Source organism: Triturus cristatus, chromosome 6 (genome assembly GCF_964204655.1).
Source record: "Triturus cristatus chromosome 6, aTriCri1.1, whole genome shotgun sequence".
NCBI lineage: Eukaryota > Metazoa > Chordata > Amphibia > Caudata > Salamandridae > Triturus > Triturus cristatus.
In genome coordinates, this window is record NC_140589.1 from 1146843814 (window position 1) to 1146915902 (window position 72089).

A 72089-nucleotide genomic window follows, 5' to 3' on the forward strand; every position below is an offset into this window, starting at 1 on the left:
TTCATCGTCTTCCTCTCACTATGAAGTATTACTGGGGTTGAAGCTTGTTCAGAATGTATTGAAGCAGTAGCGGATCCATGACACCTCCTTCAGAAGTGACAAATTGGATTTTTCAGTAGACCTTCAATGGACTATACTGCTTTCCGCGGATTCACTCCATTATTATTTGAGGTTTTGAAATGACCTATTTAACAAGCTAGAAATAATAACAGAGCACAACACAACAAAAAATAACAGGAAGGAGAAAAACATAACAAAACAGCCACAATGCAACACACCAACATAAGAAAACAATCACAACACAACCAAACTACAACCTAATTTCACAGAAGACACCATATCAAAATAGCACCATATTGAAACACAAGAATAAAACAGCGGCACAGAAAAAAGCAAAGACTTTGCCGAAAACACAAATAGAAGAGTCAATACCACACCAGAACAAGACAACAAAACTACAATCAGCACAAAAATAACACAAAACTATCACTACAATACAACAATGCACCATAATGCTACACTAAAACACAACATAGTAATACATTTCATCATAATATTAACACACCACAACACAACAGAAACAGCCACAACACAATAACAACACACAGCTACACAGCACAACGCAGCAAACAACACAAAGCAAAACAATACACCTAAACACAATACAAAAACATAACACAATTGTACTGTTGTATGTTATTTTAACTGTGTATTATGTTTTGTAGTTTTTTCTGGTGTTATTGATTGTGGTGGTATAGTATTACATTGTGTTGTGTGAGTATGTTGTTGCCTTATATTGTTATGTTCTGTTATATTTACGTTCTGCTGTGAGTTTGTGTCTAGTGCTTTGTACTGTGGTTGGTGTGTTGTTCTGCTATTGATTTCTATTGCTGCTGTGCTTTTGTAGTGTTGGAGTGTATTGATTGCGCCTATCAGATAATTCAGCTCTCACACGATGGCTTACCATCCGGCGCAGCCAAAGACTTTAACACAAAACAAACAACACCTTTATAAAAGGTTTTTTTTTTTGCGAAAAGCAAGGACTATCTAACAGAAAAAAGCTTTCGCAGATGTCAAATGCACAAAATTCAAATACACAAAGAGATATATATGTTTATATGCAACCGACAATAACACACTTGGTAAATATAATGCATGAATAATACTGATGAATAAACAAGCAGCAAATAATATGAAATAAGACTCAAGCAAATATACTGGACGTCCTGCAAGAGATCAGAAAGCTACTAATACATCAAATGAGTACTTTGGAGGTGCACCTTGACTCACTCACACATCACAAAGAAAACACACTCACTCACACATCAAATTATCACAGCCACTGGCTCACATCACAATGGCAATAACCAAAACACAATACATCACCTGGGGCAAAACACTGCATCTCAGGCTGGGAAGTAAACAGCCGTGATTAAGACCCTCAGCAACCAGGGTTTACTCTGAGGTAGACGCGTCCGCCCCCACTCAGATTCCAAACTCCCGGTTTCTAAGTCCACAACCCTCAGCTTTAAACATATTAGAAGGTTCGAGAAAGACCTCCCCTTGGGCCAGAGGAATCTTACCAGAACTGACCAGGTTCCAAGCAAGCATTTCCACAGCAGGAAGGAGCTCTCTCGTCCCCTTCTCCAAATCTCGCATGTTCCAGCCTCTATCTTGACAAAGCTCACAAAAGCATTTCAAAGTACATGAATAATCCCTCACGAAAACAGAAAGACCTTGAACGTGAATAACCCAAGCAACTTGCAAGCACTGCTGTGCACGCAGAAAATCTGAAGCAAGGCAAAGCCAGGAAAAAAGGATGACATGAGGCCATGTCAAAGCCAATAGTAAGCACTTCATAATTCTCCCCAGGTACTAATATTATTACGTTTACAGAGTTTGAGGAACCCAGCTTCCTGCAGCAGACACATACTGGGATGATGAGTCAGTGGGAGCCTAGGGGAGTACAAGCAGGGCAATGCAACGGACTTTGTGATCCGATGCCACGCATCCACCGTGCCGGTAATCGTAGTAGGGGGGTCCGACCTGGCACGCATGGGACCAAATATCATACCAATCAACGGTATAAGTTCCGCCAGCCTGTCTTCTACTGCCACTTTCGGCATGTATCTAGGAGGATATATCCAATAATATACATAGTGTGCCTGGGCACTCAGAAAGTACGCCTCGAAATTCGGGACATCAAATCCCCCTTGGTCATACGGCTTCGTAAGCGTCGACCATTTAAGCCTCGACTGCTTACCGCCCCAGAACAGACGGATCAGTTTGTAGCGTAAGGTTGCAATGAAATAAGCCCCAGGGTGGTACGGTATATTCAGAAACAAATATAGGAATTGCAGCAAAATGATCATTTTTATGAGGGATGCTCGTCTCGCAAGCGATAGAGGCAAGGATATCCAACGAGCAATATTATTAGATAGACGTGTAATGGTGGTGCCATAATTGAAAAATATACAGGGTTATCAGTTCCTCTATTTTATTCTCACTCGCACATACGTGAAAGGTGTCACTGTGTGTCTAGAGATGTCTGTCGCTAGGGGATCTTATTTCCAGATCTTTAATGCACTCACACACCTTTTTAGGGGTGTCATAGGGTGCTCCTCGTCGGACCGGCGCTGCAATATCCAACGGGCCTGGTGGCTGCTTTGGCGGAGTTCTTTCGATCTGTGAGAAGCCGTATGTGAAGTATATTCTTGTGGGCAATTAATTCCATGTGTGTGGATAACGTAACTGAGTGATATTAAAAAAGATTTCCAGGTCTGTAAAGTGAATTTATTCAGTACTAGAACTGGGTCTCGGGTAAAAACAGTGGTGCCAACAACAGGACTTAAGGTACCCAGGTGGCAATTCAAATGTCTTAGGTCAACATGTTTCGTGTCAGGAAAGCTCCAAAGATGAGCGACACTTCTTCAGGACCTCAGGTGAGTAGTAACGAAAACCAAAATAGGACGTCACTAGAGTAAACCTCCTCAGTAGGAGGATATCATGAATTCACAGGTAGATTCCTGTGAAGGGCATAACCCAACCTTTCCACCTGTGTAATAGGGAAACTAAAAATGGGGGGGGGGAGGAAAGTAAAAAGCAACATGAGCTAATAAACTGAAAAACTAGGTTGAAAGTCTTCAAGACGTATTAAGTCATATAATCTTCAACTAATACTCCCAAGTACATCTAGATCATATATTGAATGTAGCAGCCCTTAAAACAGAAAATTCTGACAAAGGAGAGCTATAAGTTAAAATAGAAAACCATGGTACTGAAAAACAATTGTAAGTCAGGACATACACATAAGCCAGCATACCAAAGACCAAAATCCAAATCGTACTTTAAAAACCCTCTATCAGCACGAAACCACTACACACCAGGAGGAGTAGATCTTACCTTAGTGTTGCAGAAGGTTATGCCACATGGGGGAGAGGGAACAGTCGGCCCAATAATTTATTCAGATTGCCAACTGCAGTAATATGGAGGGGAAAAGGCACAATTTAGTAAAAGGTAGAATGTGCACCACAAAAGATCCGTCTCAGGGAGGAGGGTCAGCGGTTGTAGGGCTATGTAAGCGAGGCAAACCGCCTATCGATCTCAGTAAAATCGGAATATACGGGGGCAGTAATGGACCCGAGAAGGATAGTGATGGACCCGGAATTAAACCCGTAAAAATAGCGGACCGCTGGGTCTCTAAGTAGTTAACTTACAGGAATAACACTGAGTCTACCGGACTAATCGAACGGGTGAGATTTAAATTAAAATTGAAATATGCCAGAAAAAAAGAGTACGAGTGAGGCGGGTAGTCTTTAAATATCTAAGCATGGAGTGCCAGGGATAATCGTACATGCAGGGCCTCCGCAAGACCAAAAGCGGAAAGGGACCCGGAAGTAACCGCTAGATTCGCGGGACACCTTGGTACAATTATTGAGTGGTAGTTATTCAAATGGGAAAATACCAACTGGGATCGGGACCGCTGTAATAGTCAGTGGTATGAGCAGTCATGAGGAGCCCAGATACGGCGGTGATTAACACAAAAGTGCACGATGACTAAGGAAGCGAGCGTGAGTACACGGTCCCCAAATAAGGGCACTAACAAACCCATAATCTGTGCCGCAGGATACAAGGAACTCACCGATTAGTAAGAGGGTCAAGTCTCCTCTGTTGACGTCTCCCCCGCTCCCGGATGTGGATAGTGCTGTGAATGCTATCCAAGATGTAGACCGTTCACATACTGAGCATGCGCTGACGTAGCTCAAACGGCCGCCATATTGTCCTAAAAGTACTGCCTGACTCCGTAACAAGAGAAGTCAACACGGAGATAAGGCAAATGCGTGGTAATATGAAAATGAGACACAGAAAGCACAAGACATAAAGAGTAAAGGTAGCCTGTGCAAGGAATGTGCAGAAACGGAAAAAATTATTAATGTATATGCATTGTCTATACTTCTACAAAAATGTACATATTGACTAGATCATCTATATGTGGGTATCGTACATATGTTATGTAGTGTAGATTAGTATATGACAGACAGGATTAGTACATGAATGATGTAAGTTTCCAAGTTGATGGAAATGTAAGGAAGACCACTCCTAATGCTGTTCAATGTCCAGTCCGAATTTCGGACCACGGGATGGCATCGTTCAAACCCTTCTTCTGAGTAGACAAACGGAAGATCCATCGTTGTTCTGTCTCAAACAACTTCTGCGTTGACCAGTTTATGTTGCTTTCGATGATTGTCCAAGTTAGTTCATCTGCCCCATGTGGGTGGGACAGGAAATGGGTGCTCATTTTAGTTGCTGTTCTGCCACAGCGTATGTTGCTGCAGTGTTCCATAATCCTAGTTTTAACCGGACGTGTAGTCATCCCCACATACTGCAGGTTGCAGGGACACCAAAAAAGGTAAACGCAGTTCTTTGTATTGCAATTTGTGTGTAATCTTTGGACCCACGTTTTTCCTTCCTCGAGGTTAAGTTCCTTAGTGGTCCTAGTAAGAGGGCACACCCCACAATGTCCACAGGGATAGTGGCCCCGCACTGGTGTAGTGTTCCAAAGAGTGCCTTGGGTGATTGTTTGTAAAGGTTTTGGGCGAGTGTGGATTAAGATGTCTCGCAAATTGTTTGTTCATCTGTTGGCGAATCTTGGTAGAGGTAATGATAGAGTACCTGTAGAGAGGATTTTCCAATGTTTTCGAAGGATTTTGTGAATGGTACTTGTTTCTGGAGTAAATGTCGTGACGCAAGTAACTACCTCCTCGGTATTCCTCTGTCGGATTTCCAAGAGTGCTTCCCTGTTGTTGTTAAGTGCTCTTTTTTTGGATTGCTTAATTATATTCAATGGGTAGTCCCGTGCCACTAGATTACTGCTTAGTGTTTCTGCTTCTTTCCTGTAATCTGCAGTTGACTCACAATTCCTGCGAAGACGCAGAAATTGGCCGAAGGGTAGATTATTTGTTAGTGCTCTAGGATGGTGACTCCCATACAATAAGAGATTGTTACAGTCCGTCGGTTTAGTGTATGTATGTGTAGATAGTCTTCCTTCATTGAGGGTGATGGTCAGGTCCAGGAAATGTATCTCAGTGGGAGACACAGATCGAGTGAAGCGAAGGTAAGGGTCCAAGGTGTTGACGCAGGCAAAAAAATTGTCGCAAGTTTGCATATCTCCCTTCCAGAAGATAAGGATGTCATCTATGTAGCGTTTCCACATAACGATGTTGTTTTTGAAGATATTAGTCTCTGTAAGATGTAGACGTTCAAATTCGGCTATGTAGAGACAGGCCAGGCTCGGCGCAAATGTACTTCCCATACAAGTGCCCTGCGTCTGATGAAACAGTTGGTCTTGAAATTGGAAAAAAATTTCACACATTGCGAGGGTAGCACATTCCATTATAAATGCTACCGGTGTCTGTGATGTCCAATGTTCTGCCAAAAGGCGCTCTTCTACTACTCTCAGGGTCTCTTCCTGTGGAATGTTTGTCTAGAGAGCTTCCACATCCATTGTTATCAGTAAATTTATCTCCTCACTGTTGGTGGTGTTAGAGATGAGGTTAAGGACATCCCTCGTGTCTTGTAAAAATGACGGGATCTTTTTGACCAAGGGTTGTAGGAAGCAATCGCAAAATTTGCTGAGTGGTTCCAGCACAGACTCTATCCCGGACACAATTGGGCGTCCTGGAGGCAGTGTTATCCCCTTGTGTGCCATAATTGAGCCTTATTGTGTCCTCTTTATCCCTGGCCACCTGTATACCCAAATAACGGACATCTGCGTCGCACCACTCTAAGGGAAAGTCAAGCGGAAACCATAGGAAGACCTGAGATTTGCCCCAATTAATCGTGATGCCGGAGAGCCCGCCGAAGACAATGAACTCCCGCAGCAGAGGGCTCATGTTCCGCTGAGGGTCCCTAATATACAACGTTACATCATTCGCGTATAGGAAAATTAGGAGCAGACGTAGACAGCACCGAAAAGCTTTGTCGTGATGGAATTGGCGAAGCCGGGAGGCCAAGGGCTCAATCGCAATAGCGAATAATAGTGGGGATAAGGGGCGACCCTGCCGGGTACCTCTAGAAACCGTGAACGGCTGGGAGGAATGACCGTTTATCAATATCTTGGCAGTAGGCTGATGATACAATCATTTAATCCAGGATATATAGGAGAGTGGAAAACCCATGCGTTGCAGCACCCCGAACAAATAATCCCACTCCACAGAATCAAATGCCTTGGTGGCATCAAGAAATACTGCAGCAAGCGGGAAGTCGGGTGCCACTGTCTGAATCAGCGAAAAAAGCGTACGTAAATTATGGGTAGTTGCTCTACCCGGAACAAAGCCTGACTGATCAGGGAGTATGAGTTTAGCCAGTAGGAGCGTCAGTCGGTTGGTGAACACTTTAGCCAGGATCTTAGTATCGCAGTTCATTAAGGAAAGCGTCCGGTAGGAGTCACACGATCTAGGGGATTTGCCTGGCTTCAATAAAGACGTGACTAATGCTTCCCTCATTGAGGGCGGGTGTATCCCAACCCTTAAGAGACTCCTCATAGAACTCTCGAAGCACAGGAGCCATGATATCTATATATTGTTTATAAAACTCTGCAGGCAACCCATCCGATCCCGGTGCACTCCCATTTTTAATTGTTGCATGATTGCCTCCCTGATTTCGTCAAGCTCAAAAGGTAGACTTAGAAAACCCCGCTGCGTATCACCTGGCCATCCTAAGGCCACGTCACCCAGATAACCATCCAGCTCCACCTGGCCCTGCCTCTGTGATGTATAAAGCTGTTTATAATGGGCAGTGAACGTCTCAAGAATTTCCAATGAATTACATTGCAATTCCCCATCCAGCCCTTCAACCTCCAGAACATGTGTCGTGAAGCGAGTACTCTGAGTCACCTCAGCCAGTGCTTTGCCTGGGCGCTCCCCCTCACCATATCTCTGTGCCACCCAGTACTTCCCCTTGAAATTAACCTCTCTCATGGCAGTGTCCGTATACTCTGATAGCTTATCACAGAAGACTTGTTGAACTTGGCCTGTCTCCCCCTGTACCATTCGCCTCTCCAGCGCCCGCAAGTCTTGCTCCAGCCGCGAAAGCGTCCTTTGCAAGTCCTGAACCACCCCAAAGCTTGTGGAAATACAATACCCCCGTATGGTCACCTTGAACGCTTCCAATATGGACTCTACACTGTCTACTGATCCATTATTTCTGGAAAAAAATAATTTTATTTCATTCCCCAAATCAGCTTGAAATACTGCATCTAAGAGCGCAGCAGGCTGCATCCGCCAGCACGGCCGAGGCTTATCATATCCTGGCGGGGTAAGGGACACCATGACTGGGCAGTGATCAGAGTATGTCCTGGCTAAATGTGTGACCTCACAGATGGAGGAGCACAGCCCCCGCAAGAGCAGACAATAATCTAGGCGTGCCCATGTACCAGTATAAGACGTGAAGTGCATTCCCTCTCGCACCCCTGGGTGTGTGTGTCGACAACTATGAACTAACCCCCCTTCTTCCAATATCCCCTGCAAAACCTTCCGTGCATGAGTATAGTGATGCGCCGCAGTATTAGACCTGTCTGCAGTCGGATTAAGGGCTACGTTGAAGTCCCCCCCAAATCACGTGAGAGGAGCCAATGGGTAATATTTTGCCCCAAACAGTAGCGAAGAACTCCGGAGTGTCCACATTGGGCCCATAGCAATTCACAATGGTGATCGAATCCATACCAAGCCGTCCCCATATAATGACATAACGCCCTTGTGGATCCTCAATGGTACCCTCCAGCTCAAAGGGAGTCTGCTTTTTGACAAGTATGGCCGCCCCTCTGGCATACGAGGAGTAAGAGGAGAAAAATCTGTGACTCGCCCATTTACTGGCGAAGGTCACCGCGGATCCCGGGCTGAGATGTGTCTCCTGCAGCAAAGCCACCTGTATCTGCCACCTATCAAGATATGCCAGAATGCGCCTGCACTTCCGCGGATCCCCCAGACCCCTGACATTCCACGATAATATTCTCAATACAGATTTGTCACCCGATACCATCACTCCAACCTATCAGCACATAACACGCACATTGTAGACTCCTAATTCGCCAGATCAAAGCGCACATGAGGGTCAGTGCCCCAGCGAGTGCCCCACACACTATTCGAGCCATGACATTTATACCCCAACATTCTCCCTCCCTCTCCCACTGAAGCATCCCAATCATGCCAGTTGTCCACATCCCACCCCCTCCCTACTTCCCCACAACTTACATTCCAGAAGTAACGACCCTGCCCTTTGCCAGAGCAATATTGTGAAGGTTACAAACAAATATCAATCATCCCACAGAAACATAATGGGGTACACCCTTGTGAGGGAACTTCTGCTAGGTGGCCCACGTGAACCTCGCGCCCGACCAGAGATCCCGTAACAAATAGCAAGGTCCCGAGTAGGCTGCACGGGGGTTCAACTGTTGTGTCAAATGTTACGTTCCAGGTATTAGCAATCGCAGCGCTCCGAACTTTCTCCGCACCCCAAGAACACCTTAATCCCTTATTAGCCAGCTGTCATAGACGCAGTCTATAGTCTGGGTGCATAGTGAGGAAAGAGCATCAACATAACTGTGGATCACGTGTCACTACTCCGGTCACTCTACGTCCGAGGTTGTTGCTGACGGTGGTCCTTCTCGTACTGGCGATTTTTTCTTTTGTTTCTTAAGTTGTTTCAAAAAATCCTCTGCCTGTTGAGGCTTCGTGCAGAATGTTTTAGTCCCCTGATACGTGATGCACAGACGGGCAGGAAAAAGCAAAGCATAGTCAATTTGGGCCTGTCTCAACTTTTGTTTAACTGCAAGAAACTTGCGGTGCTCTTCCTGAACCTGCAATGTAAAATCCGGAAACATTGTGAAAGACACACCATTGTAGTGCAGCTCCTTTTTCTCCCTAGCCACTCGTAGCGCCACATTACGGTCCCTGTAATTTAAGATGCGTGCAATGGTGGGCCGGGGGCACTTCCAGGGGGAGAACACGGCCCAAGCGAGCGATGAGCCCTCTCCACTATGAAGTGGGGCGACAGCAGCTCCGGGCCCACCACCGCCACCAACATCTTTTCAATGTAGTCCTCCATTTTGCCAGCATGGGTGCTCTCCGGAATATCTAAGACGCAAATGTTATTCCTGCGACTTCTCACCTCTATGTCCTCATTCTTAGCCGCTATGATTTTCAAGAGCTTATCTAGCTGCGCCGTCGCACCCTGCACCTGACTGGTGACGTCCTCCAGCTCCGATATTCTGTGCTCGGCCTCCGTTAAGCAAGTCTCATGGCCCTCCAATTTCCGAGCTATGGTGTCCATCTTGTCCGTAATCGTCGTGAAGCCCTGCCGCACCTCCAAGAGAACTGACGCTACATCAGCCCCTTGGGAACTCTGTGACCCCGTTTGCAGTTCTTCCATTTCAACAGTAGCTTCCGCTTGTTGATGGCGCATATTCTTTTTGGCCTCAAATGTTAGCCGCGGCTGGCGCGCATCAACCTTCCCCATCTCAGCACTGATGTCCTCCGTAGCAGATATGGGGTATCCCAGTGCAGCTCGGTCCCCCCACGAGGCAAGGTGCGGACCAGTACCTGACCCTCCTCCTCCGTAATGAGCGCGAGTGTCACAGGTTCTACGCCAAGGGGGCTGCGTTCCAGTAAGCAAGAAAGGTGGACGCTCCGATCCCTCGCTGCTATCCCAGGTTACACGTGCAGTCCGCCGGCCAATTCCGTCCCACATATACCAGGCAGCCGCTTACTGTGCGCCTGCACCACCAAGTTCCCAACTCTCCAGGCTCTGATCCAATTAGTGTAAAGCAACACTTAGCTTGTATGCCCCGCACGCCAGCCGGGGGGGTCAATGTAATCACCTTAGCTCAGCTATTGCCCCTGAGCAGCTCTCCACAAGTGAATGCCGCTGCCCCAAGGTAATGTCAATGGTTCTATGCACAATTTTGAAGCTTCCAGCTAGGGAGGAGTCACACGCTGAGCCCACCAACGCCCATCGCCATTCCTAGTATCTGCACCAACAGCCTTCCTGATACGATCTCGGCAGCACTGGGCATCAGCTCACTCATTTAGTCTACATCTGCCGGCAGCCCGCTCATTACGTCGTCCGTTATCCGCCACTGCACCTCACTCACCAGCCGTGCCTCTCAGCGCAACGCCCCTGCTGCAATAGCACAGCTGAGGCCTACCTGCCTTGTGGGCGCCTCGGGGGTCACGTAGGTACCGCGGCCCAGCCTCAAGCTCCAGCGCGTCACCCGATCCGTCCGGGCGAGACGCGTCTACAACGCCGGGTGTCTTAGATCCGCACGAAGCACCTCAGGACAGATAGCAGACGACCGCTCCCACTGGGTCTCGTAATGCCATGAAACTGGAGTCTACTACTGCAAAGGAACCAGGATAAATGACGGATGATAGGCGATGAACTGCGGGAGCCTCACACGATGGCGGCCATTCCGCGCGTGCGCCACCTAGCGCCCCTGTTCATTATATTTCTTACAAATACCAATACAAAATAGCATTTTTATCTTGTTTTTATATTAATTTGTTATTTATAGTATATGTATTACACTTTTATGGTCTGTATTTATTATGATCGAATGAAGTCTTTGAACTGAACTGATTGGCCTGCTCCAGCTCCCTTAACTATTCCAGGAAGCTGCTCTCCAAATTGGGGGTCATCCTGAACATTCAGTGGTGTAAGAGGATGTGCTATTACTGACACATGCCAAGTCAAGTGTCTCTGTTTCAAAGGCACAGAAAATTAGAGATAGGGGAACCATTGGTTTAATCAAATCATAGGTGGCTCACTGCAGACTCTCACCAAAACAATTTGAGAAAGGCCTCCATTAGGAAGTCTCCGTTCATGGCTGCAGGCACTCACACACCTTGTCAGTGACCAGGGACTTTCCCTGATAGTCACTGCACACTGCACCCAGAAGTTGGATTAGAAGCCAACACGGTCAGTAAGAACACTTGCTTTGAATAGGGTCCAGGAAGGGCCCAGTAAAAGTACTCATTCCTATTTGGCTTGCAGCCTAAATAACTATTCACCCACAATTGGATGTATGAGTGATTCAATGCTTCTAGGATGTCTTTAGCTAAGCTAACTACTCATACAGCAGCAAAGGTGGGGTTACAGTTTATAGGACTGTAGGACTTGGCCTTTTTGGCTAAAGTTCCCTAAACTTTTTGCTTTCCCCCGGACCGTTTTCCTGACACAGAGATGCCAATTTAGATGCTTGGGGTACTTTGCCACTGTTGATCAGTGTCAAAGTACAAGTGTTCCCTATGTAAAATGTAATGGTGATTGGTTGGCCATGATTGGTATGTTTGCCTTACTAGTGAAAGTCCCTAGTGATGTGCACTGTGTGTGCAAGGGCTAGTAATGCAAGGGCGCACAGAGAAAGGAACTTAGGTCTGCAGTGTAGGGCCTGTGCGCAGAATGCTAAGTTAGCATGTTGTTGTGACAAGTGCAACCACTTGTCAGGCCTGACTTTCCCTTTTACATACACATTGGGCACCCTGGTAGTAGGTCCCAGGTAAACCCTGGGCAAGGTGCAGTGTAAGTAAAAGGCAGAACATATGTTGAGGTGTGTGCTATGTTCTGACAGTGAAAAACTCTCCATTTCGTTTTTCATTGCTGAAAGGCCATCCTGCCCATGGGACAGAATAGGGGAGGCTGGGTGTTGTGCTTGTTAGCCTAGTTTCCTGTCAGTTTATAATGGAGAGGTGAAGTTTAGTATGTATTAACTCACAGTGTCATAACACATCTTTCTGTGAAAGTGGTTTTGTCACTGTGTGTTCATAAACCACTCTTTTAGAAAGTGGCTGAGATTTGTGCTCTGAGCATTTCTGTGTGTCTCTGCTGAAATGTGGATTGTCTGTTTGGAACTGAAAGGTGAGAGGAGCTGGGAGAGGTCTTGACTCAGGGAGGGGTTGAGATGGCACCAGGCTGTCCTGCATCTGGAGAGTAGGGGGAGGAGAAAAGTCCTGGGCTGGTGCTATAAACAAATTGGCCCATCTCCTGCTGAGTGATTAAGGATCCAGATCCCCAGTATCAAAGGGAGAGAGGTGACACTGGGAGGGAGACACCCAGAACTGATTTAGGGGGGGGTCATGGACCCCTGAGCACACACGAACTTCAAAGACATTAAGGGGTATAACTAGGAGAGTTGAAACCCCTGAAGGTGGGAATGAAACAGATATGGATTGAGACTGTAAAGGTTTGGACCCATTCTGTGGTCAAGAGGAACCTCTGCTAAAGAAGGAGCAATTGAAGAGACTGCTGTGGAAAGACTAATCCTTGCTTCTTGATCTGGGGCTGGTCTGCAGTTTTCTGTTCTCACTAAGGGAGAGGCTGTTGGGACTGTGCTTGGAGGCACTGGGTCCCCCTGCTTGAAGAAGACTGTGCTTTGTGATGTGTCTTGTAACCTCCGAGGGCCCGAGGGGAGCTGGCTTACTGTTTGGAAATACAGGATCATAAAAGTTTCTGGAGAAGTCCCAAGCAATGAGGTGTGCGCGTGCTTTTGCAGCTTGAGATCCTCAGAGGTAGTGCCTTGTGATCCTGGGCACACAGGAGTAAGCTAAGTCTCGGATGCGCTGGGTGCGTGTTGTGGTCCAGGCCAAGGTCTTGCTGAGGAGTGCCTGGCCGTGGTACGCACGGGGAGACGAGGTGAGGCTCGGACATGCAATGTGCGTGTCGTAGTGTAGCCAGGGCATTGGTGAAGAGCGCCTAGGCCTCGTGTTCACCGAAAGGAAGAAGTAAGTCTCCAACTTGGTGGGTGCTTGTCGTGGTGCAGCCAGGGCGTTGGTGAAGAGTGCCTGAACATCGTGTGCACCAAGGGAAGAGGAGAGACTCAGACGTGTAGGGTGCGTGTTGAGGTGCAAGTGCGGCGTTGGTGAAGAGCGCCGGATTGTCGTGATCACCAGAGAAGAGGCGAGTCTCGGACGCGCCTCTTCTCTGGTGCTGGTGCTGGTGCTGGCGCTGGCGCTGGTGAGGAGTTCCTGGGTAGGGTGTGCACCGAATTGAATTAAAGTCTCCACAGTACAGAGGGCGGCTCTCGGTGTTGACTGAGACTGCCAGAAGGAGGGCCAAGTCATTGGGCCCTCGAAGAAGGCCAGCAGCAGCCCGGACCGTCAGGCCCAGAGGAGCCGAGCCGCCGACCCGAGCCAGCGGCAACCCGTGACAGAGTTCTGGATCAAGGCCCTAGTCGGTGACGTTGGGGAGGAGAGTGGGGTCGTGCCCCCCCAGGTAACGTGGATGAACACCTGGGGTGGGGTGTGGGTCCGGAGGGACAGTCTCTCGGCCTCCCGCTTCAGTCAGCTGCGCGAGCCGTTGCTTTGGCTCAGATCCCAGCCCGTGCTGACCCAAGGAGGGGCAGTGCTGCGGCCGAAGTGGGAAGCAGTACTTTTGTGTCATCATTTAATCCATAAAAGGGGCACTGTTAATGGAGCAGATAAAACTGTCGTATTACACTTTGCATTATTGCTGCTAACGAACTATTGAACTGTCGTATGACGCCTGATCTCATTTGTGCCTAACAAACTACATGCTTGGTGCGCTACGCACTGCGTTATTTTTCCCTTGCATATTACCTCATTGTAACGTGGCACATTGCATTATTTCGTCAGTGCACAGTATCTGATCATAGCGTGGCGCAGTGTATTATTTCTGCATTGCACCATACAGGTTTGTAGTGTGAAGCATTGCTTTGTTTCTTCCTGGTACAGGGCATGCTGGTGGTGATACGCATTGCAATATTCCTTCAATTGCAAAGTACATGACTGTGGCGCTACGTAGCGCATTGTTTATCTTTTGCACAATATAAGAGAATATCGTTACGCATTTCAGTATCTGTTTCTTTTTGCAACATGTGTGATTCTAGCAATACGACTTGCCTAGCCTTTTGGAAACGGTTAGAAGTGAGCTTAATTGTTGGTTAGAAGTGGTGGTTGGGATTAGAACCTTCCAACCCACCGGAAAGAATACTACCCATTCTTATATGTTGATTTTGTATCGTGTGGTCGTATCGTATATTTGCTTATATAAAGATTATACTCATTTTATCAAAACTCGTGTGGAGTCCATTTGTGGTGACATCATGGGGTTACTGTGAGCGTGGTTGCACATACTGAACAATTGTGCCTTGGAGATAAGCCTGGCTGCTCGTGCCAAGCTACTAAGGGGGTGAGCATGACTATCTCAGACGGTGTCCTTACTTAGCCTAACGTTGAAACAAGGGATCGGGGTCGCCCGCCTCAAGCATTTGGTGGCGGCAGTAAGTGATAAGGACCCCCACTTCCAACAAGGACCAAGGGGCAATTTAGCCCGCTTCAACATATCCGTAAATCCTCGAGTTGCTGTTCAGTCCCTGATGTGCTAAAACCTACACATTCCCACTTTCTGGACTCTCAAAAACATCTACATTTTTTCCAGGGTCTCTTCATTCTTGCCAAGCATAATACCCACTAAACAAGAACCCCATCATATGTGCTCACCACATGGTCTGCCTCCGGGGTTTGGATTGCAGTACTGTGGGGATCTAAGCATTTTGGAAAGCTTTGTACACTAATGCATGTAGGTGCATCCTGGCTTTTAAACAAATCATTTCCTTTTTAAGAGAAAACTATATACCGAGTTGTTCCTTATTCCACTGGGTTGTGGGACTTGGTCTGTACAAGAGTTTAGGCTGATAGATATTGTGTGTCCAGGTTGCATGGCTACTAACCCTCCTCATCCAGCTGTTTTTTGATCTTTTGTCTCAGGGCATCTGTTTTTTTAGCAGGGACTTTCCCCCAGTAATCCAACACAACATGGTGGGGACCCTTATACATAGTGCCTAATTTAAGCCACTGGTTGCCTGTCGGGGCCACCAGGATTTATTTCGGGGACCAGCACTTATTTTTCCTCATCAGATAATTATTTCAGAGCAAGAGAGGGCAAAACACATATATCGGAAAGAAGGAGGAACAGGAAGACAAAAAAAGGTCTCAAAGGTAGAACGCAGGAACCTGCAAGGAAGATAAAAGGGCAGGGAGTGTCTGCTAGTGAATTAAAGAGACAAAAGATGGATTTAAGACTAGCGCCTTTGATATTAGGCGCCCCCATGTTTAATTGCACCTGGGCAGAGCTTCGGTACTGGAACGCTTTCTTTTACAAATTAAGCACTGCTTAAACATACTCTCTGGTGGAACTTCATTGTATTTTCCTTCAGTGAGTGACTGAAGATGCTTAGTATCAAATGAGCCCCAGATCGTGCTGAGGAATGGTGGGGCAGACCTGTTGTTTTGCAGGGATTACTAAAGCAAGGCAAATACGTTTCAGTTGATTAGCCGTCCCAATGATTTTGGCATTATCTGTAAGAATTCTATAAATATGAATGGCAAACACGTATAAGAGAGTAAAATATACCAACATACTGCTTTGTCAGGCTCCTTCTGCTAAACCCCTGCCTTTGGACTGGATTATGCTTAGGGCCTGATCTAGATGTGGTTGGTTACAAAATAGCCTCTGATTTCCATCAAAAATGTTCAAGCCAAAAAAAGATCCACCAAAGCAATTTCCTCCACAAAACCATCCCAATAGTAGAGCAACTTCTATCAGTAGATTGTTCTTAAGATTTAGGATACCTTGCAGAAATTGACCGATTTTACATTTCCACCTTATTATGAATCAGACCATTAGAGATTTCGAGATCGATGGCCATGTGCTCTGCCTTTGTTGTCGTCACTGCAGCTCCGGCTTTTCCCTGTCCTGTGCCCAATCTGAAGCACACATCTGGTGGATACATGCAAAAGGGGCATATAGGGAGATTGCTAGCTGCCCATGATGGAGATTCATTGGTTATCATTTGTGAATGTGAATACTTGGATTGCACCAGGTCAGTCTTTGAGTAAGACAAGTTAAGAGAGGAACTCGGTTAATACTGTTATAGATTCGTCATTTTCTAAATGACCTGTGGTTTGTGTACTTTGCACATTGTGTTTAACTCATGTAAACAAAAATGTACCTGTTCTCACCTTACCCCGTAATATGTGGCTCAGCTTAACTTGTCCTGTCTGTATTCTGTAGATTGTCTTTTTACAACAGGTTTGTTTTTCGCGTATTTGTGCACAACGTCTAACTCTTACGTTCCAAAGCTGCTTAGTTATGGGTCAAGATTGCCTCTTGGTTTAACATTTCAGCTGTACTCCCTCTGATGGTAATTAGCTATGTTTTCTTTATTACATGGTTTTATTATTGGTCATAATACACTTTTAACTTTTGTAACGGTTTAATTAACCAAACAATAAAAATATACACTGGAATGTGAATACAAATGTGGTTTGTGTGCCAAACAATGTAACAGACAAGGTAAATAAAACATAATTAACTACAAAATCTAAAAATGTCTTTGATCTCATCCAATGCAACCAAAGCCCTTCTAGCAACTGCATGAATAAGAAGAAACACACAACTTTAAATCCATGGTTTACCATGCAACTTTTTAACACGATTAGACCTGTCAGAAAAGACTTACCATTACAATTGACAGCTTGGGTCGATGTTATATTTGATAATGTCCTTTATGATCTTAAGTGATCACAATAAAGATTATATGATGACAATAGACAGCCTAATGGATTCAATAATGTGTCTATGAATTAGCTTTGATTTGAAGATTTTCTGCTCCACTGGCAAAATTACATTTTCTTGTCCAGAGGAGTTTCCTTTTCTAGCAACTAAGCATTTTTTTTTCTATCAGGTGCACCCTAGTGGACCCTTTTGGATGTGCCATAAGGCCATAGGAGCACTCACTTTAATGATCATTGGAATGACAAGTGGTTGAACATTTGTGAGAAGTTCATAGAGGGCCTTAAGACCCATACTCATTTTTTATATATTTAAACTATTAGTTCAGATCCAAGATAATCTGGATGCAAAACACAACAGACCTACTTGGGGATAAACAGGAACATAGGCTTCCAGATACCACAAATGGCGGCAGCACTTTCTCGGCCAGCCTTGGCAGTGATCCCCTTATTTCGCTTTGGTACACTTCTTCTGCAGCAAAATCAGTGCACTCTGCACCCCCAAAAGGGCTCTTGGGTGGCACATTTTCATTGTCAAAAACTAGATACAGTACCCTGTGGCCACACTGGAGCTTGTTTTCCATACACTGTTGATCCAGCGGAAGAGGTAGGAAATGTTTTTAACTCCACAATTATCTCCAATATCATATAATGAAACTTTTATTACATCTAAGAGATTGGGCCCATATCAACTCAATAACCACTTACTTATATCAGGTCATCCGATACATATTTGGACTTTTATCTAATAGGGACTTGATAATGGGTGACGGATGCTATTTTCCTCATGAGGACCTATAATGAAGGAAAAGCCTGTCCAGCAACAATAACTAAAAATATGTATGTCTAATTATTCGTAAATAATGACAAACTCTGATTACTTCTCAAGTTAGTTTTATCTAAGATGTCTGCATATGAATGGTCAATACACAAGTACATATTGTAGGAAGGTGGAATCTGACTATATGGTTGCCCCCACTTCTTTCCTGGTGTTTGAATGGTTTTTGACTAGTCTGGCTGGGATCCTGCTATCCAGGACCCCAGCCTATTTGCTTATTCCCTTGAATGATTGGTGTGCATATTAGATGCACTAGTGATTGGATACTGTGGTGCCTTGTGAGCCCCTAGTATATGGTACCTTAGGTACCTAGGGCATTGGTACTTCACAGGCCTACCAGGGGCTGCAGCATGTATTATGCCACCCCTGGGAAGCATTCACAATCTGACACCACAGGCCTGCTACTGCAGCCTGTGTGAGGTAGTGTTAGCACTCCTCACTGAGGTATAGGTTCCTATATCTCACCATACACACACATATAAACCTATCAGTCACCCCTCTAGCAGGCCCTAACAGTCCTGAGGGCAGGGTGCTTGCTGTGAGGGGGTGCTTCTGCCTGAGCAGGACTTCTCTACAGCTAGCAGTCTATTCTCTACAGCTGTTTGTGTATGCGGTTAAACCATATACTCTTAAGTGCATTATAACCTCGCAGTAAATGCTAACTTTGGAATGACTGCATCAAAACATGTTGTGTTTGGTGTCAAACAACTTGGAATCCTACCCCGACACCAGTAACTGGTGTGGGAGTAGGATCCCACCCTTCTAGAGGGGACGACATGTACCCATTGTACTACACGGTAGAAATCTTCTAGAGCTCTGGCATCACAAAATGGATGCCACCAGCACAGACACCGGGCTGCCCTCCTGCTGCTGACCGAAACTCGCAGTGGAGGGAGCCCAACAAAGGGTTTCCTGTCACAGGGAGGTGTCACCACCTCCCAGACAGGATTTAGTGTATTGGAGCTGGGTGGGTGCACTCTTAGAGTGCTTTGAAGTCCTGCACTGGGGGAGCAGTAGGCTCCTCTGTGCATATGCCAGCTCAAACCGGTTCAGTGGCTACCTGCCCCTGCTCTGGCGTGAAACTGGACAAAGGGAAGTGGGTGTAACCACCCACTACCCTGACCCTCCTAGAGGAGTGGTCATAGAGCTAGTCCCTCCCATCTTTTCACTATAAGATACCAAGCATTGCCAATGCAACTTAGATTACACCTGGACGACGCTCTACAAAGAAGAATCCTGGCCCTTCGATGTTCCACTATCTCTGGAAGATGGAAGAATCTCCCTTGGAGTCAAGGAGTGACTCCCCTGCTTGGCAGGCACCAAAACTCTTCGACAACGGTTGCAAACTTTACCGCTCCCGCCGGAGCCCGAAGTCCCTGCGTCCCCTGAAGTAGATTTCCTGACCTCTCGACAGCCATTTTGAGTCTCCAGCGAAGCTGTGGCATCTGGACCCCACGAGTGACGAGGAACAGCAATACCAGGGAACCGTGCACTGATTTCAAGTGCAAGTGCTAATCTACGTGCTACGAACTTGTGCTTTTGACCACTTGTTGTCCAAGTCCCTAGCAGGTCTAATACCAAAAATCAGCGGCCTACCCCATCCCGAGGGACCGTGGGCTGTTGTTAAACTTTTCCTGCAAAGTCGTCTTTGCGGTTGCTTGCCCGTTGGCTAGTAACTCACCTGAAGACTTCCACATCAACTTCAAGGACTCGCCTGGTTGCTCTGGGCCTGCCCTCACTTACCTTTGCTGGGTAAGTCCATCAGACCTTGGAGGTCTGCACCATTGCCAATCTTTGCTCTACACAAGACTTGCATTTGCCAAGGCTTGTTGGCTCCAATCCAGGTGCCGATACCGTCATCAGCTGCAGACGTCATGGGAATCTCCGAATCCGGCTGCTGGTCATCGTTGATTTCTCCTTGACCTCGTGAGCGAAGAGACAAAACACCATCATCGACCTGAAGAGACGCGACAGCTGTGGTCATCCATCTTGCTGGCCACCGGTCACTGGCACGTGACTCTGAACTCTGTCCCCTCAATTTCTAGGTCTTCTGCAACTCCAATCCATCTTCGGATTCGAACGGACACCTCTCCAGTCATCTCAAGCAGCAAGTCTTCAGTGATCTTCATTGAAAACAGCATCGCGACCCGACACCAAAGGACACCTATGCACCCGGCTTCCCTGGGTGAGGTAACTCGTGCACTCCGGTGCCCAAGGGTGTGTTGGCCCTCGAAATACTTACCCTGTAAGTTGCTTGCTTGTTGACTTTTGCGAAGTACCCTAAAACTGTAATTTACAAACCGCGACATTTGCCTTTGAAACGTATAGGAAACCCGCGTGTGTGTTTAGACACTGCACGCGTCTCCTGTGGGCTGATTACTTACCTGCTAACACTGCAGAAGTGAAGCCCCAGCGATTCCCAAGGCCCTAGGCCTCTTCATTTTGCAAGTCGAGTTTGTTACAGCATTTTTTTAGTATATGGTCTGGTACGCCCCTAGGGCTACAGCCATATTTGTGCTTAATTTATTGAGAACTTTTGATCTTTTGAATGTTTACCTGGCTCTAATCTCATAAAGAGATTAGTAGAGTATATTTAGAAATAAATACATATATATTTGATATATATACCTGTGTGGTGTCTTTTCATTTGGTAATTCAAGAGATTATAAGGTAAAACAAGCTGCTTTACATTCCTCAGAGACTTAGCCTGAAGACTGCTCTCCACAGCTACCACTAGGATAGCTTTCTTTAAAAGGTTGTCTTTAAACCTATCTACCAAGAGTCGAATTGGACTGGTGCAAGGTGGCCACTATAACTAGTGACCAGCATATGCCAGGCCAACTTCTCACACATATAAATATAAATTCTTCATTATTCTGTTATTACAGGTAAATTCACAATAAGAAGCACAGTTTATTATAATACATCAAAATTCAATAACAAGTAATGAGAGGATAGGGAGAGAGACAAAATGTTAAATCATTGCAATATCAGCATGCAAATCAGATTTTCTTATGAACCTAATCATAGAAGACTAATGCAGAATGTGCATCAGTCCGAAATAGCTAACCCTTCGTCTGAAAAGGTATATCTTAAACAATGTCACCAGCCAATGAAGTGCACGGTAATCAGCTTAGTCTCGCTCAGGAAGATTGCAAGGACAGCAGCCGGCCAGAGTAGCATAGCAGCACAGCAGCAAAGGCTCTCTGCCAAGTTCTTTTCTCACAGTAACAATTATACCCCAATTGCTAAAAATTTCTGCCCCCCTAAAGTTCCACCCGATTCCATTTGTCAGGCTTATGAGGCGATCATCGTCTCAGTCAGTTCATCCGGATTGTCTCTGTTAAAGTTCTTTGTTAAAACTGAATGTCATCATCACACTTCTAAATCAGGAAAGAAATTATGATAACTTTATGTTGTTGAGCCCACTTCCATCTTCAGCTGGCAACATGGTACACACAATTATTCATAGAAAGAAATACTCTACCCCTAGGGAGGAAATTCGAATGATATGCTAAGCACAACTAAACAAATAAATCAACCATTTTTGAAATAGTGAGAACAAAATACATTCTTCTGTGGCTTTCATTAAGGAATGGAAAATTACTCTAACAGGGTTTGAGGCCTTCATAGAGAAAACATAATTTGTAATTTTTCTGAGGAAATAAAACACACACATTAATATTTTGAGGAACCTAAACACATAAAGAAAAAGATAGTAAAGTTTCATTATCCTAACTAAATCCATAAGTATAATCTAACTTTCCCAATAATCAAACTATTAATAAGATTTGTTTTTTCTCTCATTAAGAGGATAGAATAAACATTTCACAAACCATTTTTTGTAAGTGTTCTATATTATTACTATTTTAATATTTCTACATGCATGATTCCAAATGCATTTTTGTTTCAATGTTCTCTCTTCTGTAACACGTAGAAACGCTTCATAGAATTTTCCCATGCTTTCAGCATGTTAAACATTGTAGTTTCTATTTTACTAAACGTGTTTTTCTTGCACATTTTCACATTGTACCTTCGAATATTTTCATGTATATGAATGTTAAAAATTACACCATTAGTCACTATTTAGTTAATAACACAGTTATGAGCAGATTTGATCAAGCAATATGATTTTGCAAAAATTATGCTTCATCAATCCCTCATTTAATGGAGACTCAAGCCATCACACAATCTACAAAAATCTGATTATGATCTCTTTTGTTTCAAAACACAGTTGTTCTCATTTGCTTCAATATAACACTCTCTATATCTTTCAGTACTACAAAGGAAGCACCCTTTTTCTCTTCTAATTCTATCTATTTCATCTCTTTTCCTTTTCCTTTTTTTTCTTTTTAATTTTTTTATTGTCAAGAAGAAGTATAGTCAAACAAAAAGACACCATAAAGTACAAGGTGGGAATTCACCTAAAATATTTTAAAACCTTATATGCATATGACAATCAGTAAACTATAAACATGCACTTAGAAAAAAGTTAGAAGTTATGAGCAAACAGATTAATGTCAGAAAAATTATTTAAAAAAACCCTTTTAACTATATGGCTCTTCCAAGCACCTCCATATGGACCTATATTTTCACATGGCCTGAATACCCCTTGCTTTAGCAAGCACTTTTTCTCTTTCCCCCGTTTCTTTAATAATTAGCCACCATTCCATCTCAGTGGGGGGTTTGGGGGACATCCAAGCTCTGGCAATCGCCAGCCGGGCGGCAACCAGCATAATTACTACTATAAATCTATACCGACCATAGTCTTCCTTGTATCCTAACATCTTCTCAGTTGTTGAGAGTATGAAGTCACCCCCAAGTCTAAGTTTGATTACTGCTGATACCTTATCCCAAAAAAGATTTAAAGCGGGACATATAGCAAACATGTGAATAATGCCGGCCGCGTATAGCTCACATTTAGGACAGTTATGACGCGTCCCTCCATGAGTGTCTCCCCATCCAACTCCACCTCGAGACCATCTAACAATCCTCTCAGGGGTATAATAAAGTAACCAAAGTGTCCGGAATTGCTGCATTCGTGATTTCACTGAATGTACAGAGCAGGCAATAGTATCAAAGGTTATATTAATATTTTCTATAGCAATATTTTCGCTCAAAATATTGCTCCATCTGGAGGCTAGTTTCTCACAACCCTCAGCTCTAGTCTGACAGAGAATTTGATATGCCTTACTAATGATAGCCCGCCGGTTCTGAGCATACAAACACTCCCACATATCTGAGCCAGAAACACTCTGAACTGTTAAGTTTCTGGCAAAATAATCCCTGACCTGCAAATATATTTTTTTTAAACATTGAGGCATATCAAACATTAACTGGAGGTTCTTAAATGTCTTAAAAGCATTACAATCATATAATTGCCCAAGACAATTCACCCGTAGCTATCCCATTGGCGGGCCATAGCATCCTGAAATATTCCGGCCAGCATTGGGTTACCCCAAAGAGGAAGTTTACTATGTAAAAGGGATAAAGAAAATCTAGTTTTAATGCTTTGCCAAATATATGCACTGTCTCTAATAGTCTTAAACCGGACACACTTAAAATAGTTGGGGTCATTTATTCGATATAAAAACATCTGACTCTCTGGCCCTAGGACCAACCAGTGCCAGAAGTCCGTGTGCTCAGGATTCAGAAGACTGCGTAATCGTCCGACAAAAGCAGCCCAAAAATAAAGTTTAAAGTCAGGGAGGTCTAACCCGACCTGATTATATGGGAGCTTCATTAACCCGATGGCACGTCTTGATTTTTTGTATCACCAAATGAAACTGCTGAGGACCCCATCCAATTTCCTAAAAAACAAGTTGGGAATTCGCAACAGGATCGACCTAAATAAATACAAAAACTTAGGAAGTATCTTCATTTTCATGACATTGCATCTGCCTAAGATACTTAATGGGAGCTTATGCCATAGCTTCAGTTGTTTGGTAACAGTGGCTAGCAAAGAATCATAGTTTAACTAATGAATAAGTCCAATCTTAGGCGAGATTCGTAACCGCAGATATGTAGCCTTCAGGAAAGCCCCTTCCACTGGGAGTTCGGGGTGAAAATTAAGGAGGACTTGAGTTTTATTACTATTCAGTTTATAGCCAGAGAAGAGTCCAAACCTCCTTGCTTCCCTATTAATACTCTCTATAGCCTCCCTTGGCTCCTCAGAAAAAATAGCAATATCATCTTCATATGCCGTGAGTTTCAGAAGGCGTTGTCCAATACTCAATGGGCAAATCAGCTTATTGAGCAGCAATGCCTGAATAAATGGCTCGATATAGAGAGCAAAAAGAAGAGGAGAAAGGGGACAGACCTGTCTTGTGCCACTGTGAATAGGAAAAGGAGTAGTTTGAACATTAAAATATCGTAGTCTCGCCATAGGGTCGTAATACATAGCCCGACCAGTTTCCGAAATTTTTCCTTAACCCCAAATGCAATAAGTGTTGCCCAGAGACATCCCCAGGCAACCCGGTCAAATGTTTTTTCTGCTTCCAATAAGACCATGCCTAGATTGATTTTTAACTTCCCCGCAGCATCAAAAGCCGCTATTGCCGTATTGACATGGGCAGTGGTGTCTCTCCCATGAATAAACCCATGTTGCTGTGGAGAAACCAGGCGAGCCATCATTGGAGCTAACCGGGTGGCCAATATCTTAGCAAACACTTTAGCATCAGCATTTATTAGAGAGATTGGGCCGTACAATGCCTGCTCCTCTGGAGTCTTATCTTTTTTCAGGAAAAAAATTATATTAGCCATATTCCACAAGTCTGGAACCCGCCCAGTAACCCCGATATAGACGGTTACGTCTCGAAGCACTGGAGCCAGGAGGCTTTTACAACACTTGTAAAACTCTGCCAGAAGGATATCATCACCGGCCGCCTTCCCTGACGCGAGCCCCCCAACAGCTTCCACAACTTCTTCCACTGTGATCTCCTGCTCTAATAACGAAGAATCCTCTTCTGTCAAATTCGGTAGATTACTCCCCTGCAGGTAACTCTGCATACCAGTCAGATCTTGCGCTGAGTCTCGGGTATATAGTTGCTGGTAAAAAATGGAAAACTGATCGGCAATCTCCTGGGGGCATCTATACCGAATCCCACCCTCGCCTTTAATAGCCTTGATATTAGTTTTAAGGCGGCTCTCCATAAGCTGATGTGCTAAAACTTTCCCTATCCTGTCCCCGCTCTCATATTGCAGTTTTTTTTTGCTTGTTAAAACAAGCCGCTAACTTCTCTTTTAGCACCCTATTTGCCGCCACCCTATGTTCCAAGAGAGAAACATACGGAGAATCCTGGTCTGTCTTTCGCAATCGAACTGCCTCAGCATGTTGAAGCTCACAAACAATAAGCCTTTGATAAGCTTCCTTAGTCTGTTTCTCCCGTTCTCTATTTTGTTGCACAACAAACTGTTGGCATCCCATACCATAAATGGCGAGGCAGACAATATATTATCTGTAAAATACTCTGAGATTTTTTTAGAGATAAAAACCAGATATTCAGGATTCGTAGCCAAATAGCGTGGAAGAATAAAAGAGCGAGCTATTTTAACAATAGGAGTGGCCAGGAAAGAAAATATTATGAGGTTATGATGAGATGTGATCCTAGGGCAGATCTCCATATCAGCCCCTGTCAAAATGGAATCTGAAACCCAAGCCATATCGATTCTCGAATACTGCCAATGTGGTATAGAATAGAATGTGTACCCCGGGATAGTTGGATATACATATCGCCACACATCTTGCAGTGAGTGCAGTTGTCCTAGTTCTAAAATAGAAGCCCTCACTTTTGTCATTCTTAAGGTAAGTGGCCACATAGTCGAATCCATACCATAGTTAATAACACAATTAAAATCCCCCATCAAAACAACCACCCCTTGCCATCCTGTTAATTCTAAGCAGATATAATCAAATATTGTCGGGTCGTCAGTATTAGGGCCATATAAAACACAAAACACATATCTCACAGTATTAATCTTGATTTGAGCAATGGCCCACCTCCCCCGTTGATCTGCTAATACCTTGTGAAATTGGCAGTCCAGTGTTCTAGACAACAATATAGCGGCACCCCTTATTGATACATTTTGGGAAGTACATGTTACACTCTGGAATCCCAATTGATTGAGTAGACAACGGTCCTTATACGCTAAGTGCGTTTCCGTTAGAAGTACAATATGTGGTTTATTATCCCGGAGCTCCTCCCATACTAATTGTCTTTTAGACCCCCCATTCAGCCCGCAGACTTTCCAAGACAAGCACCTAATCATTGTCATAGCCATTAGTTATATTGCCAAACATCAAAACAAAGAAAAAAGATAGTCCCCGAATACCCACCACCAACCATAATGCTGTGACTCTTCTTTTCACTTTTTCCTTTTTTATACCCCTCCCAGGAGTGCCCAACCGCACCCCCCCAAAAACACCCCACCCATCCCCTCCCAGTTTCCGAAAGAAGGAATCACCCTCCCCAAAAGCTACCGCTGGATATGGCAGCTTACCACTCAGTGCACCACAAAGCCAGACTCCGGCTGTCCCCCCTGCAGCTGCAAAAAAGAAGTAAAGTATAAGCAAGCTAAGGCCTTTTCAGCCCCCTAGGGCATCCACCCCCTGTCTCTATATAACCTAATCTATGCCTCCCAGCCCCCTTGCTGAACCATAAGAAAAAATAGGAAAAAAAAAATACACTTTTGTCAACTTTATCACTTCCTCTTAAATCGAATAGTCCTGCCGAGTGTTCATGCCTTTTGCCATTTAGTTAATGCCTGCTTAGCCTCCAGATCCAACAAAAAAAATGTGACTGCCCATCCTTGATGACTTTCAATCTGGCAGGCTCCTGCAGGAACACTTGATCCCCCGTGGCTTTAAGTGGATCGATGAGTAGTCTCATTTTCCATAGTAACTCGACTGAGATCAGATCGGAAAAAAACTGATAAAGTATGGACAGCCACTGGTGAATTGGGGTGAGCTTTAAGAGACAGTGACTGTTTTAGCAAAACGTTCCCAAGAAAAATCAGAATAGGCTGAGGATACCGGGCATTAAGTCTCTGCACAGTTATAGGGAGCCTGTGTGCTCTTTGGACCTGGGAGTCCCAATCCCAGTCCGACAAATCCGGGAAATGCTTTCCGAAGTAATTGTACCGTAAATGCTAGGGGCTCAGCTCCCTCCTTGCCCTCCGGAACCCCAAATAATCTTAGATTGTTTCGCTGTTGGCGGTTTTCTAAATCTTCAATTTTGGCTTGACAGGCCGGAAGCTGTAGATCATGAGACTGCACAGTTTGCGCTATAGATGTGACTGATTCCTCTGTCTCTGCCACCCTACTTTGCAGCTCAGCCATATCTCTTGTAATACCAGCCACTGTACCCGTCACCTCATCCAGTGATAGCTTGATGCTAAGATAGTCCACTCTAATCTGATCATGGTGGTCCTGAGCCTCTCGTCGCTGTTCTTGTAAGGCCTGCAATATTACTGCGAGGGACGGTTCATAGGAATGCATGGGGGATAAGTGTGTCCATGGTAATTCCTGGTATGAGAGGAGTGCAGGGCCGAGTTTAGTATGTATGAATTCGTGAGAATAAATGCTGCGTAACGGTGTGTGCAGATTTATGGTGACTGGTGGAGAAGTGCCACTTTTAGAAGTTGGCATTACTGTGTGCTATGTCTGCCTGCCTGATGTGAATTGCATGTGTGGCTTGTGATTGACAGGAGCTGAGGGGAGTGGGTGGTTCCAGGAGGGGCAGGGTGAGTCAGCGCTAGGCTGAATGGGACACCTGAGCTGAGAGTAGTGGGAGGAGAAATCCCCTTTCTATGAATAGGATGGTGCTTCCCTAGTACAATGCTGGCTCCCCCCCCTGTGGTGTTTCTGATCACTGAGCCCCCACCTGACAAAGGGGAGAGGAGCTGGGCAAAACAAAGTGCTCCAAATACCCCCTAAACCAGTCCTGAATGGTATCCCCAAGCCCTGTGCTGTGACAAAAGAAAATGTGATATAAATATAGGGGCTGTGACCCTATGAACATTTTCTCAGTGGTTGTGCTGTTCCTGACTTGGGGGGGCCTGCTGCTGCTACTGGGCTGTAGGAGGAACTGCTACGAGGAACTGCCTCCCTGCTGGAGGGCCCTGTATGCTGGCCGGCCTGGGCCCAGGCTTTCACCCCCTCAGACTTTAAACTTTCTATTGCCTTGGGAGCGCTCTCCCTTTATTTGGGAAGAGCGCTTTGCTCTTTATTGCCGGGAGGAGCGCCTCCATTTCGGGCCTGCAGCGCTGAGCTGCGATCGACTTCGAGGGATTTCCCAGTGCATATTTTAAAAGCGGGCATTGCGGTGCTCGTTGGCGGGAGCCCACCCCGCGATTGTCTTTATGTTTGTGGCGGGTGCCCACCCCGCTTTATGCTTGAAATTAAGCGGGTGCCCACCCCGCATCGCTGCCAAGAGAAAAGGAATCACTGCCGCAGCCTGAGTGACCAGGAAGCCAGGCACGTCCGCCTGACTGCGGGCGGGGCCTGCAGTCTTCCACGTCCGTTGCCCAAAGAAGAAGGAGGGGGCCGAAGAGGAACCCCGGCCAGAAGACCCAGGCAGGAGCCCACCCCGTGCTGGGACATGCACCTCAAGACCCAGTGAGGCTCCTGTGCCGGTGAGAGCCTCGCATCTACAGACAAAGCCAGGCGGGAGCCTACCCCGCGCTGGCAAATGGCCAGACGATGACGGAGACTTCGCTCCGTAGGTAGGGGATCCCCATGAACAGAGGAGAGCCCTGCATGGGTGGAGAGTCTTCTGGCTGCAGACACAGGTCCCACGAAGCTGAAGGGTGACAGAGGCAGCACCAGAGGCGAGCCCTGTGTGCAGTTTTCACAGCCGTCGCCACCGTGAGACCAGAGGAGAGCCTGAGCGAAGAGCAGAGTTCTCCCAGAGAAGTCCCCGGTGAGTGGGGCTTCACAAGGGTATCGTTGGTGCCTATCGAAGCATTTTGTCCATGCTTGTTGGTCTTCACAGCTGCCCCATCTGATAGTGGGCAGCTGCCACGAGATGGGCATTTTTGCTTAACTTCAGAGTCCCCGAGCTGGACTCCACCGTGCACCTGGTTGGTGCTTGTCGGTGCCCACATTTCTTTCCCAGCTGCCCCACCTGATAGTGGGCAGCTGCAACGCTGGGCAGCAGTAATTTAGCCGTCCCAGAGTGGGGCCTCCCCGGAGCGCCGAGTGCCAGTGCTCATTTTCTGGTGGCTTGATTTTCAGCTGCCCTGCAAGACCGCAGGCAGCTGCAATGCCTTGGAGGCATTTTATTCCTCAGGAGGAGGGAGAGACGAGCGAGAGACACTCCTGCCCTGCCCCAGCGCTTTGCGCCAGTTTCCGTGTGATGTGTCCCCGATTAGTGCCTAAGGTGATTCATGTGGTCCATGCTAAGGTGATATATGCCTGACAGGATTTGAGCATCTTATATGTTTTATGTTACAGGATCTAGTTCTCAGTAGAGTGTTTCACCAGTAGTTACTGGTTGTGCTCTACATTTACTGGTTGTGCTCTACATTTACTATTTGTGCTACATTTGCAATTGGTGCTTTGTGATGGTTTTGACAGTGGCCCAATTGGCCCTGTCGTGTGTAAATAATCCCCTGTGAATATTGCCCATGCCAGTGGGCACAGTGTATATATGCATGTGATTGCATTCTAACGAGTTTTTATAATACAAAAGCTATTTTTTACATAACATTGTGTGGAGTTCCTTTTGTGGTGTGCCTAGTGTGTTGCTGCTGTGTGTGTGTTGCGCAAACGCTTTACACATTCCCTCTGGGATAAGCCTGACTGCTCGTGCCAAGCTACCAAGGGGTTGAGCAGGTGAGCTGGGGTTATCTTGACGTGTAACTCCCTTGCCCTGACTAGAATGGTGGTTTCTGCCTGGCTTTGGCGCAAGCCTTAGCCAACCAGAAATCTCATTTCTAACACTAATTAAACTATCTTAGTCCTATGGCTTGGTTCTTTATTGGAGATGGGCGGGCTTTCTAGGCTGTCCTGATTAGAGTCTCCCACCAAATTAGTAAGAGGATGAGCCAGGGTTATCCCTTGTACCCCAATATTCCCTCAGTTTTTATTGCTGATGGTGCTCTCTGTACATTAGCCACTTGACAAGCCAGAACCAGAACCTGACAGACGAGAGATCAATGCCTTGACCTCTCTGTTAACTTGTCCCCATTTTCTTAATGGGCTGCTCTCCATACCACCTCCCCGGCGAGCTCCAGAGCTATTGTGCCAGTTAGCACCTTGCAGGTCAGTCGATTTCTTGTGGGGCTTGGTGGTAGCATCTTTTCTGTTATTATATTTCTTTTTGGCCCTCACCAGCATATTAGAGGATTTCTGTAAGTCCCGCTGGTTGTTCCCTGAAATCATGGACTCCGGCGAAGCCCCATATGTAATTAGGCTCTTATTTTTGTGCTAGCACCCAAATCAAGGTGCATAGGAGTAGTGCCTTGGGCCGCTGGAGTACTTTTCGGGGCATTAACATCCGCCTCAGGACTAAACACATCACAACTCTGGGAGGTGCTGCCAGGACTCTCACCATTAGTCACTGGCCCGTGCTCATTAGTGCCCCCCCACCATCTCCTCAGGCACATCTATAATAGCATTGTCCCAAATCACAAAAGTCTCCCCTGAGTCCAAGTTCCCTCCCCCATATTCCCCTCCTGATCCAACGTTGTGGGTGATTCAGCAACATTGCCTAATCCGGGTTCTCCTTCCACAGGATCCTCAGAGACTAATCTGTTTTCAAGGGCTGGCTCCAATGTATCTTTCTTCGCCACGCTACAAAGTATAGATGTTATTGCTATTGCATCCGCAGTTTGGAGCACAACTTCACCTTCCCGATTAAATCAGCAGCTTTACCTGCCTCCAGCAACCGATATGCAGGTCTGCCAATTCGTATAGAGGCAGCTTTAGCTCCATTCCTGTTCGGCACCGTCACCCCTTCTTCCCCTTGTAAGCCCGCATTCCTGGTAATGCGGGCAACTTTCAGTGTGTTTTTCAGCAGGGCCATACTGCTCCTTAGCTCAGCCTCAGGCCAAGAGAGACGCGACCAGTAGGACCCCGATCGGCAGGGGCCGGACAGCCAGCAGATTTTCCAGCAGACCCACCTCGACGTCCGCCAATGTTGCCGAAGACTGCCCCCAGCCCCGTCGCTCAGCAGTTACAATTGCAGGGTCCGTCACAGCATAAGGAGAACAGCAAAACACATCCTCCAGAGCGTCCTTTATATAGGTATGCAAACGCCTCTCATACGCTGAGTTTTGCCGTAGCAGTATTAGAAACTGCAGGGGTGGCCAGCCAGGGGCTTCGTGGTGCTGCGAGACGAGGCGGCCCTAGTCCACCATCTTCCTTCCTCACATCACTCCTCTTTTCCTTTTCCTTGCTCTTTGTTTTATCTCTTTTGCTTTGCATTTGCATTTGCATTTGCAGCATTTATATATTAATATCACTATCAGTATGCCAGCATCAATAGCAAATATTGGTGATAGTATTCTCCCTAACAAGCTATTACTTATTTTTAAAAACCAATTACCTACTGAGGAAAAACCCTTACCAAGTTTCTCCCATGCACCGTCAATTTACAATTCTGCTAAATCATTATGCAAATGTGTAATATTACTAATATATCCATCCATGTCTTTGCTTTGTCAGGGATATAAGTGTAACTTTGTTGAATTTTCAGCATACTACAGACTATGCCCTCTTTTACCAATAATACACCAAGAGCAAGGCTATTTTGCAAAACCATTGATCTCATCGCAACCATTTCAGTGTCAATTATCAAGAACCCACCAGCAGTATCCTTTAATAAACAATCAACCACTGTAGACAATTTTCTAATCTTATGTGAGTTCAAGACTACTCCCACTGAAGGTATTAATGCACCAAAAATATCTCCCACTATCTCTGCGGCACTAATTCCTCTTTTACTCCATGTTAGTTTCTTTTCACTGGTTCCATGTTTTTCACTCGCATGATACATTTTGGGAAATACTATGCCCATATAACAACATCCATACCAATGTAATGGCAATCTATAATAAGCATTTTTACCACACACATTATAAACCCCAGGATAAACTGGATCCGTACCACCTCTTAATCCACAACCCCCTGTAATTAGGAAGGTATGTTCAAATTCACTTGAACCAATGAAATAATTGTTTTATTAGTCTTTTGTCTTAGTAAGCAAAGCTTCCTTTTGTGATGCCAATCTAGAGTCATTGTAGCATATGTCTCAACTTTCTTGTTATTATCCTCCCTATGAGCCTATGGAGGTATATTAGTCTTTTGTTCTGCAGCTTTTCTTTTAAATTATTGTCGCCTATCTTCTACAGTATTTATAAACTCTATTTCTGCACTATGCAAACTACAAGTCAAATTATTTCGAAGCGCATATACAGTATCTATAGATTTAGAAGTATCGAAAAAATCTCCAATGTAGTCCGCATTCTTTGCACTGTTTTTTATATTCATATTCGTCTTAATAGGAAGCTCTGAAAACACCAAGGGGTCGATTAGAATGGCAGTCGGAAAACCATTCCGACCGCCATGGTAGCGGAAATTAACCGGCTACATGTGCAGCGGGAAATCCGGTAGACAGATTAGGATGAACCGCCTGAAAAATCAGAAGGCGGCAGATGGATTCCACAAAACTCTGCCGGGACAATCTGGAACAGCTGAAAATCCTTCCGCGGCAGTCAGATTTGCTGAGAAAAGACGCAAAACCGCTGTTCGACCAGCAAAATGACCGCAAGTGAAATTCCGATACGATGGCGGTGCCAGCGGAACGATCAGTTGTTTCCGACTGCCGCGATCACAACAAATGATGAATGGGAGAGTCAGAGGAAAGACTGTTGCATTCTGATGCCACGGTCGTGCCGGTAGAGTAATGGCTGTCAAAAGCAAACACACAACAAGGCTACCAAGTGTGGCTATAAATCTGGCTCAGCCTCGAAAAACACCTAATACACCCCAATGACACATCCCCATGGCAAGTACAAAAACCAAATTCCAGGTCAACCCACACAACATACCAGACATGAATAATCCATTTTGACCCACCACATAGCTGAGTATAAAACCATCCCCTTCCCTGCTCAGAATCTTTTGCACAACTCCACCACTGAAGGGCCCAACCCCACAGCACAAAGGAGAGGCAAATCAGCACACATCGCACCATCACAACCACACACATCACCACCACCACCTTCACACCTGCACTTTATACCCATTTGCACATCACACACCATGTCACAGAAGAAGATGCTCAAATTCACTGACAATGAGTTGTCAGTGATGGTAGATTAGGTAATCAGAGTAGAACCACATTTGTTTGGAAGCATGGTCCAACAGACACCAATAGCCACAAAAAATCAAATGTGGGCAAGGATAGTCAACAAAGTCAATGCAGTAGGGACCACCCCGTGCACCCTGGAGGACATCAGGAGGAGGTGGCATTACCTCAAGACCAGGGTGAAAGAGAGGGCCAACAAGAACCATGAGCTGGCGCAGACGACTGGAGGTGGCTCTCCCATTCCACCACTAACATTCACTGAATGGGATGAGAAGGTGCTTGCCACACTACATCCAGAGAGTCTCACAGGAATACCCGGGGGAACGAAGGCTTGTAAGTATCAATAAATGTCTCACATTACACTGCTATGTACTGTCTTGCACAACTATAAAGAAACACTTCCTAGACCTAAATATGCTTAAGTACAACACACTCTTCCTAACACATGTCTCACAGATCTAACATTCCCTTCCTCTGAATCACCCCAAAGGTAGCTAGCAATATTTCCATGGGGGCATGTGTACAGGCAGCCAGTACTACAACTCCCACCAGGCACCCTTGTCTCATAACTTAGCAAGATGGAGCACTCCCCCCACCCAGAATCATGTGGCAGCCATTCCATTGCTCACCTTCACCTAACAGGTAGGTAGCCATCTTAATAGGGAGGGGAATTTGTGGGTGGGAAGCCAGCACTACAACTCCCACCAGGCACCCTTGTCCCACAGCTCAGCAGGATGGAGCACTCCCCACTGCCACAACAATGTGGCAGCTATTTCCCTCCACTGTGTCACCGAACAGGTAGGCAGACAGTGCCTGCACCCTGCCATCCTTCTCAAGATGCATTGAGCCATATGACCATCCCAGCCCGCACATGTCATCCAACTTGGCATAGATCCAAAAGCCACATCTAGTGTGCAGACAGCTAAGCGTACGTAACTGTCACTGAAATTAAACTTTAACCCACCAAGTCACATGTTGAACAAATTGAGGGCTCAATCATGCACAGCACAGAATACAATGTGTGAGTGCCACAGTATCAGAGCATGGAGGCCCATATGAACACAAAACATTCATGGTCAATCGGACAAAAAAACTAAAGTACATGATATGAAAAAGGTATGAATGACATTACAATGGCTAGTCCTTGCTTAGCTGAAAGTGACTCCAAGCAGAGCAAACCAAAAAGACGCATCACATAAAGTCGATGTGCTGCAAGTCGTTAGATAATGACATGTCCCTGTAATCACACAATCTGTATGTGGCACATGCTTTCAATTTACATGTCACACCATAGACAAGTAATGTAAGTACCGCAACATCATGTCTAACCCTGGGCGTAGTTCGCGAAGTAGCACTACGCGAAGCTACGCAAAGTGCACTTCGCACTACGTGAGCTATGCGTAGCACTTCGCGAACAGCGTAGTACTCTGTTCGCACTGTGCAAGATGTCGTTTTCAATGATTGCACAGTGCGAACAAGCAACCGGCACTGTGCAATCATTGAAAACGGCATCTTGCACAGTGCGAGCTGTACTTTTCTGCCTCTCGAGTAGATTTTTACTCAAGCGGCAGCTTTCTCAACGCGGACTGGTAGTTTCTCATCGCGAGCGGTCGCGAGCCTATGCGACCACTCGCAATGAGAAACCTGACCTCCTCGCGTTGAGAATCTCGCCGGGAGGTTTATTTTCCACGCTCGCGATCGCCAACTTGATGTTGCTGATCGCAAACGAGGAAAAAGTCTCGCCGGGATGTCATTTTGCTTGCTCGCGGTCGCCAACTTGACATTGAGGACCGTGAGCAAGCAAAAAATGACCGCTGCACTACGCAACACTACGCTACGCGTGTTCGCACTGTGCTACGTGCAATTCGCGTAGTGCAAAGTAGCGTAAACTTCGCAAACTACGCGAGCGTAGCATAGGGCTTTGGCCAGGCTTAATCATGTCATGATGTTCAGTATCTTGTGTGGTGTAGCAGATGTAACATCCAAACATTGAACATCAAGCTTGTGGAGTGCATGTCAATGACCATTTCACCTCTGTTCAACAGGAGATCCACAAGCAACTGCTGCGGAAGACAACACTAACCTGCAGAGCCAGTCCCCCCCCCTCCCCCCCGGAACATGAACTCTCGAATGCAGACTCCCTGCATTTCTCGGATGAGGAGCAACAACCTGGCCGATCCAGACTGCCAGGGCGCACCATGTCTCAGGCCCTCATTGACCCCACCACCACCACCCCCACCACCACAGCAACAACAACACCACTGACTCCTGCTGCAACAGCCTGTGAGGCCTCAACCACCACCACTGCTGCCTGCAACACTCTCCCTTCTTCAGTGGTTACCAACACCACCACACCATTAGAGGAGACCAGGGAGAGTTTGCAGGTGCGTAGAGTGTAACGCCACAGGTCCGGGCCAGCAGGGCAGGTGCAACTGGGGGACAAGTAAAGGGGGACAAGGGACAGAAGCCCTGAACACCATTACCAGAGTCCTTAGGGCATATGAGCAGACCCAGGGGCAGATGGGTCAGGTTGTAGAAGAAGTGTGTGAGCTCTGCCTGCTGCTGAGGTCCATGGACATGCATATGTGCCAACTTGTGGACCTCATGGGCCAGCTCGTGGGTGCCAGACATGTGGCCCAACTGACAGCTCACCCCCCTCCAGTGGCCCGCATGCTGATCCTCCCACCACCTCAGCTGCGGCCACAGAGAGGGGAGAGCTGCAACAGAGTGACTCCTCAGACACCTCTGAGCCTGCAGGAGAGGCCCCCCCTGCCAAATGCACAAGGGGCCATCCAAGAAACACCAGGGGAGGATCACGTGGCAATGCACCATCCAAACACTAGTTGCCGAGCCAGCCATAAAGGCACGTCTATTCCCCTTGAAATTGACTTTGTTGATTATCCTTACCCACATAGCCATGTTGATGGCAGGAGTCTGTTGGACTGTGTGACTACATCAATGTGGTGGCTACTCTATTTGTCTCATTTATCATCACTGACAACTCATAAATTCACTTAGCACCATTTTGTGAATAATCACTTCTCTTTCACAAATACTTATTGTAAATAAACACTCTTTACACGCCTATGTCTTTGTGTCAGCTCCATGTTTATCACAGTATGTGAAATGTCTAGTCAGAATCCAATGTACCACAAGCTCTGATTGTGACAAGGCATTGAGAGGGTGAAGGGACCTAGAAAGACACAAGATAATGACATTCATGTGTCTGGGGAGGCCATTACAGGTAGAACACACGACTAGTCATTAAAGGTATACAAACCGGCACACATAACAATGATCAACAACATCAACATAGACATGAGGTACCTGGATAAAAATACCCTGTGCCACACACATTAGCCATTAGCACAGAGCCAACAACAGCCAGCAGTTAAAAGGTCTTGCCACTACCATAAAAGACAACAGACAATGTCACTATTGTACAATTTCACTCACACTCAAGGGAAGTAGTAGTCAATGAGCAGCTGACGCACGTCAACGCCTTCCTCTTCTCCACTATCGTCGTCACTGGGCATGTCTGGGTTTGCAGGGGGTGCATCTGCTGCTCATCATCGTCCAGGAGCAGTGGGATCTCTTTGCGCAAGGCCAGGTTGTGGAGCATGCAGCATGCAACTATGATCGTACACACCTTTTGGGGAGAGTAGAGTAGTGCACTTCTGCTCTTGTCCAGACATTGGAATCTAGACTTCAGAAGCCGAAAAGTATGCTCCACTACATGCCATGTCCTTCCATGTGCATCATTGTAGCGGACTTCACCCGGGGTACTTGGATTCATCAGTGGGCTCAGCAAGCCAAGGTCGGTTGGGATACGCAAAGTCACCTAGGTGTGAGAATCAGAGAGCAATTTAGTAAGATAAACAGTAGCTGAGGACAGCATATCACACATACAGCACACTACTTCACTCTGCATACTCACCAACAAGCCACACACGCTTCAGATGCAGATTTGCCATCAATTGTGGAATGATGCTGTTACGCAATATGTAGGAGTCATGTGCAAACCCAGGGAATTTGGCACAGACATGGGAGATAATCATATCCGCTTGGCATACAACTTGCACATTTATGGAATGGAAATGTTTCCTGTTCCGGTAGCACATGTGCCTGTGGTGGACCTAGCCCAACATGTGTACAGCCATGGCGTCAACTACATTAGGTATGTGTCCAAGATCATAGACATCACCCTTCACACCTGCCAATTCATATCTCCTTGGGAAGTGGATGTAGAGGTCCTTGTATGTCATCATAGCAGACAGGACATCACGTAGCACCATGCTGAATGTAGCTTGAGACATCCCACTGGCGATGGCCACTGTGTACTGAAACAAACCAGTTGCAAAGCAATGCAGGGCCTCCATCACCTTAACTGTTGGCGTCAAAGCAGTCGAATAGTTTCTGTGAGGCCTCAGATCGGGCTCCAACTGACCACATAGGTCTTGAAGGGTAAGGCAATCCAGACGGAATTTCCTTATGATGTCCCCATCATTCATGTTCGCCAGCACTGGGAACACACGATGCACATTTTGTCATCTCCTATATATTATGAAAGGGGACACATGTCAATGTAATTCCCCTATAACATCTTGACTGATGCAGCATCAAAAATTACTGGACTGTAACAACAGCTTAATGCACAAGTCACATGCAGAGACACCTTGATCTCAAAACAGATTCTGACTATGTGAATGGTAAACGGTACACTCATATATCTTGTGCCACCAGCCCTGCGTGTAGGTGACCCAGCACATGTTGGAAACAGCAACACTGCTGATTTCTACGTAGCTGCTGTACCTGCCACACCTTCTTGTATAAGTCACACAGAGCATAAATATTCTACAAAATTAGCACAGTGTGTGTAATCTGTCAATCATCTAATTTGCATTCCATATGACAATATCATATAATCATCCCTAGTATATATAATCCGATGCATTTCGGGTCGCGAGGGGCCCTTCATCAGGGGTCAAGTTAGTTCGGTATCGCTCCCTCGCTCGTTCGAAAACTTTTTAAACGAGCGAGGAAGCGAAGCGAAACCAAACTAACGTGATTCATTAACGTAACCCCTGAGGAAGGGCCCCTCGCGACCTGAAATGCATTGGGTTATATATACCAGTGGATGATTAGATGATATTGTCATATGGAATACAAATGAGATGACTGACAGATCGATGTCACTGGAGTGAATAAAACTCTATAATTTGAAAAAAAGAAGTTTGAATGAACCATTATACTTTTGGGAACTTGCAGATCTTCGTTAAGAAACTTTTGGGTTTCTAATTAAGTGCGCCAGTCAGCTTGGAAGGACTTTCCGTCCCAGCAATCTTTAGGCTATATGGTGCGCCAGATGTACTGGTACGTGTTTCAGAGTTAAAGTTTGAGAGTGCTCAGAATGCTCGCATGATGTTGCACTGCAGTTGTATGTGCCTGTGAGTGCACGTTAATGTGCATGCATCCTCATTTTTCATATACCATGCTCCACACATGGCTGGTAAAAATTGCACTTGAGTATTTGGGGAGGATGGCAACATGGACATTTCTACAGCCCTTCTTCAGCAAGAAAAATACAAATGTTGGTCTGAGACTGGGCAATGTAAATGTGTGATACTCTGCCTCGCATGCTAACTTCATGTCAATGGGGTGTGTAGCCTTATTTCCACAGATCCATGGCTGCATTGAAGGATGGGAGGGAAATGCAGTGTTTTTGCATCCATAATGTGACACTGCTGCTTTGGACAGTCAAAGTCCGAAAAAACATTGCCTGTGCTATGTGATGTCATAGTCCATGAGGTTTTCACATGCTCATTTGTGACATTACAAATGTATTTCATCCAGATGGTACTGAAGAATGTGTGTACAGTTTTCATATTGACCCCATGGATATGTGTGCATTATGCACAAGAGTATAATGCTTGAGTGGAACACTCTTGGTGGTAATTCACCTATGACACATCAGATAATTGTAATTTGGAGATGTCACCCTTCCATTGTTTTCATTATGTGTTCTGTCTTGCATGTATAGGCACTGTTTGCCCTCTCATATTGTACATGCATGTGAATTGTCTGATGGCCCATGTTTAACCCCAGTGTGAGTCCCACTGGCCTGCACAGAAACTGCCCAATTTTGAAAGGACCCATCAGTAAATGGACAGAGTGAAACATATGTGTTGTCTGCCACCCTATTTCTCAATGAGCTATCTTAGGCCTGAGGATTGCCCAAGACAGGACTACACCTTGTGAGAACAGTGTGAGAATGTAGCATCATGGCCCTAAATGTGACCTCCATGACACAGGTAGCTATTCATGGGCCAAGGACATTGAGGGGTTTGTAGTGTTGGACACAGTGAGTCTGCCCCGACACATCATTTCAAATGTATTATATATATTGCTCACTCACATACTGCATCACAGATGAGGCTCTTCTTCATATTGGTTTCTGTGCTGGCACTCTGCATGTGGATGAGATGGCCAGATACTGTGTCCATCATCATACGTGTATACATTTTTATGAGAATATTTGATGCAAGTGTACTACGTGTCATGCTGTATGGCCTCTGCTCAACATTTATGTATTGGTGTGCTATGTTTTTTCATGCTCCTGTACTGACACACAGTGGTACATAACACAGTGTCAGTGAAACTGCATCTTCTTGTCTCCCATGCCTGTAGCTTAAGGTCCACCAGTGCATGGCCATATGGAGGGCCATTGCATGCAAGGTGCGGGCTCTGGGTGTCTCCAACTGACGGCACACACACTGTCACAAGAGGTGGGATGACATCTGCCGGCTGTGCAAAAACGTGGCAGAGATGATGCTGGGGGTGCTCCCTCGGAGTGGCAGGTAGGTGCCCGGGAGCATGACACCACTAATGGCCCGCATCTTGGCAGTGACACAGCCAGAGCTGGATGGACGCTTGAGGGCCCATCAGCAGCAAGTTGGAGGTGAGTATTCTGTGAAGTGTGACTTTGGGTGTGAGTGACTGCATGAATCCCAAACCTGAGCCAGTGTGGAGCCCTGTGATGTTTCTAGTGTGATGCAATGGCTTCTAAGTGGCCTCAGTGTTGAGTGCAGCTGTTATACATTTTTACAATATGTGGTTTCTCATGTGTTTAAAACAATGACCCATGTAATTGACAGATGAGATGTGGCCGTGTGACATATGCTCCAGTGTGAGTGTCATAGACATCACCTGGCAGTGAACAGTAGTGAGCATCATGTTAGTGTGCATTTATAGGTGTGTGCTGTGCACAACATAAAATTGGTGACAACTACACAGAAGACATCAATGTGCAACTGTAGTTGTGCTTCAAAGCACAACATGGTGGATAGCAGGAGCTCTTGGCGAGTGCAAAAGGAAATTTGAGAGTCTGTATCTGTGGTGTTCCCTTACAATGACTCCATATGTGACAGAGACAACATGTTTAGATGTATATCTATCTCACCTACAGGCACGTGGGTATGCTTACAGAGAATGGTATGTTAGGTTACAAGGAGGCACAGACTAGCAATTTGGCTGTGTCAACGTCACATGGGGCATTAATATCAACTATGCATGTTTCCATGCATCTTCTGATGATTGCATAAGGGTTGCACATGCTGATGGCACATGGAGGAGGGCAACATATGAGGATCATTTTCAAGATTTGTGCTTTGCTTGCATATGATGTTTGTGAGTATGGCACTATACTGAACCTATGTCTCTGTCTCTTGCAGCATCTACCGAGGGCACAGAAGGACAGGGGACCGACACCAGTGGGGAAGCTTCTGGCACGACTGTTAAACGTGAGCTCACTGACAATGATGTAACCTGCACCTCGGAGGGGGACAGGAGTGCCCTGGACGAATTACGCCCGGGAACACCAACCTTCACATCATCAGACTCCAGCGGTGACTCCTCGATGTTGGCGGGCATAGGAAGTTCGAAATCTGCCTCTGCTTCCACCACACATTGTCCAGTGCCCACCCTCTCAGTGTCTACCATAAGTGCTGTCCGTGCCCACAGCCCTAGGAAGGCTAGAGTCTCCTTCCCCTAGGCACTGCTGCCCCTGCCCCTGTCTCCCCTGCTGCCCTCAGTGTGGAGGTGGTGGACCTTTTGTGCCAGCTGTGTGTGGGTCAGACTGCTCTCCTGAATGCCTTCCAGGATCATGACAAGAAGTTGACACAGGTACTTGCCTTCATGGAGGGGATTCATTCTGACATGTGTGGCCTACACCAAACTGTCCAGTCTTCCTCCTCCACAGTGACGGAGCCCATTCAGCAGTTATAGGCTCCCAGTCCAGCTCCTGTGACTTCAGCAACCACCCAACCAGTGGCACTGCCTGACAAGAGTGCCCGCATGCCACAGCCCTCAGGCACCAAGTCCACCACACACAGCACACAACAGCAGCACTCCAAGCAGATCAGACGACAGACACCATCCCCACAAAACAAAATAACCACACAGGAGAGCAAAACCCAAATCCCATCACGTGACACTCATGGGCATAAGGCCAAGAAGCAGGCATCAACATCACATTCATCAAAATCACCCCCATCCAAGGGCACTCCCATCCCCACACCTGCTCCTAAAGGCAAACAAACAGTTTCCCTGTCTGCTGTGAACCTGGTGCCTGCAACGACTAAGCACAAACACTTCTCTAAGTCAGATTCACCCACATCGTCAACTCCCACACACACCCCTGTGTAGCTGGGACAGGCGAGCAAAGTGTGGGGTTTACCTGGACAACAGGGGATGCAGGGGAAAAGGCAAGGCCACCCCAAGTGTACCACCAGATCCAGCAAATCCCCACAGGAAGAGCCGCCAGCACCTGATACACCTTTGGTGGAGAGTGAGGCTGTTGTGCCCACCTCACTTCCCACTCTGACCAAGACACTTGTGGGCTATTGAATCCCGAAAAACATGAGACCCAGCCCTCAACATTCACCTTCACACTCTGTGTCTCCTGGCAGCATGTCTCCACCTCCACGTGCCACCACACCACCTTGCCCAAGCAGCCCTCAGGCTCCCATAGCCACTGATGCCTCTACCTCAGCTGGTCCTCTCTCTCCCAGGTCCAGTCCTCCAACTGGCCCTGACAATCAGCCACCTCCCAATTCAACTGAAAGTTGAAGTTGAAGCAATTTCCCCCTCCCACATCATTTCTCCCACAGCGGTGCATGGACTGCCCATTTGTATCCCCTGAGCTGTGATGCTTCCCATGTCAGTGGACGGTGTTACCCATTCCCTGTGCAGTTTCTCATGCACACATGTGCCGACCAGAACTATGGACTGGCCAATGGCCTTGCTGTTTGTCACTTTTGATGCCCATTCCCTGTGCAGGTTCTCATGCACACAAGTGTGGAACAGAACTATGGACTGGCCAATGGCCTTGCTATTTGTCACTTTTGATGCCCATTCCCTGTGCAGTTTCTCATGCACACATGTGCGGACTGGAACTATGGACTGGCCAATGGCCATGCTGTTTGTTACTTTGGATGCCTATTCCCTGTGCATTTTCTCATGCACATATGAGCATACTATGAATTTGTACTGGCTAAGGGCCTTGCTGTTTGTCACTTTTGATGCCCATTCCCTGTGCAGTTTCTCATGCTGAATAAAAGGTTTTATGTATGGGTTCATGTGACACATGCTCTGTATGCCACTTTAACATTGCCAATTGCTTGTTTCACTTTTTCAGAGGTTTCCAGAGGTAACATGCACTTTTGTTCTTCTTCAGTCTGAGGCTTCAGGGTGCAATGATGGTTGTTTGTGATGATCTACTCTTCTCCTAATCATTCTGGGCTCAGGTTTGCTAAATTGTACACATGTCATGTTAGGATGCAATATCAGAACAGAGGTGAATGCTATCCACAGGATTACTTGTGGGGTGGCCAGGGTCCGGCATTTCTGTGGGCTCTTTCTTGATGTGTGCACAACAGTATTGATGTGTAGTCATCTTGTGTGGGCCTATCTTTATAGTCACATGGATACATTTGAATGTGTGCACTTGAGTAGTCATACAGTGTGATTGTCCTGTGATTGTCAGTAGTATTGATGTGTATGTGCCCTTGCACATGCCAACTACACACATGTATGATCCAGGTAATGAGTGACTGTTTGTTTACATTGTCAGACATGAGCTTCAGATTGTGGGCACATGTAGGAGTTGTAGGTTGAGCACTGTGCAGTGTGTCAGTGTGTCCTTGCACTCCTGGGGGTCACCTACTTGTTGTCGCTGTCAGTTGTGAGTGTGTCACTGCAAAGTTTGTGTTTTGTTTTGTTGCTCAGCCATGTGTCTTGTTTAAGTTTGTGCTCACTGTGCTGACCTACTCAGCCACACTGACATTATTTGTGAGTTTTCTCATGCATTGCTGTCACTTGACACATTTTTGGCTCCAGTATGGTATGTGATATGAGGAGTCATACCTTCCCCGATAGGTGCTTCTGATGCCTACACATTGAGAGTTACTCCTCTATATGTTTGTGGACTGTACACTCCTCACCTGCCCACTACTAATGTACATACCACTTCATTCTCATGTCTTCTACCCCATGCCTTGCCAGTGTGTGAGACTCCCCACCTCTTCATAGTGTGACACTATACTGTGGGAGGATGATCTGTGTACAGGACCAATGTGCCACTCAGGACAGTTTCACAATTAGTTATGTGTTTTTTTCTTCTACTAGTTTGCACTCATGGTTGCTCATGTGCAGTGCATATGTTTGAGCAGCACAGTTCTCTAGTCATGTTGTTTGCATCTGGGTTTCCCTGAGTTGTGCATGTGTGTGTGATGGCTAAGCTGTGTGTGTGTTTGCTGGCGTACTGCTACCCTTCCTGAGTGTGATGTTATTTGTGTGCTGTGATGATTTGTGTTGTGGGAGTTCATAGTGGGGCACTCAGATATGTGTGCTACTGGTTTGGTTGGGGTGCACACACTGCTTGGTGTGCATGCAGTGCTGTCCGTGTATATTGCCTGGTACTTGCCTGGTGTACATCCCCCTGATGTCCAGCTGAGTTTGCTATGTGATGGATTTGTATGTGCATCTGTTGTGTTTTTGTTGTAGATGGATGCAGTGTTTGGCCTGTGTTGGCGCTTTCTACTGACAGATGCAATGTGTGTGTGATGTTCTGTTTGCATGACATTGTGTGTGAGTAGTTTGTGCATTGTGATACATTTAGATTTGTTTTGCATGTGTAGTGTGCATTTCTTGTATGTATGTCATATGCAGCAAGGTGGATTATTGTTCATGAGCTTATTTTGAGTGCACAATAGTGGTTTGTCCTCCTATTTTTGACCTGTCACTTGTCAGGATTGTGCATGTGCATGCTTGTGGTACACTATGACACCATTTTCACTTGATGACCGGTGTGGTATATGTCTGTGTTAGCTGATTTGTCCCATTGATCCCAATTTATGTTCATGATAGGCTTTTGATGATGCAATTCTTGTTTGTGTTGGGGTATGGTGTCTGTGCATTGGTCCAGAGTAACAATGTTGTGTATTCCTGTTCTGTTTAGGGTCGCATTGCCTTTCCACTGTTTGTCTGCACATGGCTGGACTTCTTGGACTTCTGTGGATGTTGTTTGTGAGATTTGTGTTTGGCTCTTGTTTATGGGTCAGCATTGGTTCAGACATCCCAGAGTGTGAGGCTGACATTTGTAGATGCACACCAGGGTATGTGATTGGTTGGCAGTAAACTCACAGGACATTATTTGCACCTTTATGTGTGTTTTCCCACAGGTGTTAAGTGTTGCAGGTGTGAGATGGGTAGATGAGGGGTATGGGTTAAGGTCCTACTTGTGTTTGACAGTCGGGGAGTGTGACAATGAGCTATGTGTGTTGTGCTGGTGGCACACACATGTCAAGTAAGTTGACACAGATTTGTGGCTGGTCACTGTATGACTTCTGACACTTCCTATCATTCCTGGGCCTATGTATAGCTTGCATTGATGTATCCCTGAGATGTCGCACAGAGGTCATTTTGGTTTAATTTTACTCACTGTGCCACCCATGTCGGATTTGAGGGCCTAAGGGTAGTGCGATATGTTCCTCCTCATGCATGTGATATGCACATGCTATGTGGCTTGCTCCATGATTTTCCATCACTGTGCATTTCACTTTGGGATAGCCCATTTATTGTCCTACATTGCTGCTGACCCACGGTATGTGTATGTGGCATAGTGTCAGTGTGGGATCTTTCTGAGGGACTTGACAAGCAGTGGGAAGAGTTCAGTGGTTGTTCATATGCAGTGTGAGTCTTCATTTCTTAATTATACTCAGTTTGATTTACATGAGTGGAAGGCAGGTGTGAAGAGGAGGGCTGTCCAGCCCCTGACCTTCAGTGCAGGGTGTTCATCTTCACCCCCACCTTTCCAGTCAATCTACCTTGCACTGTGATGTGGGAGGTGGGAGGTCTAGCCACACCTGGCTGATAAATTGTGCATGGGGGGACACAGGAGGGGCACACAGCATGTGCAGAAATGGGTGTGGGAAGGGTACTGTGGGTAGGGTGAAGGTGGAGCCCTGGGAAGCTGCCCAGAATGCCCATACCTGGCGCCAGCCCTGCCTACTACATTGTGTGCAGGTTTTCCCACTTTTTCACCGCTGTGGTGAACTGCTCGGGATATTGCAGTGATTTCGAGGTTGGTGGGTGACCCGGATGTGGAGGTGTGGATTTCTAGAAGGCAGGACATGTGTGAGTACACTAGGGGATATGTTTATGTCCCCACCAGAGTCTCTGATGTGGAAAGGAACCATATTTCACCACAGGAGTTGTGTGTTGTGGTTGTATGCGGAGTTGTGTTTTTACGTACCTGTGGTGTTGACCGCGGAGACATTTTATTTGCTGGTAGTGGAAGAGGTACAGCAGCGGAAGGGCTTGAAGAGCTGGATCCATAGCGGTCCGGAATACGTGGAGGTGACTGGGATTCGAGTTTCGCTCTCCGCAGTAGTGCTTCCGCCGTCTATGCGGGGCTAGTTTCTCCGCTGCATTCTGATGGCCTGTTTAAGGTATCGTGAATCCTCTGGGGGTGGGAACTTCATTCCGCAAGGGGGTAGGAACTTCATTCCGCAAGGCAGTCCTTCTCTATTGGCTCCCTCAGCCACCGTTGCGGAAGGAAATTTCTGGTGGATCCCGAAACTCCACAGCGGACGGAAATGAGCTATCTTTGCCCATTGTTATATGGTGGACACGAGGGCCGCCGCTGGAGTGCGGAAAAGGACATTTTTCACCACCACCAGCACTGCGAATGTGCCTACGACCGCCATTCTACTGGTAGTTTCGCATCGCAAGCGGTAGCGCGAGCATACGTGACCACTCGCAATGAGAAACCTGACCTCCCCGCGTTGAGAATTCTCCCCGGGAGGTTTATTTTCCATGCTCGCGATCGGCAACTTGATATTGCTGATTGCGAACGAGGAAAAAGTCTCGCCGGGAATACATTTTGCTTGCTCGCGGTCGCCAAGTTGACATTAATGACCGCGAGCGAGCAAAAAATGCCAACTATTCTACGCTACGCGATTTTGCACTGTGCTACGTGCAATTCGCTTAGCGCGAAGTAGCACAAACTACGAAAACTTCGCAAGCGTAGCGTGGTTGTCCGCCCAGGGTTAATTATCAGTCTAAGTTTTATCCATTTTAAAAATAAAAACAAAATCAAAAAATTCAAAAAAAATCAAAAAGTCAAAAATAGTGTAATCCGCTTAGCAAGATTTGTGTACCCCACGGTTTTATTTTCAAATCTTATCTCTCTTTTTCTGTACCCCTTTTCTTATGCACAGTACATTGGTTGTCTTTGGAACAAAATTCAATGAATTATTTTCCCAATCATTTGTTGCAGCAGCCAAATATGTCCATTCAGGTGCTGTGTATTTCTTGCTTGGAATTCATGCTCGTTTTCTTCTGCGTACTGTATTTTCTTCTCCTTCCGTTTGTTCAGATTGGCTAGAAATTTCAATTATAGGTTCTGGAATCTTCTCATTCAAAGTATAGTTCACTGTTTTAACACCTCTAGGCCACTTATCACTTTTTCTTGTTAGTTGTTCTTAAATCCTGTCTACCTTATTCAATTCAAGTCTTCGTTTAGCTGATTCCCTTTTTTATTTTCTTTGTTTCTTTCAGGGATCAACTCTCTTTCAACTTCAGCAATGAAAGTGTTTTGAGACCCAGTAGCTTGTGCCACATATACTTGCTACTCAGTCCGTTCAGGTTCTCTTCTTTCTCTTTGTTCACCTTCTACTGACTGTACTTTCAACTGGACATGGGACTCAACGTGTATGACTTGCATGGATCCGGTGAGGCAAACCACCACATTTAACTACTGTTGTTGGCACAAGAATTACTTAATATGGCCCACGCCAACGCAGTTCCAAGCAATACTTTCCCACATGCTTCTTGTTAAGCACCCACTCTCCAGGGCTCAAATTATGTTTTTTTTTTGTTGAACTGTAGTTGCCACTTCTCCAACGTGGTGAGACACAGAACACACTACATCAGCCAATCCTTTGCAGTAAGCAAGCGCTAAATCACCAGTTATGTTCACAAGTTGGTTTGGTGGGGCGGTTAGCTGTCTCATAGCCCTTAGCCTCACAATCTCGTGTGGGGACAGTCCAGTTCTTCTGTCTGGAATGCTTCTCAAACTGATAAATACCAATGGTAATGCATCAGGCCATTTCAGAGTTGTGGATGCACAGACTTTGGCCAGTCTTGACTTTATTGTGCCATTAACATGTCTGACCACTCCAGAAGCCTCTGGTCGATAGGCACAATGCAATTTTCCTTAATTTGTAATGCTGTACAAATCATCTGAATTATTTCATTATTAAAGTGTGTTCCTCCATCAGATTCCAATGGGATTGGAAATCCAAACCTTGTAATTATCTCTCTAAGAAGCAGTTTAGAAACAGTTAGCCTATCATTACATTTTGTTGGATATGCTTCTACCCAATGAGAAAACAGACACACAATCACTAACACATGTTTCAGACCATAGCAAGGAGTCATGTCAATAAAGTCAGCCTGCATGCGCGTAAATGGTCCTGCAGCTTTTCCAATTCGACCCAGACTAACAACTCTTTTCCTCCCTACATTTTGCTGTTGACAAGTCATGCACCTTTGACAGAGACTTTCTGCAATGACTCTAAACTTAGGATTAAACCATGTCTGTTTAAAAAGTCTAATCATAGCATCTCTACCCACGTGTGTGTGACCATGGTGAACTCATGCCATTTGAGATAACAGACTATCTGGCAATATTGGTCTTCCATTGGTGTAAATCCACACTTCATCATCTGCCCTGACTTTACCCCCTGCTTTGATCCACCCTTGTCTTTCTGCTTCACTAGCTGCAACCTGTCTTTCTCTGATTTCTTCTCATGTTTCAACAGATGAGAACAATAACCTGCATTCTGCTTGATCAGATCGTTCTTTCAAATGTGCCCCATTGATCGTATATGAATTTTGAGCACAATTTCATCTGCACATCTGTTGCCCACAGTGACATAGTCACATCCAGATTTGCGTGCTGAACATTTCACCACCCCAATTTGAGCTGGCAATTGTAGTGCCATCAATAGATGTCTTACACACTCTCCTTTTCATATTGGTGCACCCAAAGAGGTAAAAAATCAACGCTGAGACCACAACCGCCCAAAATCATGGACAATCCCAAAACCATATTGACTATCCGTAAATATGGTTACTCTCATTAGCTTTGTAAGGCAACATGCTCTTGTCAGCGCAATTAGATCTGCTACCTACGCTGAACTCACTCCTTTCAATCATGATGCTTCAATGACACTCGCCACTGTACAAATCACATATGCAGCTCTCAAGGTACCTTCATAATCTCTCAAGCATGATCCATCCACAAACAACACAAGATCAGATTCAGGTAATGGTGTATCTTTTATGTCTTGATTTTGTACACAACTCAGTAACATCCAGACAATCATGATCTGCTTTATCCACCACCACTTCACAACTTGGAATCGGCAACAAAGTAGCTAGATTTAAATGTATACATCTTGTGACTGTCACATTTTCAGCTCCCAATATTACTTGCTCATATTTTTTTAACTGACGGCTTGTAAGGTGCTGTGTGCAAGTTCGTGTTAACAAAATCTCAACTGAATGTGGCACATATACTTTTAACGGCTGTCCTATTACAATTGATTCACTTTGTTCCAAACTCATGTCAGTAACAGCAAATGATTTTAGAACTCCAGGCAAAGCTGCAGCTACAGGATTGAGAGTGGCTGAGGGATATGCCACTGGACGGCGTGCTGTTCCATCCATTTGCATTTGAAATGAATGTTCACAGCAGAATAATGAAAATCCTTATTGAAATCTGGCATTGCCAATGCGGGTGCTCGATACAAACTGTCTCGCAACTCAAGAAATGATTTCATGCATTCATCATCAAGATTTATAGGATGTGGCACGTCTTTATGCGTTGGTCTTTGTAACGGCTTAGCTAAAAGTGAAAAGGTAATGATCCACTGCCTGCAATATCCAACCATTACCAGAAACATTCAAACTTCTTTTTGTGTTCTCTGTGAATTAATTTGCATAATAGCATTGATCCGATCTTGAGACACTTTTCTGGTTCCTTTCTCACTCTTGTGACCCAAGTAAAAAACCTATTTTTGTCTTTCACACAACTAATAGATCATCTATATATTAGACAATGACCGAATTATTAAGCATTACTAGTGATTCCAAACATTTCTTCAATATCTGATTGAAGATTGAGGGGCTCTCTGTATACCCTTGAGGAACTCGGTACCATTCCAAAACACGGATTTACGAACCGGAAAGCAAACAAATATGGGCTATCCGGATGCAAAGGTATCAAGAAAAATGCTTGACATAGATCAATCACTGAAAACCATTCTGCTTCACAAGGAATTTGATAAAGAAACACAGCTGGATTTGGTACTATTGGGCAAGTAGGGATTACTATCTGATACATTTTACGTAAATCCTGCACTATCCTATATTTGCTGTTAGGTTTTTCGAATTCCCATAATAGGTGAATTGCATGGACTCCCTAGAATCTCCTTTAGGATACCTTGTTCAATCAGCATCTCAATCACATGTGTCTCCTGCAATTGTCTCAGGCCTATTTTGTAAGCTGGTGTCTTTAGAAATTCTGCATTTGGTTTAGCTGTAATTTGAATAGGTGCTATTCCTTTCATCAATCAAATATCTTTCCCTGAAAAATCCCACACATCAGACAACACCATATCTCTCAACTCAACAGGCAAATCATTCACTGTAAATAGAGGATATAAATGAATCTCCTCTGTCCTCTGCCTCGTCATTTTAAATACAACATCTCCATCTTTTGTATTAAATGCTATGCCATCTGGTGTACAATAGATAGAGCAATTCATCTTACACAACAAGTCCCTTCCTAATAGATTAACTAGACTTGTGTCACACACCACAAATAGGTGTAAATCTTGACATCCTCCAATTTGCACTTTAATTGGTTTAGTCACTGGGGTCTTTGTAAATTTCTTTGAAACTCCTGCAACTTGGATTCTTTCTCCAGAGACTGGTAGGTTAGGAATTTCCACAGTTCTCAGAGTGGAATGGGTAGCACCAGTATCTATGTGGAACGGAATTAAACAACCATCAACCTCGCCATCCACATAAGGACCAGACTGATCTACCTCTTAGGATATGCCAAGTACGCACTCCTCCTCCCCCCTCAGGTACTGTCATTAAGATGTATCTGCATCATTTTCTTCCCACTGCATCAAATATTATGAAGGCACCTGCACATTTGAATTTACTTGATCATCTGTATGGAAACCCGCTTCCGCATTATATTTCTGTACTTGACCATTCACATTCTGATTTTACATAGGAGTTTGAGGTAGTGCAAATTTTGTCCTCCACAAACTGTAATTTGCTGGATTTGATTCTGCTGATTTATCTGTATCTGATTCATGCCATTTACTCCTGTATCGCCTGTGTTTACCTGTAGACTTCTACACTCGCATTTCCAATGCCCCAATTTTCCACACGCATGACATTGAAACTTCCTTTTTTCATTCATCTCTATCACCTCTACCTCTTGTTGTGGAATTGGTATCATTTCATTCACAGTATTTCCATTTCACACTACACCTCTCATACCAGTAGTAGTCCAACAATTTCCTTAGTAGGCTTCTGTAAAATCTGTAATTAAAAAATTCTTAGACCCTTTCATCTGAGCTAACATTAATTTCTCTTTTATCTTTCTGTGTCTCATTTCAAAGTCACCACCACCATGCTTTGCGTAACACATAATTTCATCAATCGTCTTACTTTGCCAACAAATTAAATGCTGTTGAATCATAGTACTAATTTCTGGTCTCACTCCATGCACAAATCTATACACAAAATGTCCCATATCTTTCTCATTAATGGTTACAATGCCACTATACTGTTTGAATACCTGTAGTAGTCTTTCATAATAAACATATAATGATTCTTTCAACTCATGAATAGTCCTGTCTATCCTCACCAAATCTGTTTCTTTTGGTGAAAATTTCCCTTTCAAATAGGTGTTAACCTGATTGTATTTTTATAACCGGGACTTCGGGAGGCCACAGTAGGTGCAAGGCGATGGTAGCTTCTCAACCAAAATTGTTGTAAGAAGCGCCCCCCTCCCGCTTCCTGCATAGCGCCTTCACTCAGCCATAGTGTTTGCGCCGCAGTGTCCGCTATTGTGTTGACACTGTGTCCACACACCTTAGCGAGTGTGTAGGTAACTAATATTTTTAATTTTTTTCACCACGTGGCACATCACCTTTTGCCACTCACTATACACTGGTCCTGACGAAAGCTCCTTACTACTTTTATTCGTGAGCTGAAACATGTAGACCCACCACATAGCCAACTAACAGATAATTATTTCTCCATTTAGTTGCATCACATATCTTTTTAATCAATATCCTGAGCCGCCAATATTAAATCTTCTAATGGCAAGGATTCTCAGCGGTATTTTTTAATCATCACCACATCACATTTTTGCACCACACCAGCTCCGCTGTAGTCAGGCGTCGCAGCACAACCGGGGGGCATTCGGCCACCCGGTTGGGGCCCCAATGATGAAGCATGACACCAACCAGGTTGGTGTGTGAGGGGCCTTTTAACCCACTTGATGGGTTCCCAAACATTGCTTCATTTTGACCGTACCACACTACATTGGGTTTGTCCACCTTTGACAAAGCTTATCTAAATCCAGGGGATACGGACACAACCCCCCTTGTTTTCCCTAGCTCTCCCATTGTTCTTTACTGTATTTTTATAACCTCTTCAGAAGCTGCTCCTGTTTTTGGATCTCTTGGATATTCTTCTTTTGGCCAATCTATGGCAATTGTACACTCAACACACAAATTAGCAGGAACTACAATATCAAAGAAGCCATCCAAATCCTTGCACATATCCTGTGAAACCTTCATGAACCTTTCCATCAGTCTAATTTACCCATTGCTTTAATGTACTAATTAACTCTTTAATTTGCAAATGCTTTCCTGAAACATTTAAACTCTCCATATCCTTATCTCTGAAATCTAATCTATATGTTTTTTGTAGGGCTTTAGACTTCTCTATATCAATTTCATATGTTTGTGCGATTTCAGCAACTTTTACATGCAGGTTTCTCCCTTTCCTTGTAATGTTTTTACACACATAAAAAGCAATTCTTCATCCTGATATCTACTTAATCTATCTGCTCTGATTGTACCAAGAATAATTTCTACCAAATATGCTTTTAACCTCCTCGCATCTACACCTGAAGTATTAATTTGCACACTACAACCAGGTGCAATTTCTTTAATCCACTCATCTAATTCTTCCAGAGGAGGACCTAATGAATTCTGAATATCTTCTCTCATCTCACTATTTGACCTTCCTAATGTATATGCCACTCTTCTTTTCCCATCCTGCAACAATATCTTAGGATCTATGTCTATACCTCACTTTGGAGTTTCAACAAATTTTTCTGAAATTTTAATCAAATGTTTCTGATTCTCCTGTACCTACACTCAGATTTGTTCCATTATTTTCAATTAATCCTTGATTAGTCTCTTTTATTTTCCTGTAAACTGTCAAAACTCCATTTGTATTTCTATCTGGTATTGTTAAAGCATTTACTCATCATTCTATAGTGGTACAATTGGACAAATAGTCACTAGAACTGACAAAATATCTGGATTCATTGGTGTCTTCATTCTTGACAACACTTCTCTAACTAAAGTGTGATTCTGACTCACGCTTGTTGAAATGTTCCCTTTAGGCGCTTCTATTTGAATTAAAGGAGTGCTTGGTAACATATTTGTCTCTACTCTATTCAGTTCTTCTTGATATGGTTTTATTCATTAACAATTCATTTAAAAAAGTATCATCTATGTCATCAATTTTCTCAGTAGTTTCAGTATTTCTAAATTTTTGATCGTCACATTTTTCTTTTTCTCTTTACATTTTTCTCCTTCTTTTGTCTCAGCTACCATAACTGGAAACATTTTCCCTCCTTCTGCTATGTATCTTCTCCATATTTTCTTTTGGGCATTCCATTTTGCTTCTGAATATCTACTCACAGTATTCTTTTATCTAGTCTGATAAATATCTCTTTCTCTCTTGTATGCCTCATGTTCCCATTCATCATGAGCTTCATACTGCATAGGTCTAGGATTAGGTCTCAATGTATTTATTTGTCTACCTAAATTCTCTAAAATGTTGATATTAAATGTACCATTCTCTAGAAATGCTAAAGTACCATCTTGCTTGATGCATATCATTCAGTTTTATAACCAGGTACACTTATGATAACCCCTTTCTATTGACATATAACCAGCTGGGGTTCCTTCAGGAGCTGCAGGAATTCCTTCTCAAATGGGTATCAGCTCATCTTTACTAAATAAAGTTTTCAACAATTTTAATAACTTCATGATTCTATGTAAGTAAAAATCTTCAATAGTTTCTCTTTTGTGTTATGATTTACTGCTACCAATCTAAACTAATCATGCGGTCCAATCCCAGCGCAACTCACAGAAAGCAGCCTATACCAGCGCAGCACTTTCTGTGACGATTTCTCATTAACTGACCAATACCAGCGCAGCACCTTGTGACGTCCGTTTTACTCCTGCGACTGACCCTCCCTTTACAAAATCAGCGCCTTTTCAAAGTCTTTAACAAAAACAACTACATAAAAACAGTTTGTCTGCTCCACTAAAAGAATAAATTGATAGAATGATATACTCTGAGAATTCCTTTCACTTTCAGCAAAATCTCGACCAGTGAGATTTTACCTACATTCAAGTGAAAACTCTCAGGACTTCCCCAGATGCACTTTCTCTATTGACCCAAATTCATCTCCACTATTCATACACCAAGATTTCCCTGTGCAAGTACCAACAATACAACAATTGTTCAGCGCTGCATCAACAGCAGACAGTTCACATTTACTTAGTGTATGCCACACTTAGACAGCCCTTGGGCTTATCCCAGGATATTAGGCCAACGACGGACCCCAACATTAAACATAAAAGTATGTAGTGATTAAAAGCCTGTCCTTAATTCTGTCTCTAAATTACCTAGTATATTTAGTCTAAACAAACCATCCGATGGTGCTAGCAGTAACTGATTCAGGGAAGCGGTAGGAAAAACATTTTTATACTCCAAAATATTCTCCAATATCAGGTTCTCCGACAGATATTTGGTAGAGCTAATAGGGGCTTGATAATAAGAGATAGAGCTATTTCCCTCATGAGGACCTATAATGAAGGAAAAGCTTGACAACAACAACAGCCAAAACTATACATATGTCTAATTATTCGTAAATAACAACAAACTCTAATTACTTCTCAATTTACTTTTATTTAATATTTCTGAATATGAATGGTCAATACACAAGTACATATACATATAAATTCTTCATTATCCTGTTATTACAGTTAAATTCACAATAAGAAACACAGTTTATGATAATACATCAAAATTCAATAACAAGTGATGAGAGTATAGGGAGAGATTCAAAAGGATAAATCATTGTAATATCAGTATGCAAAGCAGAATTTCATACAAACCTAGATCATAGAAGACTATTGCACTACGTGCAAAAGTCAGAAATAGCTAACCCTTCAGCCGAAAAGGTATAGCTTGAGCAACATCACCAGCCGATGAAGTGCAAGGTAATCAGGTTAGTCTCACTCAGGATGGTTGCAAGGACAGCAGCCAGTCAGAGTAGCATAGAGAGTACAGCAGCAAAGGCTCTCTTATAGAAAAAGCTACTGCCAAGTGATTTTCTCATGGTAATTAGTATACCCCAGTTGCTAAAAAGTTCTGTCCGTCTAAAGTTGCAGTTTCAAAGTTCCACGCAATTCCATTGGTCAGGCTTATGAGGTGATCATCGTCTCGGTCAGTTGATCAGGACTTTCTCTGTTAAAGTTCTTTGTTAAAACTGAATGTCATCATCACTCTTCGAAAGTGAGAGAGAAATTATGATACCTTTATGTCCATGTGACGGCTTCCACCTCAGCTTGCAACATAGTAGACACAATTATTCATAGAAAAAAATACTCTACCCTTAGGGAGGAAATTTGAGTGATATACTAAGCACAACCAAACAAATAAATCATCCATTTTTGAAATAGTGAAGGACAAAATACATTCTTCTGTGGCCTACATTAAGGAAAGGAAAATTACTCTAACGGGGTTTGAGGCCTTCATAGAGAAAACATAATTTGTCATTTTTCTGAGGAAATAAAACACACACATTAATATTTTGAGGAAAATAAACACATAAAGAAATAGAAAATAAAGATTCACTATCCTAACTAAATCCATAAGTATAATCTAACTTTCCCAATAATCAAACTATTAATAAGATTTGTTGTTTCTCTTGTTAAGAGGATAGAACAAACATTTCTCGAAACATTTTTCTGTAATCGTTCTATATTATTTCTATTTCATATTTCTACATGCATGATTCTAAATGCATTTTTGGTTCAATTCTCTTTCTCCCATAACATGTAGAAACACTTCATAGAATTTCAGCATGTTAAAAGTTGTAGTTTCTATTTTACTAAACATGTCAAGCTTTTCTTGCACATTTTTACATTGTACCTTCGAATATTTTCATGTATATGAGTGTTAGAAATCACACCATTAGTCATTGTTTCGTTAATAACACAGTTATGAGCAGATCTGATCAAGCAAGATTATTTAGCAAAAATCATGCTTCATCACTGTATATGTTTACCTACTGTGTGTACTACCAAGGACCTACACATTTTCACAGTCCAAATATTTTCAATAGTTTTGATTAAAATGTGTTTATTTTAACAGGCATGTATTTTTCAGTCTCCAAACTGTACTCACTTGTTATGACATTATTTTGCACATTGAACACGGCATTGATTGAGCTCTAAAACTAAAGGCAACAGGGACCATTGTTGTTTGTACCAAGATCAGTATCATCACCTGAACCAATTCAAATTGATATACTTTAAAAAAAAAAAACACCATTATTGTCCTGTGCCGACTGTGCTTACAGTACTTTATGCCTTCAGGAGAAGCCATGTCCCTGTTTGTTACTTTGAGGTTGCTTAGAATACATGCAAAGAAGAGTAGTTAATGTCACCATTTTAGGCCTTCCTATTAACTAAGCTCACTTAAACATTCCATATATAGTGTCAACATTAGGAAGGAAAGAAGTATGGGAAAAGATGGTATAGGAAAGAGTAAAAAAACATCAAAGTATCAGGTAGCAAAAAATAAAAATGTAAAGAGTGTGGGAAAAGGGAAGAGGAAGAGGTGAGGCGAGGCAAGGAGAGGTGGGGCAAGGGGAGGGGAGAGGAAGATAAATATTTTTCATTTCCCAACAACAAATGCCTCAGTTTTGTTAACCGATTCTTGCTGTCAACCCAAACATTTATGAAGAGGAGATAGTGGGTTCAATATCTCCTCATCCAAAGCTCCAATCAGATGAAATTCCATCCTTTTCGACTAAGACAGGAAGAGGACTACCTCAGCTTTTCAGTATCTCACTTGAATAAACTCCTTCTATCCTCCTGCCATCATGCATTCTTTTTTATTAAGTCATTATTTGCATTATGTACACAAACAGGTGCATTTTAATTCAATTTCCATTATTGAACAGCTATTCTGATACCTCACAATAACCCCCTGTAGGACCTAATTACACATACAATACAATTAAGAAATATATGTTTCCATATATAACTATAAATACAACGTAAAAGAAAAATCAATTGTGGGTTTCCAAGGGCTATGCCATGTGTTCATGGTAACATTTTGCAGAACTTATCCTGGGATAATCTATCACTGTATATGGCCGATAATTTGAAAACTAACTTAGCGACTCAATTAACATATGTTTTAAGGAGAAGATGTGTATGGCCCTCAAGCGATGACATTAGTACCCACAGCAAGCCCTCCAGTTATTAGCATGTAAACATTTCACTTATTGAGCCACCTGCTGATAGCCACATGTCGGGTGCTGTTTGTTTTAGCATTCAATGTCTCTAGTGTCATATCCCACTCCGTCAGTACCATATTTCTATTCAGTGGCAGCTCCTCCACTAAGGTGGAGGAGCATCACCCCACTGTCTTGAAGCATTAAAAGAAAGGAAAAAATAAAAAGGTTAACTTAATGTTATTGTAATTTTATTTGGCCTCCTGCTACAACAGCTTGCGTGAGGGGGCGGTGCTGACAGAGCAGCCGAAGAGTGGCTTGCCTCCACTCCTAAGTGTGCAATGACTGTTTGGCCAGCCCTCTCGGGCTACCCAAAACAGTCATGCGCACTTTCCCTGTTCTCAATGCAGGCTGCACTACAGCCTGTTTGGAGAACATGCCCACCCCTCCAGCCTCTGACTGAGCATCGTGTCATGGCTCTCAGACCAATCACGATCCTGCATTGCAGGGTTATGATTGGCTGCGAGGAGCTTGGGAGCCCTGTTGCTTCCTGTTTCTCACAAGAAGCCAGGAAGAGGACGTAGGAGAGGTGGAGGCGGCTGGCCTGCTGGCTGGCTGGGAGGTACATGATTTCTTTTTTAAACTGATCCCCGCCCCTTCCCCCCACCCTACCCCACCCCACTGCTGCTTCCGGGTAGAGCCGTTTCCATTCCAGGTAGAGCCGTTTCCATTTCATTTTTTTTTAATAGTGTGCCTGATAGCTATATCGTCCTTACTCCATTTTTTTACCTCTGGACGCCATGACCTAATGTTTGGGGCATTTGGGACTTTCAATGCCATGGCAATATTACGTTTGGCAAGAACTAGTGCCAGGTCCAGAAATTTACAGGTGTGTTTGGCAGCTTTTGGTTTGAGCATCTGTCAGAAAATGTACAATGTGATGCCTTGTTTCATGGTTTAGCCTGATATTTCAGTCAAAGGAGTCATCACTTCCTCTCCATACCGACCAATGATCCAGCAATTCTATCCTGTAGGAAAGTCATAATTGTTGCCCTGATCACCCCCATTTTTTCACTGATACTAGTGGTTACTGACTGTGAATATGCCCTGGACTCTGCTAACCAGGACCAGTGCTCTGTTTACAACTATACGGTAATTGGTGTAATTACAATTGGGTCAGGCAACCTACCTGTAAGTACCTAGAATTTGGCAGGGCATATAGGTTTAGAGAACTCAGTGGACGTAATGCACTTAAGTGTGCACTGCTGTGGTGTCTGGTGTCATTTTAAAGCCAGATCTGCCTTGCAGGCTGGTTGTAAAATAAAATTATGTCCAAATTCAACTTTGGAATTAAAAGTACTTCCAAAGTCTAAAACTACCTTTAGATTACATATAAGTCACCCCTAAGGTCTGCCCTTGGTGCCCCAAGGGTAGTGTGCCTTGTTATACAAAAGATGGCACATTATGAAAGATGTCTTATATGTCTCGGTGAGGGAAAATTTTGCCCCCGTTTTAGTGCTGCTAGAGCCATAAGTTAACATGGGAAGGCTTTATTAAACTTTAATAAAGTCTAACTTTTGACAGGAGTGAGCTAGCAACTTAATTCAAAGTAACAACATATTATCCACAATAAATCCAACAACTTGCTAAGGTTGAATTTATCATAACTATTGCAGGAAAGTTGTTTTAGAACTTGCTTTCCCGAAGTTACCTAAAACAGCCCTGTAGCAGCCTCTTCTGATTGACCAGCCTTTGACAGCCTGAACCAAGCTGCTCCCTGATTAGGTGTGAGGAGGCCTGGAGCTGAAAGAAAGCAGCCATCTGGTGGGGGAGCGATCTGCTGCCTGCAGATGCCAGGAGAGGAAGGTGGTTGGGCAGATAAACTGGTCTTCAGAAGGAGAAGCCCAGTTAGCACAGGAACCAGGCCCACCCCACTTATTTGATCCCCAGCCAGAAGTAAGCCCCTCTAATTTGATTAGGAGAGGGGCTGAAAGTGGAGTATAGGGAAACGTTAGCCACACCTGTGGGTTGGGTTAGTCAGAACTGAACTCCAAGGAGAAATTTCTCCATTTAGATTTTTGTTGAGATGTGCATTCTGGGATAGAAATGTGCCACATTTCGCAGGAAGTGGTCATAACAGAGGATGGCAACTTGAACCTCATTGTTTGAGGTGCCCCCCTCTTGCCAGCCCAGAATATGGAATACATATTGGGGAGCTGCAATACACCTGAGATCCCTGCCTGAAAATATCTGGAGAAGAAGGATGACCTGCTGGACCCTTGGACTGCACAAGAGAGGTCTGCACTCATGAGGACAGTACCTGCTGCACACTCAAGGCTTCACAACAAGAGGACTTTGACTGTATCAAAAGATAAAGGAGTGGACACCTTGATCAGCAACAGGTAGTAAAGTGCTGGAAGTTGGTACCTGCAACATCCAAAACAAGGACAACTCCAGCTGATCAGCTTCACCTGGATTTTACTTGGAGTGACCAGGAGCATTGTGGGAGTTGGAGTCTCAGACCCCCAAGAAGCAAATCAGAGCTTCTGAACCTTTGGACCCTTTTTGACACTGAAGGAACCTTTCAGAAGAAGATCTGCAAGTTTGGGAACATTTTGGCAACTTTTATAAAAAAAACTCCATGAGAAGACCGGCATGAACGACGTGACGGCGACGTTGAACTGCGACTCGGCCTGACCACGCACATTTGCTCCGCTGAAAGCTCTGGAGCTCCTTGCCATTGATGACAAAGACCTCCAGGACTAACTGAGGCATTGCACTGCAGCAGGCTGGCGTAGGTTGAATTGAAATCTGGATACTAGAACCCTATTGCTCAACATCGAGAGGCAAAGCTCCAATAAATTGACTAAGTCAGAAGGTAAAACTTGACCAGACTGCATTGCTCATCGTATCTGACCCAAACTTATCGTGATTGGCCTGAAACTTTGACTTTGTCCCGGTCCAGCGCAACCAGATAGATGCAGTGGGTACTTTTCACTTTTAGGCACTAGAAAGCAAACTTTTTTTAATTTAAACTTTAATGCATATCTCTGTTTCCCTACATTAGATTTTTTTTGTTTTGGTGTCATTTCGACGAGAAACACATTCTCTATTTTTATAAATTGGTTTTGGATTTTTACTGTGTTGTGTCTTTTACTTATTTACTGTTTTGGTGATATTAAATGCTTTACACACCTGCCTCCTAAGTTAAGCCTGACTGCTTGTCAGCCAAGCTACCAAGGACTGAGCAAGGATTCATTTATTGAGACTTGGCTGGACCTTATTTGTGATTGTGGTGTTATTACTAGCTGTAGATACCACCCTGCATCTACTAATAAACCAACTTCGAACATATACCATATGATAGAAGTCCACCTTGGGAGCTGAGCATCTCGGACAACAATCCAATGACCCAGGGAACATTTTCATTATGGGGGCTCGTTTGAGATATGCTTGGTGTAAGTAATCACATTGTGTGTATTAAAAACTTTGATTCTTGGATACAGCTTAGTGTACTATAATATTTCACCCTAAGCCTTGAGCATACTGCCTATATTTTCCTTCTGGTGGGTCTTAATGTTATGTTATGTTAATGTATATTAGGGTGGAACAAGGGGGAGTTAGCACTATACATGGCAGTCACAGCTTTGATTTTGTCTCTGTGTGTGAAGTAACAAATGCAGAACTTCATTCATTTCTAGCTCAATCCCTTCCTCATGTGCCTCTGGCTGTGTTGAGGAGGGTATTAGAGGTGAGGAAATGTCCCATACCTATATCCCAAGTTGGTATCACTGTTTCTTAAGAATAAAGCATTTCATTAGAGTACAGGTCACCCAATGTCTATATACCGCCTGAGGTCCAAGCCTGGTGGTTATGTATTTTAGGAAGCAATTCTCATAAGGTCCATAGAAGGTAGCTAGGGGTATAGGGTGTCCTATTTCTACAAAGAGCAAGGAACTGACTTCAACATTGTCTAGCAATATTGAGAGCTCTAGAGCATGATAAACCATTTAATATTTTACCCATTTTACGTCACTCAGGATATTATTGATTTGAGTTCCTATTTTTTTTAATTGTTCACGCTTGATAGTCATTGCATAGGTCATTGCAGCTGTGTGGCCAGAAAATAGACTTCATAACTTGTGACCACCAAACCACCTCCGTCAAGTAGTCAATAAGCTTGGCTAGTGCCACACGACTTGGAGTTTAAGCCCACACCAGTTGAGACAGTAAGAATTTAGTTTTAGAGAAAATATTCCTCGGTAGACACAATTTGTAGACATGAGAAATAATAAAGGAGCCGGGTGGCAATATAATTTTTGCTCCAGCTATGCAACCCATTAGAGAAAGTGGGATTGCCCCCAAGAATGCCATTGACTGCCTAGTGCTAGAGAACACTCAGACAATATTACTCAATGCTAATAGGGTGCTATCATGGTCGAACTGTACCTCTAGGTTTGAAACGTATCTGCCTCCCAAGTCAGGGGACTATGATGAGCCATCAGCCAGTCTGGGCGGATTGCTGGCTTCAATGGAAAATGAAAGGATTTATTCTAGTCTATTTGCAGACCGGTGACACTACTGAAAACATTTAATATCTCCATTGCCTCCAGAAGCGCCAGCTTGGGGTCTTGAAGGTACAATAGAAGATCCTCTCCATAAAGACAGACATCATTATTCTTTTACAAGTGTGCATGTGCCAAACATGCAGCTGGCTGCCTTTCTTGATACATGAAACCCTATAAGCTTGCCAAATGTCTCTACCCAGTAAATATGGTGGGAGGAAATTTGATATGGTTGCAGATTATGATGCAGGTAGATCTATCCTTCCTGTGAGTAGTTCGAAGATCATAAAATTGGCCTCCCAGTTTATGCGTTAAATTAGGCTTTGGAATATAACAGATTTATGTTATCAGCTCCCCATAAAAAAACTGTAATACTCGTTCTACTCCCTGGTGATGCTGAATGGAAGCCACGTGAAGAGGTGCTTGGAATAGTAGGGCATAAACAGGTACATTTGGCAAAGCTTCCATTTGACAGATAAAAAAGAAATTCTTTGCCTCTGGATCTTAACAGTGTAAACTGGGAAGATATGTAAGTCACCTCCTTCTATGTTCAAGGGACCATTTTTATGAGGCATCTGTAGGACTTAATCTCTGTAATTTAGTAGATGTGCCACAAAACCTATGGTGCTGCTCCAGGGATTCTGGGTGCCTTTCCTGGTAATCTGTGTGATCATTGGAGAAAGGTTTGTAGGGTGACCATCAGAAACAAAGTAATAAAAAACTCTCATAAGTAAAACTCCAGCCTCAAGCCCTCCACTCCTTCTGGGTGGCTCTCAGCCAGATCTTATTCCAGTGTGACTGGCTCTTTGCATCCTCAGCCTGGTCCTGCAGTCAAGCAGTTTCTTTGTGTTGCTCCTCTACCGTCTTTTGCATGGTTGCCGATGCAGGGGAGATGTTAGTGAAGGCCAGTTCATTAAGCACACCTTAGCATTCAGATTTGTATAGTCTCCAGTATATTCTGAATAACCTGCATCCCCTACATCTGAGGGATGTTGGTGTACAGGGGCTTGATGTCGAGTGCCACTAGAAGGTCCGTGGAGGGATCAAAATCACTATCTTCGATTAGAGCAATCACATCCATACTATCCCGTATGAAGGTGATAGTAAGGAGCACATATTCTTTGATAACTGCATCCATTTTTTCCCTAATGGGTCAAGAGCTGATCTGCAGCCAGACACAATTGGTCTGCTGAGTATTTTCCGAATTCTTATGTATTTTGGGGAGGACATACATTATGGGTGTCCATTTGTGAGTGTTGCTCAGAAATTGGTGCTCTTTCTTTGAACATAGGCAATTTGGGTCTGAATTTCTGGTAAGGGATCTGAGGTTAACTGACAGTAGTGATCATAATTAGAACGTTGTCTTGGTATTTCTTTACTATAACCATCTCCATTTCTGATCAATATATCACCCCCTTAGTCCGCTGGTTTTATAACTAGGTTCCTATTAGATTTTAGGGTGTCAATGGCTTTCTTTTGCCCAAGGATAAGTTGCAAGCGACATATTCAAAATTCTTTTTTATTTTCATAACTTTTTAAGATCCCCGGAGGCAGGGTAGTGCTTGGGAGTGGAATGTGGAGGGTGGGCGAAAAGGAGACCTGTTTTTGTCTGAGGACTCAGGTCTGTTGGCAAAAAACTGACGTAATCTAACACGTCTAAAAAACTTCAAGAGATCCTCATGTAGATAAAAAAATGCTCCATACTGTGGGGATGAAAGATATCCCTTTGCTTAGCACATCAATTTCTTGAGGAGACAAAGTATGGCTTGAGAGATTAAAAATAGGAATGGTTATGCACTCTGGCATGGTGGCAACAGGTACTATTGTGGGAACCCCCATTGGTAAGACTTTAACCTGGTCTGCCGTTAGCTCGGATACTCATATTGGTAGTTTGTCCTTGTCCTTGCCCTTACTCTGCCGCAAGTGCTGCCTCTCCCAAAAAAAGGGGGGTAGGTTGAGGAGGGGGCCTGTGAGGTGTCATGAAGGCACTGGTCCCTTCCCCTGGGATGAGAGTCCTCAGCTGAAGTGTTGAAAGAGTCTGACAATGCGACTTCTTGATTATTCTTGAATCTATCCCACTGACGACCTCGGTGGGTCTGGTTTACTATATTATAAAATGTTGTCACTTAGGTAAAAGTATACCTTTTCTTCCCTTAAGTGTTTGATGTCACACATTATATTTACCTTTTTATTTATCTCAAAGGTGTTAAAAGTGGGAACGGTAATTTTGATTTGTCTAACAGGTTTTTTGCATCTGCCACAGTATCGTTTTACAAGATGAGCTTTTCAATCTCGGTCAGCTCCTTTTGGCTATGTTCTAATGCGGTGTCAATTCTCAAGACCATCCAATGCCGAGAACAAGGTGACTGATACTGCACCAGAATTTAGGATTATTAGTAAATATGGCAGGAGTACTCCTTATTTGTAAACCTAGAGGAATAACCTCAGCCTTTAGGTATTCCGCCTACATGCGGGCATGAAGGACGGTCCTTATCTTTTTCTTTTTGAGTTTCTCAAGTTTGACTAGCAAAATGTGAGATGAATTAGCTCCGGGAGTAGCTCGAGTGGTGGTGCTGGATTACAATGAAGGGCCACTGAATATTTGGTTTATGTAATCATCAGTGTAATTTAGAGCTTCTCTGGAGGATATGTTGTAATAATGTATGTTTAGGGAAGGGAAAACCCCACACAGGGGCAAAGAGAACTAATAAAAAATAGCTTCTTGCAGTCCAGCGACTGCCAGGACCGGACTGGGAACCAAAAACAGCCCTGGCAAAGTGCTTTGCTGCCCCCCCATTCCCCCGGGTGGTTGGGGGTGCTGCCGAGCTCTTTGCCAGGGCCGATATGCAGACGATTTTGTTACAGGGCCGATTTTGCAGCTATGCTGCAAAAACGGCCCTGTAACAAAAACAGCCCGCAGGGGCCCAAAACCGGCCCCCACCCATGCAGCCCACCGGGGGATTGCCCAGTGCCTGCTACGGCCAGTCCGGCCCTGGCGACTGCTCATTATACGTGTTAGCAACTACATGAGCACCCGTAGTCCAAGTAGAGACCTGGGTAAATATGGTAATATATAACAATGTCTCCACGGGAATCAATGAGGTATCAAGTCATGAAGGTTGAAACGCCGTCGACTCGCACAAGCGAAAATTTGGGCTTCGAATTATGACATGATTTTATATCTTTTGTACTGATTTATGCATAACATCAGTTTGAATACTGGTCTAATACGCTGTAGCATTTTTCTTTACATTTCTTCACTTGTCTCACTTGAGCTGCTTATATGCCTTCACAAGCACAGAGCATTCACTATTTCCCTTTAATACACAACCTTAAAAGCATTGTTAATGCTGCAATTTGATGTATGATAATCGGATCAGGTTGTCCTCTTTTTTACAATATTACTGTATTTAATCATGTTCTTGGGACTATTCTTGTTATCATTTAAATTATATTATAATTAATGTTTTTCTTTATATTTATTACTTCATTGATTCCTGTTGAGACATTGTTATATGTTACCTTATGTTTCATTTGGTCATCCTACCATTGTGAGCCTTCACAGTTAAGTGGATGAAGAACAATTTTGCCATCTGTATGTGATCAAACGATGTAGTTGAATTTAAAATGCAATTCCTGTTTTGTCTTACCAACTGACGTCATTCAGGGTCATAAATAATTGAAACCAATAGGTTTGGTTCGGTTTTTATGCAATTCTCGAATTTATCGAAGGAACTTTAAATGTGTCTAAGTTTTAGGTTGTTTTCAACATTATTGAATTTACATTTATATTTTCATGAGAATGTTTTTTTGGAACCAAATGAATGAATATGAATGATTCTGTGTTAAAAATTTCAATTTAAAATGTATTTTTGTAAAATTATTTTTTAAATAAATTACATGATATCATAAAGTATATTGAATGTGAATCCAGTTCTGGAATATAATTTTACAAAATAAGCCTGTTTATTTTACTGACTACCTCAAATTTCTTGTCTCTTTACCCTCACATTTGGAAAATTATACCCTCTACTTGATAGTGTTCCTCAGTTCTATTTTACATTCTGCCTGATCAGATGTCTGAGACCAGCATCACCTCTTCCCCCTGTATCTCAGGACTCTCATACTCTTAAGAATCTGTCATCTAATAGTTGAGGACCTATTGATTGTAGGACTTTGTCTAGGGCTGCCAATCCCTGAGAGATCAATGACTCCTTCAGCATAAACCAGTCTAGCAAAAGTACTATAGTGCAACTCGCCCCTCAATCTTAATACGTACCCCGACCCCAAAGTACTCTGAGATACCACTGGGTGGTTAGTAGTTTTTTCGCAAAAAAAACAACTACTAAAGACAACATAAAGAAGGCTAGATGGAGGGGTAGAATACATTAAGGATAAACAAAGCAGGTAAAAATGAGAATGACCATAATCCAACACTGGTGCCGAACCCTGATTGATTTTCACTTGGGCTTACTCTCCTCTCTCCAATGTGGAATGCTTTCTTCGTAATTTGTCCTCAGACTTCCGCACATCTGCGCACGCCTCGGCGCTTCAGTGTTTCATCTCCCTGTCTCCCTGCTTTGAGGAGTTTGGGATTTGGATTCGAAATTTGGACTTTGGGGAATGAAGCAGGAAGCTCCATTTGTTACGTTACTCCAGAAAAGTCAGAAAAGTCTAAAACGCCAAAACACCAACTCCTAGCAATTAATTGCCACGGGAGTCATCCTGCGTTGACGGCCTGTCACCCCTTCAGGTGTGGTAGACAGGCTGGCTTGGCATCAAAGCTCTCGATCTTTTGCTTGTCCTCCACCTCTGATTCTGTCTTTGGTCTCCATGGGAGATCGCTTGTGCCCGGTGCCAAAGGGGTACCTTCCCTTCTCCCCCAGACCGGTCTGGTGCACCATCTCGCTTGTGTGGCCCATGTCCCAATAGAGCTGTCCATATATGGTGCATGTGCAGGAACAGGAGCAGAAGTAAAGTGCTTGGGGTCTGTTGATCTATTGGGGTTGGCTTCATAGCATACCTTATGGATTTAATTCATGGAACTTACTGCTGCCTTGCTGGTCCTGCTATCTTCAAGTATTTTAAAGAAACTATGAGTGAAAGGGGCTGTGGTGGCAGTTGCAGCACACCACAAAAGGAGAAGGTAAGTGTCTTTGCTGTGGCAATGCAAATTGATTGAGACACCAGTAATTAGGTTTATTTTTTATATTATATTTATAGATATCCCATTAATCAAATGCTCCTGCTACCTTAGCTGTTTTAAAGGTACCAGTGAAAGGTGGCCTACATTTTAGCAACACTGCGTTCAACCTATATGAAGCAACAATGGAAAATACTGCTTCCCTCCTAAAGTCCAAAATGGGTACGTCTTCCACTGACTCTACGGTCAACCTATGTGAAGCAACAATGGAAAATACTGCTTCCCTCCAAAAGTCCAAAATGGGTACGTCTTCCACTGACTCTACGGTCAACCTATATGAAGCAACAATGGAAAATACTGCTTCCCTCCAAAAGTCCAAAATGGGTACGTCTTCCACTGACTCTACGGAGACCCAAAGGGAAGGGTGTGCACGTGGAGGAGGTGCAGGGGGAGGAGCAGTGGTTAAATCCCTTCAGGCTTCCATTGTCATTTGTTGTAGTCAGAGCCACAGTGGCAGCTCCTGCGGCACGCATGTAGGAGCTTCATCAGCAACGCTTCAACATGAGCAGCCAGAGCCACACATCCGGCTGCCACTGAGACAGTTCCTCAGGTGGATTGGACTGACAAAAGAAGCTCGGATGTGTCAGTCGTTGAACTATCTTCAACTGGGGATATGTCGTCTCTCCCTAATGCTGAGGAGCCTTACAACCTCAATGGCACACATCCCCCCATTTTTTGCCAATTTCACCCTGTGTAATGCAGATGTTCAACGTTTGGATGACTTGGTGCTCACTAGATCTTCTCCGTTCTTCTCCAGTTCCCCGTCTATTTTCCCCAATTCAAGCAGTAACTCCACTATTTATGATTCTATCAATTCATCGCTGGCCAAGGCCATTAAGGCACTGAACTGGCAATTGCATAACCTCAAGCTACTGATCGACTTACTCCAAGCTTTGGCCACTGTTATAGGTCAACTTGACAACAAACTTTACTATGTTCTGCTGAAATGTGATGCAACGATGGCCACGCTTAATGTGACAAACTTAGCTGCCTCCCTGCTATGGTACAGTCTTAAATTGACAGTTATAAAGTGTATAATAATAAGTACATCAATAATACAGTTGATGCAGTATGCTCCTCTAATGTCTCCACAACAAAGCAGATGTTAGACGTTTGCCCCTAGTTACCTGTCACACGGGAAACAGGCCCATGGCATTGACCAGGGCTTGGGCCCTAAACCCTTGACACAGAGAGAAAAGGAAAAATCTAAAGGAGCGCACTAAACTGAGTATAAATATTGCACTCATGAACAACCCTTCCCAAGGGGACAGCTCCAGTGAGGGAGATACCATTTATCTTATCTTTTTCAACTCACACAGAGCAAGCAAGCAGGATGCTATCTCTCTCGAAAGACAAGCTTGTGGCCCCAACCTGTTCCATCATCTGTAGCAGTGCACCCATCAACAAATGTGGGCCAGAATACCTACCAGAAACCACCAAGTCGTCTCGAAAAACATGGCTGTGGCTCCACGTTAGCTGAAGACCAACCTGCACCATCATCTACATCAGTGCAGCCCTCAATAAAGGCCTTTGGTTTTACCACCATCTCAATGTTGTGGTGATTTCATGAAGTTGGTCCAAGCATTATCTGTCATTTGACTGTTCTCCTTATTCAAGTAATTCAATCAGCTTAGCAACTCCCACTAGAGTTAGTATGGCGCAGAATTTTGTTATCACCACAATGTTATATTTGTGACTTGTCATTGTATGGATTTGTAATGATTTTAGGCAATCTAAGTTATTCATTCATTCCTTCATAAACAAAATAGGAATGAGGCCATCAAATCATGCTGTGGTGATTTGTACCAGGTTGTACATGTATTCTGTCTGAAAAATTCAGAACCAGTTTTAGACACCTGCAGACCTTTATTCATCATAAATAAATCCATAGTTCCTAATCACATCGGTGCATATTCTACATTCTAAAAGCATTCTCTGTGCAATCTTTGTTAATATGCATTTGATTGTAGGCAATCCCTACCATATTTAACTATTGAATGCTTTAGATGTTTATGCAAAAGTATTGGCATTCTGCATCCTCTTTATGTGTTTATCCCTAAGGCATTCAGCTACCTACAACCCCAAAATCATTTGTTTTATTAATGCATGATCTTCTTCATTATCCTTCTAACCGATACAATATTATGGGCAGAAGTCAGTATTTTATTTTATCATTCTGCAGAATAAATTCTTGGGTGATTCTCCTTAACACTGAATACATGTATTTCTAGCCGGCCAGTCTATGCGAAGGCAAGCATGCCTGTCTACAGTTAGTGCAATTTTTTCGATCTAAATTCGAAACCTCTGAGCACTCTGGGAAGTATTTTTGTAATTTACAAAATATCTCATTAGATATTCTTCTTAATGCCCATTACTATCTCTAGTGCCTATGGGCAGCTCTGAATCCCTTAGTTCTTCTGCTTTTGTCTCTTCTCTTATCTTGTGTAATTAATTTCGTTTTGATGCCATGGAGGAAAAGATTTGTTATTCTACTGGCTCATGCAGCAAATTCCCAGCACTCTGCTACACGCATTTTCTACACAATTGCTGATTGCATCCCCAAAGCAATGCACTGCTACCGGCCGGGGTGACTGTCACTCATAATTTAATTCTGACTTATGTAAAGCCTCAAAAATGAAGGTAATAATTGCAAAATGGAAGCAAAAAGTAGTTCCTTGCCTGCAAAGTTGATCGGGCCCTTATGAAAGTGCAGTCTCTACTGCTAAAGGTTCAAGTTTAGACAGCCTTACCAAACTAGAACCACCAAATAGCTATCTTCCGAATGTGTAGGTTGGGGCGGAGACTGAGATTACACCATTTTCGTCCCCATTCTCACCTCCATCCTACCAATAGGAATGCAATATACCAGATATTCAGAACGCACTTTTTGATAGTGACCACGGAAGGTAATAGGGGAAAGGTTGAGGTGGCCCCTCAGCAGTTCAGAAAATAATGGCAGCCATTGATTGCCCCTTCCTTGGTTCTCAGGTAGTCATAGAAGTTTCCCACGTGGCCTGCTGTGCATGCAGAGGAAGTTGTAGGGTGGAAAACTCACCAAGGCTTATGTCAGTAGACAAGTGACCCCTTCACGCCTACGACCAGGAGACATGAACAGATCAATGCTGATAAAACTGAGATCCTACTATTCGGTGGAGCCCACCGAATATGGAATTCATCCTGGTGGCCCCCATCATCAGGAGAGACACCGATATCCCAGAAATGTGCACAAAATATCGAGGTCATCATTGATGACTCACTTTCCATGTAGGTGCAAGTCTATGCCACTTGTGGCAAATGCTTTGGTATTCTCAAATATTGAGACGGTTGCTCCGGTGGATACCAGTCGACTCGTGCAAAACAATAATCCAGGCCTTGGATTGTGGGAATAGAACTAAAACCCTCCCCCCAAGTGGTGCATATTGAATATTTGGGAGGACTCCGATCTGGGACAAACAGACCAGACCTGGTTTACCCTGGGTCTGATGGTAGCGAAACATAACATAACCCCCAGATGGGGGTCAGAAGACCTACCGACCCTACGAGACTGGAAGAGAGACATGGACTGGTGTATGGTGGCGTAGAAATAAGTCTATGTGAGCAGGGGATGTCTAAAGAAATGGGGAAAAATATGGGACAAATGGAATGCATATAGAGGGTATCCCTGCACGTCCCCCCTGGGGGAGGCAGCCCAACCCAGATCTATCCTAAGCACCAAAGAATGAAGAAAGCGAGACAATAAAGGTGAATCGGCCCTGCGATATATTGTGTAGGGAAAGAGAGCGACCTGCCGGATTTTGTAAAGAAATTATGGTCATGTACTTCAATAACTGTACTGCTATGTTATTCATTTACTTGAACTTAATAAAAATATATTTTAAAAAAATTAATCCAGGCCCTGATAGCCAGTATATGGAACTATGGCAATGCCCTGTATATGGGTATGATGGATTATCTTTTTACCAGACTTCAGGTGATCCAGAGCGCGGCTGCTAAACTGATCTGCAATATGGGCAGATACAGATTAGCATCAGACTGCCTAGCTAACTTACATTGGTTGCCAATGAGAAAAAGAGCCAGTTTTAAGCTTCTTTGCCATAGACACAGGAAATTATGTAAGACTGGACCCTAAATTCCTCAAGCTAGAGTGAGATTTTACAATCCAGTACTCGAACTGAGATCATGAAACCTTGCACTTGTCAAGGCAAAATTGATAAAAAAAAAGTCGGAACTGGCAGCTGCTCATTTTCACATCTGGCAGCAGGCTACTGAAACACCCTACCCTTAGACCTTCATCTGACTGAGAACCTTTGGTAGTTCAGAAAAAGTTTTTAAAGTTGTGTTTTTTTAAGGTTAAGTTATATTTCAGCAGTTGATCCTAAACCTTTTTCCCAGTACTCACAGTCGTAAAGAAAGGGAGCTTTCTAGCGCCGTGATTTCCCTTAGGGGATAAATGTCTGTTCTTTATAAATACAGTAAATAAATAAATAAATAGTTAAATTGTTTAACCCGCCCTTGGTGCAGGAAAAGCTATTAGGCATGAATGTTCCCTACGGTTCAATCATGCCATGTGTTGGGCACATTCTGCGTGGATAGTTATCTAAATTATTTCTAATGTTGAAATGAAGGTCCAGATTATACTCCTCTAGCAAGGCCGTATC